The 71,530-nt window shown below is 33.6% G+C and overlaps 6 protein-coding genes across 16 annotated transcripts; 3 read left to right on the top strand and 3 right to left on the bottom strand.

Moving 5' to 3' along the window:
- Positions 1-10,360: 10,360 nt before the first annotated feature.
- On the bottom strand, positions 10,361-11,221 carry LOC107888188 (uncharacterized). The gene has a single exon (XM_016812305.2). It carries the CDS (start codon positions 10,859-10,861, stop codon positions 10,526-10,528), a length of 336 nt encoding a protein of 111 aa, XP_016667794.1. The 5' UTR covers positions 10,862-11,221; the 3' UTR covers positions 10,361-10,525.
- Positions 11,222-12,699: 1,478 nt separating this feature from the next.
- Positions 12,700-15,833, bottom strand: LOC107887380 (ACT domain-containing protein ACR4). 2 transcript variants are annotated; one of them, XM_016811591.2, is made up of 8 exons: positions 15,384-15,833; positions 14,916-14,988; positions 14,784-14,829; positions 14,589-14,703; positions 14,440-14,507; positions 13,762-14,352; positions 13,551-13,655; positions 12,700-13,335 (listed from the first exon to the last, which is right to left on the bottom strand). In XM_016811591.2, the coding sequence occupies exons 2-8, from the start codon at positions 14,984-14,986 to the stop codon at positions 12,994-12,996; spliced, it is 1,338 nt and encodes a 445-aa protein (XP_016667080.1). In that variant the 5' UTR covers positions 14,987-14,988; positions 15,384-15,833; the 3' UTR covers positions 12,700-12,993. The 2 variants fall into 2 exon arrangements, with proteins under 2 accessions (XP_016667080.1, XP_016667081.1); XM_016811592.2 differs by lacking the exon at positions 15,384-15,833 and adding an exon at positions 15,115-15,352.
- A 571-nt stretch (positions 15,834-16,404) lies between these two features.
- Positions 16,405-19,126, bottom strand: LOC107887381 (translin-associated protein X). 5 transcript variants are annotated; one of them, XM_016811594.2, is made up of 8 exons: positions 18,952-19,126; positions 18,757-18,845; positions 18,227-18,306; positions 17,867-18,008; positions 17,640-17,789; positions 17,215-17,416; positions 16,873-16,975; positions 16,405-16,777 (listed from the first exon to the last, which is right to left on the bottom strand). In XM_016811594.2, exons 1-7 carry the CDS (start codon positions 19,049-19,051, stop codon positions 16,875-16,877), a joined length of 864 nt encoding a protein of 287 aa, XP_016667083.1. In that variant the 5' UTR covers positions 19,052-19,126; the 3' UTR covers positions 16,405-16,777; positions 16,873-16,874. The 5 variants fall into 5 exon arrangements, with proteins under 5 accessions (XP_016667083.1, XP_016667082.1, XP_040951941.1 ...); XM_016811593.2 differs by having other exon boundaries at positions 18,757-18,866; positions 18,952-19,104; XM_041096007.1 differs by lacking the exon at positions 18,757-18,845 and having other exon boundaries at positions 18,952-19,102.
- A 10,386-nt stretch (positions 19,127-29,512) lies between these two features.
- LOC107887383 (D-aminoacyl-tRNA deacylase) lies at positions 29,513-33,239 on the top strand. Of its 3 annotated transcripts, XR_001681160.2 has the most exons (10): positions 29,513-29,785; positions 29,867-30,047; positions 30,124-30,266; positions 30,350-30,413; positions 31,097-31,149; positions 31,414-31,469; positions 31,708-31,782; positions 31,963-32,151; positions 32,341-32,416; positions 32,855-32,900. XR_001681160.2 is itself a non-coding variant. In XM_016811595.2 (9 exons), the coding sequence occupies exons 1-9, from the start codon at positions 29,672-29,674 to the stop codon at positions 32,940-32,942; spliced, it is 963 nt and encodes a 320-aa protein (XP_016667084.1). In that variant the 5' UTR covers positions 29,513-29,671; the 3' UTR covers positions 32,943-33,239. The 3 variants fall into 3 exon arrangements, 2 of the variants coding, with proteins under 2 accessions (XP_016667084.1, XP_040951951.1); XM_016811595.2 differs by lacking the exon at positions 32,341-32,416 and having other exon boundaries at positions 32,855-33,239; XM_041096017.1 differs by lacking the exon at positions 32,855-32,900 and having other exon boundaries at positions 32,234-32,416.
- Positions 33,240-35,115: 1,876 nt separating this feature from the next.
- Positions 35,116-39,442, top strand: LOC107887384 (uncharacterized). Of its 4 annotated transcripts, none has more exons than XM_016811596.2 (6): positions 35,116-35,464; positions 35,945-36,001; positions 36,949-37,028; positions 37,258-38,186; positions 38,563-39,065; positions 39,147-39,442. In XM_016811596.2, exons 3-6 carry the CDS (start codon positions 37,019-37,021, stop codon positions 39,253-39,255), a joined length of 1,551 nt encoding a protein of 516 aa, XP_016667085.2. In that variant the 5' UTR covers positions 35,116-35,464; positions 35,945-36,001; positions 36,949-37,018; the 3' UTR covers positions 39,256-39,442. The 4 variants fall into 4 exon arrangements, with proteins under 4 accessions (XP_016667085.2, XP_016667086.2, XP_016667088.2 ...); XM_016811597.2 differs by having other exon boundaries at positions 35,155-35,464; positions 36,954-37,028; XM_016811599.2 differs by lacking the exon at positions 36,949-37,028 and having other exon boundaries at positions 35,158-35,464.
- A 16,221-nt stretch (positions 39,443-55,663) lies between these two features.
- Positions 55,664-56,793, top strand: LOC107888189 (protein GOLVEN 6). Its single transcript, XM_016812306.2, has 4 exons — positions 55,664-55,977; positions 56,070-56,140; positions 56,253-56,322; positions 56,402-56,793. The coding sequence occupies exons 1-4, from the start codon at positions 55,869-55,871 to the stop codon at positions 56,563-56,565; spliced, it is 414 nt and encodes a 137-aa protein (XP_016667795.1). The 5' UTR covers positions 55,664-55,868; the 3' UTR covers positions 56,566-56,793.
- Positions 56,794-71,530: the final 14,737 nt, after the last annotated feature.

Raw genomic sequence — 71,530 nt, forward strand, 5'->3', positions numbered from 1 at the left:
AACCCTTACCAAAAAATCTAGAAAATTTAGTAACTAAAGTAGACATGGTTGAAATCCAATTCTAGTTCGGTTGGGTCGAAACTAACTGGTTCCTCAATGGAAGAGAAAATGGTTGTCAATGGATGGTTTCTATACGATTAAAAATCATGCATGAGGGGCTACAAATAGCTGAGAAGTGAATTCTTAGATAGATTCCTCTCAATTTTGTTTCATTCTCTCATCTTCTTCATCTCCTTCCATGGTTGCTTTGAAGAAGAGATGTCTATGGAAGCTCTGCATGGAGCAGTGGTGCTAAGGTTTAAGTCAAAAGTAGAGAATCTAGTAAGCTGGAAAATGAAAGCTCTAGCATTTGGAAAAAAAACTAAGCTTGGGAGGCAGAAGTCATCAGGTGTGTTTCTAAACTCTATTTCTGGGATGTTGTATGACTGGCATAAATCTAGGTTGAATCCAAAATGAGTTTCATGATTTCTGTTGATAAAAAGGTTAGGTATACACAAAAATGGTTGTGGTACCACATAGTTAAATTTGGCTTACTTCATGTTATTATGTTTTCGTCCTCATATGATTGTGCATGCATGATTATAAATCGTGAAGTACAAAGGAAAAAATCGGTAAGATAGACGAAAGCTAGGATTTGGGAATGAGAATTTCTGTTAGATATGGCCATATGATACTGCTGAATGCAAACCATGATGTGCAAATCTCCAAGCCTTGTGGAGGGGACACTGCAGTGTTCGAGCATCAAGGTTAGGAGTGGTGAAATGGACAGAGGAATAGAGAAAATAGAATTCCAATTAGATACCACCATACGGTGTTGCTAAGTGCAAACTGGGAAGTGCGAAGCTCTGGGCCTTACAATGGGACACTTCTGTGTTCGAGCATCAAGGTAGACATGAGATATGTCAATATAGACGGTTATAAGGTTCCATAGAAAAACAACACAATAACAGTCAGTAGGCTATATATAGCGACACTGTAATGACGATAAAGTCCTAACGTGCGACACATCAAAAGAGCTATAACACGTAAGACCATGGCTTGGCTATGACAACCAATAAAATTCACTGAGACAATAGACATGGGGTTGTATTATGTAAGACCACAGCTTGGTTATGGTAGCATATGGAGTCCGCTGGGACAGTAAACACGGAGTTGTATTGTGTAAAACCATATCTTAGCTATGGTAGCATATAAAGTCCACTGGGACAGTAAACACGAGGTAGTCTACCAGGACATTAAACATGGGGAGAAAGGGTGTAAGACCATGGCTCGACTATAGCAACTAACAAAGTCCGTAGGGACATTAAATATAGGGTAGTTCGCTCGAACACTAAATGCAGGGTTGACAGCCAATAGGGTAAAATTGGAAAAAGAGTTAGAAGAATAACGCAAGTGTTGGCAAGCGAATTTTGAGAAATCTACCAAATGAGGCAAAACAATAGAAAAGAGTACAAACGCACAATTAAATGTTCGTGCACAGACACACCTTCCTCCAAACGATGAGCATAAAGACGTTGTTTCATATGCAACTTGCTAGTTAGGGTTTTCGACATGGCTGTTGTAGCTTTGTCCATAATGCAATGGCAGTCTTCTCCTTCATCACATCCTATAGAATTTTATTCGACAAATGCAGATGTAATTGCGTTAAAGCCTTTTGATCTTTACGCTTCTTCTCTTCTTCTGTCAATGTCGAAGGCGTCTTATCTATCCCTAGCAGGGCATCCTCTGAATCCATTTATGCAAGAACTTCCTATATATTTATCTGTCACAACACGAATATGATATTGCGATCCAACAATGAAATATCATAATTCAATGTCACCATTACCGTGATCGAGACAAGCAACCTGAAAAGTTCTGATATCAAGTTGTAGAACTAACGTTGATAATGGCAATATAGAACGATCACAAACCAATAAGAAAAAGAAAAATAAAGCACACAGATTTTACGTGAAAAACCCTTTTGGGAAAAACCACGGGCAGAGGAGAAAAAAATTCACTAATGTCGAATTTGAATAATATAAGAGGAGTTTAGACTACATCTATATATAGATTGAAAAAACTTATTTTAATCGATGTCAAATAGATGAAGTGTAATAAGGTTGAAAAACTTTATTCTAATCAATATAAAATAAAAAAAAGTATAGTTCTATATGGATTTTACTTTTTTTATTTTACCACTGTATTTTATTTTAACAATGATTCGAGTCACTCAATTCTAACAATACCATTTTCAAATTTTGATGGAAATAGATGAATAGGAAAATTGAAATTGAATTAGAGAGATTTAGGGTGTATTTGATAAATTGAATATTTAAATATTGAAAAACTAAGTACTAAATTTTTAATGCTAAATTTTATTAGTTTTGAATTTTTATTAGAAATTTATTTGGAAAATTAATAAATATAAGTACCGTATATGATGATTTTGTTTGATAAAAGTAAATACTAGTTACTAAAAGATTATTTGTTTTTATTTTTAATCTTATTAATATAATATTTTATATTATTTTGGATAGTTTTAAATGAAAGATAAATGGTAATTTGAATATCTCCTTTTTTAAAAAAAATAATAATTTATTTCAATTTTTTAATAAAATAAAATCAACTAAATATTTTGTACATTAAGTGATAAGTAGCTATCTACCTACTTATCTAACTCAAGATTTTTTTTGCTAAAATTTTTATATCAAATAAAAAAATTAAAATAATTATTAAACAAAATTAAAATATTGAATGTCAGCAATTGTTATATTCAATAAAATATAAAAAAATCAATAATTTGTCAGACACACCCTTATTCTAATCAAGAAAACAACCCTGAATTTGTAATTTGGTTAAAAAATAGTTGGCAACTTTTGGCACTTAAAAGATTGAGCTTTTAGTGGCACTTTTGCTTGGGCCGGTGAAAAAAAAATACAATATATTTTCCAACATTGGGGTAATTTTTATGCTAAAATTGAAGAATACGCCAAAAAAAATTTATTTAGGCGTTTAGGCTATTTTTAATTTTATTTAGGGAAATAAATTGTTTTTGAAGAAATAGTGTGAAAGCGCGTATGACTGGGTGTGCTTTCTGCTCAGTTAGTAGGGAAGCACGTCCAGTTACGATTTTTGACTTTTTTAATACAATTAATTTTTTTTGGTTGGATGGTTAAATGGTGGTGATTTTGTCCTTAAGTCCAAGGTTTGATTTCTCTCCTACTCACATTTATATTTTTATTTCATATTGTTTTAAACTTCTTCTTCTTCTTAATGAATGTCTTTAACATATTAGCTTTCTTAGTTAAATAGTTAAATAACAATGATTTCATCTTTGAGACCTAGGTTCAATTTCCCTTTCTAAACACATTTGTAATTTTTATTTCATATTGTTTTAAGTTTTTTTATTTTAAATTAATAAATATATTGTTTTCATTTTTTTTATTTTAAATCATCTTTTTAATAAATAGATCCTTTATTCATAAAATCAAATAATTATAACAAATATAATTATTTTTAGTAAATATAATTTTTTATATGTGTAATATTTATTTTTCAATCCATATCATGAGTGTAGTAAATATTTTTGTATGTGTATTTAACATATTTCACATATAAACATAATGATATTTCAAATAATTAATTGAAACATTTCACATAAAAAAATTTGAAATATCATACTCACAATATAGATGAAAAATAATGATATTTAAAATATTTTACATATAAAAATAATAATTATATTTGAAATAATTATTTCATTTTATAATATTAAAAATCACCATACCTACAATATATGTAGAGAAAATAAATATTTAACATATAAATATTATATATAACGAAAAATATATCAAAAAAATTAGTTGATTTTTATATTATATATAAATGATTTATTAATTTCAAATTTCTTAACATAATGATATATATGTAAAATATTTATTTTTATTATATAATTACATATTTATTGTTTGATTTTATGAATAAAAGAGTTATTAATTAAAAATATGAATTAAAATAAAAAAATTGAAAACAATATATGTTTGAAATAAAAATTACAAATGCGTTTAGAAAAAGAGAATTGAACTTGAGTCTTAGAAATGAAATCATTTTGATTTAACCATTTAACTAAAGAAATTAATATGTTAAAAACATTCATTAAGAAGAAGAAGCTTAAAACAACATTAAATAAAAAAATATAGAGTGGAAGAGAAATCAAACTTGGGACTCAAAGTCAAAACCATCAGCATAACCATCTGACCAAAAAATTGATTATATTAAAAAAGTCAAAAATTACAACTTAAAGGGAAAGCACGTCTAACTGGGTGCGTTTTCCTATTAACTGTGTAGAAACGCGCCTAGCTAGACACGCTTTCACTCTCTCTCCCTAAAAATGATCTATTTCCTGAAATAAAATTAAAAATAGTCTAAAGGCCTAATTAAAAAAAATGGCATATAAGTCTTATTTAGTCTAATCTTTAGTGTCAGTAAATTTTACTTTTCTTGTACTGAGATAACTTTGGGGTGTGAAAAATTATTATTAAAAATTTATTTTGAAAAATAACATTTAAAGATACTGAAATTTTTTTAGTTAAAGTTATTTTTCTTTATCATTTAAAAATTAAATTTTTATATTTATTCATGAAGATAATGTGCTTCACTTATAAAGACTAAAGATCATCATATCAATACAAACATTTTATTATTGTAAAACTATGGGAAATTATAAAAAAAAATGTAAGACACTGTTAGAATAACAGTTATTTCTGTTATTCCATTATTTTGGTTAAGCAAAGTATTTAGCAGTTAGAGTTTAGTTAAATTATTAGCTAACTTTCCTATATAATATGTACAGCTCCTTTGCGTAAAAACAAGTTTTTCAAGAATAAAGATTTCTTAATTAGAGGTTCCTATCTTCCTAAGGTTCTCTACTTGATCCGCTGTGTGTCTCATAGATAGTTCCTCCAGCCCATCTGCTATGCAATCTACTACACCTGTGATGGCATCTAATCTCACTGATGGGGTCATTGACAGTCGTTTCTTTTCCACCAAGAAAATCAGTGTGCTTCTTGATGACAACAACTACTTGTTGTGGCGTCAACAAGTTCTTTTGGCAATCAAAACATACAAACTTCAACACTTTCTTGATTCTCAAATTGTTCCTCCACTGCAACAGCTTTTGGATGATACTGGTGTGTTACAAGAAAACCCTACATTCGCTAGGTTCGAACAACAAGACAGTGTGCTTGCCTCTTGGCTACTGTCATTGGTGAGTCCTGTGGTTCTTCCTCACCTCATTGGTCTGGATACTAGTACCCAAATTTGGAATGCACTTGTCAATTTGTATGGCAACAAAACCACCTCTCGATTGGTATTTTACAGAAGGGTGTTGCACTTTCAACGCAAAGCTGACCTTTCCATGAAAGATTTTTTATTGAAAATCAAGGGATTTTGTGATAGCCTTGCTAGTTGTGGAGAAGTTATCGGCTAACAAGAACATGTTACTGCCATTCTTAATGGTCTATCACCTGACTATGATTCTGTTATCATGATTATCACTATGAGCCAAGTACCCTACACTATCCAGGGGGTTACTACCATGCTTCTTGATGTCGAAGCACGTCAACAACTCACAATGTTGGAAACCCCTAGCTAGCCAACATGGTCTCTCATTAACCTCCAGCACCTGAAAACAACAGTACTCCTGCACCATCGTATCGACCCTCATGAAATAGCCAAAGTCGTGGGCATAATCGTTCCTTTGGCTCTTGCTTTCAATGTCAGTTGTGTGGAAAATCAGGTCATTTGGTTGATTGGTGTTACTACCATTTTGATGCGTCCTGTAAAAGTGCAAGCTACAGACCTCCTCCTTCTCCACAAGAAAACGTCTGCATGTTTGGAAATGGACCTCCACTTCCACCCTGGACATCAATGTCTATGCCTGTTGCCCCCACAAGCTCGCAACCAGGTTGTCCTTCCCTCATCCACCAGTTCCTAACTTGATCAATCCTTTTGTTGTTAACTCCTTACAGCGTGTCAATACACCTACCTCAATGGCTCCAACCTCTCAAGCTTACGTTGCAACTCCTGACATAGTCGGTGATAATGTCTGGTACCTTGACTTGGGTGCAACACACCATCTTACGAACTCAGTTGCTTCCCTAAGTGAACGCACCACCCCTACAATGGTCTAGGTAAAGTATATGTAGGTAATGGTACTGCTCCACCTATCATGTCTACTGGTCAGTCATCCCTTTTTACTCGTTCACGACCATTATTCATGAGGTCCCTGTTACTTGTACCTGGTATAACCAAAAATCTCTTGTCTGTGTCCAAATTTACAAAAGACAATCAGATGATGTTTGATTTTTTTTCCTAAACAGTGTCAGGTTCGTGATCTACAAACCAGGGAAGTCATTTTTCGAAGTTCGATGCATAATAATTGTACAGACTCTCCTTACATGGCTTGCCTATGTCTGCTTTGTCTCCTGATCCAGCTGAGTGTTTTGCTACTACTACTACAATTCCTTTAAGTATATGGCATTCTAGATTAAGCCATCCATATAAAGCCACACTTACAACTACTCTACATCACTGTAATATACCCTTTGATACAAATAAAGATCCTCTCAATTGTATTGCTTGTCACTTAGGGAAAGAACATAAGTTATCATTTTCAAAGTCCTTGTCTAAATATACAAAGCCACTTTAGTTGGTGGTTGCTGATGTTTGCGGACCAGCTCCAATCCCTTCCAACGGCTTTCGTTATTATGTTGTGTTCACTGATGCATATACCAGATATAATTGGCTTTATTTTTGAAGAAAAAATCTAAAGTTCTTAATGTCTTTCCACTGTTTCATAGACAAGCTGAATGAACAGTTGGTTACAAACTACTTCCCTTACAAACGGATAGGGGCGGGGAATTTCAAGTGTTGAAATGGTATTTGCTCCAACAAGGCATCATGCAGTGTGTCACATGTCCATACAGTTCTGAACAAAATGGATTGGTTGAACGAAAGCACAAGTAGATTATTGAAGTTGGTCTTTCCATGTTGGCCCATGCGTCTATGCCCTTAGCTTACTGGAATGATGCCTTCAACAGTGCAGTCTACTTGATAAAAAGGCTACCTTCTTCTCCTTTAGGTAATATATCCCTATACAAAAAACTCTTTCAAATTCAACAAAATGATAGCTTCCTTCAAGTTTTTGGCCATTTGTGCTTTCCAAATCTTAGACCATACAACACGTGCAAACTGCAGTTTAGGTCATCACTTTGTACTTTCTTAGGCTACTCCCCACAACACAAGCGATATAGATGTCAAGATAGTAGTGGTAGGATATACATCTCACGTCATGCCACATTTAATAAGTTTGTATTCCCCTTCAAAACCAACAACCCACAATATATTCCCTCCGCATCCCCTCCACGGTTCAGTTTCAAGTTACTTGTCCTACACCCAGATTATCTGTCTCCTACTACCATAAATATGAATTCTTCCAACCCTCAAGACAATTCCTTGAACTCGCCTAGTACAAGTCAACCCCTTCGTGGTCAGTTTACGTCTCCAACACTGAGTCTCAGCCCACTAGACCCACCACCTCCTCCACCCTCTATTTCATACAATTCTCATGCTATGGTTACACGCAGCAAAGCCGGAATCTTTAAGCCTAAGGCCTACCTGAGTAAAGCCATCTATTTTTCAAGTAACACTCCTGCTGACATACATGAAGCAATGCGCAGTGAATGTTGGAAAGCAACAGTACATAGTGAGCTTCAGGCTCTTCTCCATAATAAAACGTGGAGCCTATGCTCCCTCCCTGATGATCGTAAGGCCATTGGATGCAAATGGTTATTCAAGGTAAAAGGGAAGGCTGATGGGACAGTGGAGAGGTACAAGTCTCGGTTGGTGGCCAAAGGGTTCTCTCAACATGCTGGGTTAGATTTTCAAAATACCTATAGTCCAGTAGTTCGCGCAACAACCATTCGTACCGTACTTGTGACAGCCCTAATTTGACCCTAGTCGGAAAGTGGTTTCAGGACCACAAAACCGAGTCACAAAAATAATTAAATGTTATGTTCTGTGTTTATTATATGTGAAAGTGCATGTGTGAAAGTTTCATGCTTTGATCTTGTCAATTGTATGTGAAATTATTAAATAGGACTTATGTGAATATGACAACTTTTGAATGTCGATATAAGTTTGAATTTCTATCTTTGATTGTGTTTGGCTACGCATATAATTTCTAATGTTCTTATATCAATGTGTTTGTACAAATATGGTATTTGGGTTGGTAACAAACACTTCATAACCCATTTCGGCCACGGATACGGGTTATAGGGGTGTTATAGTACTTGCCATTGCAGTCATGAATGGGTGGTCACTAAGACAAGTGAATGTCAATAACGCCTTCCTCAATGGTGACTTAGCCGAAGAAATTTACATAGATCAACCACCTGGGTTTGAAGTTCCATGCAACAAAGGACAGGAGTTGGTTTGCAAACTGAACAAAACAATATATGGTCTACGCCAAGCCCCTCGTGCGTGGTTCCACACTCTCAAACAATATCTGATTGCTCAACTCTGTTTCTATGCATCCAAAGCTGATTCTTCTCGGTACATTCGAGAGTCTTCAGGCAATGTCTTGTTGCTCATGGCCTATGTTGATGACATAGTCATAACAGGAAGTTCCAGTAAAGCTATTAATGATGTGGTGACTCAACTACACAGTAAATTTTCCCTCAAAGACATGGGAAGATTGAGTTTTTGCTTAGGCATCGAAGTCTAACACACTCCACAAGGGTTACTTCTTAGCCAAAGAAAATATATCTTAGAGATACTCCACAAAACAAGAATGGTAGGAGCAGCAGGTACACCTACACCCATGGTGAGCACTCCCAGGTTTGCTGTCTCAGATGGAAGTCCACCGTTTGTTAATGTTCATATGTATCGAAGTATTGTTGGCATGCTACAGTATACATGCATCACACGTTCAGATTTGTCCTTTTTTGTCAACAAATTAAACTAGTATATGAATCTTCCAAGTGAAACACACTAGAAAGTAGTAAAACGAGTTCTGCGGTATCTTCTTAGAACTATTGATCATGGTTTGTACTTGTCAAAAGGACAGTTTGAGGTAGTTTGTTATTCTGATGCTGACTGGGCCTCGTCATTTGAAGATCGCCGCTCCACCACAGGGTATGTTGTGTATCTCGGACCGAATCCTATTGCATGGTGTTCCAATAAGCAGGCTGTCATGTCTAGATCCTCATCTAAAGTAGAATATCATAGCTTGGCCAACTGCGTTTCTAAACTTTTGTGGGTAAAACAACTGATAGGAGAAATTGGAATATCGATCTCTCAGCCACCAGTGGTCTGGTGTGACAATACCTCGACAGTATCGATAGCTGCAAACCCTACACACCATGCCAAAGTAAAACACATAGAGATTTATCACCACTTTGTACAAGAGAAAGTTCTCGATGGTATGCTGTAGGTCAACTATGTTCCATCGTCGAAACAAATTGTTGATGTCTTTACCAAACCTATCACACCCATGCAATTTGCATCGTTTCGACAAGCTCTTCAAGTGCTATCAATAGATGCTGCTCTAAGAAGTTCAAACATTGAAGAAACCAGGAGAATGTTAGACTAACAGTTATTTTTGCTATTCCATTATTTTGGTTAAGCAAAGTAGTTAATAGTTAGCAGTTAGAGTTTAGTTAAACTGTTTGCTAATTTTCCTATATAATATGTATAACACCTTTGCGTAAAAACAAGTTTTTCAAGAATAAAGATTTCTTAATTAGATTATAGTAGTTTTCACTTCATGTATAACTTCAACAGACACAAGAAGAGAGGATAATTGTTTTTCTACTTAATTTTGGTAAATTTGTACATATGCTTCAACCATTTATAATATTTAAAGAATCTTCCCATAAATATTTTAGGTTATAGAAATTCTAAGTTTCAATATTTGTGAGCACAAATGCTGAAAAAAGGTTTTAGGAATTTTTGCTTGATAGTTAAATGGTAAAAATTGGGCTAGAAAAAAGTGAAAGTTTAGGCCCATTTTTTCATAGAGGCCCAATTTCTTGTTTGAAGTTTGTGGACTGTTTTTATCATCTGCATGGTGCTTATAGATGGTTATTGGCCTATTTATTGCCATTTCTCCTCCTTACATTCGCTAATAACTATGGGTTCATGAACTCAACAGAGTGTAAACAACAAGAATGTATGATTCATTTCCACCTGTTTTTGCTATGATCAAACATCTCATTTTTTGTTAAAAAGATATTGAAGCTTTTCCATATTGTGTTCTTCCAATCTAATGATTCATAACATATACGAATTATTGGTAGAGTGATATAAACCATTAAAATCAATGAAATGGAATGCTTCTTCAAATGCTGTTAAATACATGAGTTTTAGTAAACAGAAAGAGTATCAGAAAATATATAGTAATGACAATCCAATGTGAAACACAGGGAAGACAAGATAAATCACGTATTTATAACAAGGAATCCTTAACACCTTTCACAGAGATTTATGGTGCTGTATTCCCTTCTTGATGGAGATAAGATGATTGAAGCAAAGTAGGCAAAACAAGAGGTGATAGTAGAGGAATGGGATCTTTGCTTTGATAGAAGGAACTAAATGAAGTCGAAGATGTTGCTGCTACTGCTACTGATGATGATGATGATGATGACTTTAAATTGAAGTCCATTGCTTGTGATGGTGAAGCCTTGCCATCAGCATTAGGCTTAATCTGCAAAGGACGAGGGGCTCGTCTTTGAAGCCTGCTCAGTGGCCTTCTAAATACCAGTTCCTCTTTGTGAACACAAATTTGGAACCCTGGGAACTCACTATCAGATTCTGCCATTGTCTCTCCTATCGGTTCATCTCTATCATATCCTTCCCTTCCTTACTGGATCTTAAGCATTTAAGACACGCATTTTTTTTTATATATCCATATTTTATAGATCTAAGATACTGTAACCCTTTAATTAGCATATGCTTTGCTTGCTTGCTTCAGAATACAGTATGCATATCCATGCTGTGTGATTCGCAAGCATGAAATGGCACATCATAGGAGTGCTGCAACGTGCAACATCTCTTGAATTAACTCTATAATTTAACTCCGCAATGAATAAATTATTTGGTATATGCTTGAGCTTAGATCCCAGTCGGTCAGTCATACATGTGGAGAGATGGGTTTCTGATATATTGCTTAATAAGTACTTCCATTTGCCTACATGTGAGGGAGGAATCAATGCACACATTTAGTGACAAGATCCTCAGAAGCACATGATACATCAACAGTTTAATTAAATTATTAATTTCCAAATGTTCTTTTTTTTTTAATTTATTTTCCTCCTCTGGTCCAAGACCTTCTAACCAAGGTTTTCTGTGATGGATGTCAACACGGTCAATTGTGATAAATAAAACAATCCGAAATCATAAAAGTTATTTGAGACCAGCACTCCATGTTACTGTTAACTGGTCTGGGGTATCAGTTCTAAGCACATCTATTTAATCTTTTCCCCTTGTTCTGTTTCTTTCAAGATGCATGAATGCTGCTAATTCTTTGTATGTATGTACGTACGTACCTATGTATATATATACTTAGCTTGCAGTTGCAGACTGTTTCCTGTCAGAGAAGACCACTGATTCATGTGCCTGTTCTTTACCAAATAAAAGTAAAATAGCAAAGCAAGTTCAAAAAAGAGAAGAAAAAAAACATAGAACATGTTGGTTTTTTATTATTTTAAGCTGGAAGGGGAAAGCATGCTTTCATGTTTCTACTCTTTCAACTTTTACATCAGAAAAAAAAACTGTTTATTTCTTTTTTTAAAATTTTGAAATGAACGTACATCCAATGAAAATCAGTGTGATATACTCCTGCAGACATCATCCTTACATTTGCATATGTAACAATGTTATGCAAGCCATGATGAAATTGGACTGCTGAAAGCGTTAAATGACAAAAGAGGTTTCAAAAAGGCAATCATGCAAACCTTACCAATTTAGCTTTTGTTGATGCCAATTACGTGGCAACTTCTTGGGGATTTATATTCATGTAATAATTCATTCTATATATTGACGTCAAGTCACAAGTGTTACTGTTTTCACATCAGATTTCATACTGATTTTGATTACTTTGTTTCATATGGTATCTAAAGTTATGATGTTGAGAAAGAATCCGAGGCACCACATGGCGGCACCCTGGTGCAATCGTGGAGTCACAAAAGTTTTGCTATGCTACTTTCATTTTCCTCAACAGTCCGTCAAACTGAATATGATCAAATTCACTTTCGCAAGGATTTGGGTGGAACATTTTAAAAATAAAATAAAATCATTATTATAAATATTGACATATCTTCCTTAATCAACTAATTAATCAATGATTTTTCACTTAACAAATATTGGTACAAGTTGGAAATTCAAGAAAAAATTATAAAAAGAGACCAAAACAAAACACAAAGCCGCCTTCCTCATTTGCATGTTTGATGGCAGGTTGTCACCCACAACCTTTTTTCTTGAAAGCAAAAACTCCCACTGCGAATTTCAATGGGGCTTTGTTTTTCTTCAAACAGTTGTACGTTTCATAGTCTTTACAGCTGAGACTGAGAAGCTATAGGTCAAATCAAAGATCCAATATTATAGTGAAAAATGTAAACTCGACTTGTCATCAATACAGTAAAAAAAAGATCAAAAGGGTTAAAACAATGAAAAGAAATTTATGTATAAAGGTCACAACTCATTTTGTCATTTCCTGCATTGGTGGATCCAACTTTAGGTTGGGTAATACACTTTAAATAAAGGCTAAAAGAGGGGGTGAGTTGGGAATTTTACAGGCCCTTCGGTTTCTATCTATGGCTTTCATTTGCCAGAACTGATAAAAATGGTTCCTAGACTGCAACAGCTAAATGAACAAAGATCTACCGTAGAATCTAAGCTAAATGGGCTTTGATTTACATGTGGAATGATGAAGATAAAATATTATTATACTCATTAGGAATAAGACCTGACCAAGCTGAAATTCACAAAAGATCTTGACTTGAAGAGACCACCAAATAGGAACCTAGTTGGAGATTCCTGAGAAACTGATTTTACGTCTTCAGGGCTGCCTTTAACTTTTAGTATGGTCTGCCCAATCACTTGCCGGATGAATTCTATGGTCTTGGCATCGACAGGATACCCCGATGCATCCCGAACATAGAATGTGTTAACAGCTTTGCCATCTTTGGTTGTCACTTCTGCTCGGCTGACAGTGAGGCTATTCTCCCTGAATATGCGAGTGACATCAGATAGCAATCCAACTCTGTCTGTTGTGCAAAGTTCTAGCTTCAACCCCTGGAAGAAGAATTAATAACATTATTAATGAAAGGAGCCCTTCAAAGCAGCAATAGAAGAGCAACAAAATATTATCAGCAATCCAGGCAAGTAATAGCATAATATGATGTTATGAAATGCATAGTTTAGGTAAAATAATGTGATTGTCTGAAACAAAGCCAAGAACATACTCCCAGCTTGTGTGTGTACATATATAATATGAAGAATGCACCCACCTCAGATACCCTTCTCTTAATTGCCGCTTCAAGACACTGAGTTACTCTTTGTCTCTCTGCATCTGATTTAACAGGAGATCCATCTATATGACGAATGTAATATTCCTACAAACACAAGATGTAACGCACAAGTAATTAGAACCGCATGAAATCATACAAAATCGCAGACTCATGAGAAGTGACCATGTAAAGAAAGAAGAAAGCGCACTACCTGATAAGACTCTGGCCCCTCGGTATCAATTTTTGCATGAAACACTACATACCCCATGTCGGTCAAGGTGCAAACGGTATCAAAGAGAAGTTTTGGTCTATCTTTACACCTAATGGTAACCACTGAATAGTCCTTGTCATACCAATTCACAACATCCACATTCGGCCTTTGCCTGTCCTCCAAAACATCATCACCGGTCTGTTCATAATCCCTGTCCGCAAACATCATTTGGTGAAGCCTTCTATCAGTATGTGTGACCGAATGAGAAACTATGGTTTTGGCTAAACTAGATTTGTTGCTTCCCTTAAGTACATTGCAAAGGAGTGCCTTTATCATAGATAGCCTTTCTAGGTCGGTAATTGATGTTCCTGTTTCCTCATCGGTCACTTGCATCACAGCTGCAGCACGGGTGTTATGTGTCCATACTTCGGCATTCACTACATTGCATTTAAGATGCTTAAGGACCGCGCTTAATTCAGATAGCAACCCTGGTCTGTCGCTCCCTGTTAACTCAATTTCAGTGTGGTCCATTGTTTGCTTCACCCCAACAGATCTCATTGCAGATGTGAAGCAAGATTCTGGCCCCAGAGACTGAAGACAAAACGCACAAACAATCAGGTAGGCATGTAAAAAAAAAAAAAAGAGCAGGAAAATCAATTACAAATTTGAAGTGCTTACCTTTGTAATATAATCTAGAATACCTTCATCTGTGATTTTGTTTCCATCTTGATTAGTAACATTAAAAACTGGTATTGCAAAAACCAAAAGCAAAAAATGAGAATCAATTTACTAGACAAGTCCAAAAGTAAGAAGACGAGATATGTTACCATCCATGAACCAATTGCCATCAGCAGATATGTAGGCTTTATTAATGATAAGGTTAAGATCAGTCAGGATTTGTACAACTTCAAGAAGGATCCCATGTTCGTTTGCACAGTCAACCTGCATTATGATATGGGATAAGTATCAAAAGGTACCATTTAAAAAAGAAAGAAGAGAAACACAAAATCAGACGGCCATACCCTTATCACAGTTGCATTCTTGCAAGCTTCATTATCAATCACAACCCTGACAAGAAAAATAAGTCAATATCACTTGATGTTTCTCAAAACTCTTGATCGAAGTACAGATAACGAAGATAATTTTTAGCTTACCTGGGCGGATTCATTCTTCTAATGAATTTTTCATATTCATCACCCATGTCATGTGAAAAGCTCATGTTCATCTCTAGAAACGAGAAAACAAAAATCAGCCAATGAAAGAAACCAAGGGTAGTACTTGGAAATAAGAGCACCAATGAGAAATCAGAAAGAAAAAGGGGTAAAAAAAATGCAAAACCTTAAAAAGACTTACTTTGGGCAAGTCAAAAATAAAGGAATTGTTGAAAATGAAGAAAAAGAGGAGGGGTGAGAGAGAAAGAAGGTACAAGTATTCCCATTCTCCACCACAACAAAAAACATTGAGAAACTTGAAAAAGAAGTAGAAGAAAATCAAGCACAAAGACCATAGCATAAGATTCTAGCTCTAAAAACACTGAAAATTCTCAATGTCAACAAAACCCACAGTGTGGAAGAGAGAATAAAAAGGAATAAGACAGAGGAGATAGATCAAAAGGGGCTTACCCAATATAGTTTCTTTTGAGAAATTTGAGATCTTGGATTAACCAATGTTCCTCTCTTGCTTTTTTAATTCTCTCTTCAACAAGAAAAAAGGGTATTGTTTACTCTGTCTTTGCAATTATATGAATGATCTGAGAATCACAAATGTAGAATGCACAACTTTATTTACATACTTTAAAAAAAATAAAAGGAATCTTTAGAGCCCCCTCCTCTGAATACCCCACTCTCATTAAGGTAACAAAACATTAAAAAAAATTACAAAAATAATAATAATTCATGAATCATGAGAATCAGATACACCACGACACGATACTCGAAAACCTGCGAGCTCTAAAAGCAAGACTCGCCCTTTTTTTTTTCTTTTTTTTTCTTTTCTAAAAAGTTGCTGCCTTTGATAGAGAAGGGCGTAATATAGCAAGGCTGCATATTATAAAAGAACCAGGGATGGGATAGGATAGGATAGGAGGGAGTGCTAAGATGCGCTTGTTTTATTTATTTATTTAGAGAGTAATTAAATAATTAAGTCACGTGTTTAAATTAGGAGGTTAAGATTTAAGAGGCGGTTGATCTCCCAAGGTGTGTGGATAAAACTGCGGTTGTTTTGAATTAGCTGTCAGTATCTTTCCTTGGTTTTTTAAGGTTTTAGCTCTAAAGTAGATTTGTATTCTTTTATATGCTTTCTAGTATCTTCATCTTATTTCTTTTATATGCCACTCAAATACTTACACATAGAACATAAATACTTAGAGCTCACCGTCCATCCGTTAATGGATTTTCACCTTTGATCATGTTACTCACCGTTTTAGAGTTGAATTGATAAAATAAAATAAAAATCTAAATGACAAACTAATTCTACAAATTAGTATTTGCAAGATTTATGTAATTGGAAGAGCCCCAATTTGAAGTCTCTGAGGCCTGTCGCTTTGTTTCCAGGCCTTTTTTCCAAATAGACTGCTAATATGGTTTAAAGTCATGCTCTACCCGATGTTAAGTAGAGCTGAGCTGAGTGTACAAAAAGCCCAACTAAAGAAGCCTAGTTTTGCATTTATAAAGCAAACATGTTCTCACACAGAAAACAATGGATGTATCAGATTCCTAAATTGGTTATTCTGTCAACACATCTTTCAAAAGTTTTCTATTTCTCAGCTCCATTGTCAACTTCCCATCAACTAAAATAAGCAGATAGCCAATGGCCATATGAAAGATCTCAAAGAGACGATAGATGATTTTTAATCCCATGAAGAATTTGAAGAGTCTAGCATGCAAGTTAGTTACATCAACTTTAACAAAGTGCGGTCCAAAAATGCCTCAAAGATCTTCAATATCGGCGCAAACATTTCCTCACCTACTCCCAAACCTTTGAATCTTGAGCAGGAAACATCTCCTCCAGTCAACAACTGCAGGAATGAAAGTAAATGAAGCTAATGGTATACTGTATATATGGTGATTAAAACAATACAAGGCAGAAGAGGCTACGAGAAGCACAAGTTACTTTCATAATTCCACATCAGATACTCCCACTAAGAAAGAACTTGGATCGCTGGACCCTAGAAGTGGAATGTACTCTGATCCTCTCACACGAACACTAAAGCATGCTGCAAGCAACAAAGAACCCATATAAGAGATCCAGCAAAAGAACTTTCGTGTGGGTACAAGTTTTGCGTGAATTACTGTCAAGTCTCTTAAAACTCTTAGGTATTCATAGCACATACAAAAACAAGAAACTCGTGGAACTCTTGGCATCGCATATTCATTAGCTTAATGAAGAAATCTTTCATAATATGCTATGAGAAGATTTTGTATTTAAGGGCAAGAAAACCAGCTTCAATATTACCATTCTCTATTTTCACAACACTTTGGAGCATTGTATCCATCTTTGTCTTCATGTCAGAACCGTCATCCATAAGTGGGACAAGAAGAGTCAATTCTCTGTAAATATCACGTACAAACTGGCATATTCTCTCAGAATATTCTACTTCACCATCAGATATTCGACCAATTGCTAACCGCATCAGTTCTCCAGTCAAATCTGCTAGCTGTAAAAGAAGAGTAAACATTCTTCCATCACAATGCACATTGTGTGAGCGTATGTGTTGGTTCAGTGTGTCAGAGATCTGTATGTATGTATGCATGTATGCTGGGAATAATAAGTAGGCAATATTTGAACAAAGGATATAAGGATATACAAAAAAATTAGCATCAAATGTTTTCATCAGCCTCTGCCTTCAAAAGTAAATAGCATAATATTCAGGCATCTACCCCTAAGAGATAGTCAAGGAGGTTAATTTGCAAAGGCTCGAGAGATGGATCACTCAGTGGCAGTAAACTAGCATTTATCTCATCAAGATTCAAAAGAGTTCCGGTTTGGCAGAATTTGAAGAATGTTGCAGCTTCAACGTACTCTTGTACCTGCCAAGAAACAAGCATGGTAAGTCAACTCGGTAGTTTCTCTTTGGCACAAAACTATAAGAAGAAAAAGATGAAACCCCCGGAGAGTATGCTCGCCGTAGCTTCCAAAAATCAGTCCCCTGCAACTCTTTCACCAGTCGGGAAATATGCTGATCTCTCACTGCAGCTAAATCCTTTTCGGCCTTTTCCAAAACTTCCTCTCTGTTGGCTTTACTGATTCTGTCATCAAGATTAAACCAAAAGCAAAGTAACATATCATATGAACTGAATTAAAATAATTCATTTAACCGTACAGGTAAAGAAAACAGAATAGTAACTGACTGCAAGTTGAAAAACGTATTTGAATGAACTATTTGCAATCAAGAACAACACAAATAGGCAGCAGCAATAGTAAGTAAAATTATCATCATTGAAATCTTGAAAATCGGCAACATTACCTGTGCACCTGAAATATGACTTTTTTACTATTCATAGTTACATCACGACTGGCTTTTACAATCCTTTCGCGTTTTTCATTCTACAAAAAACGATTTGTGTTGATTAGTCGGTGCATATAAAAGCATCTTCGGTAGTCAAGTAAATACATGCAAAAGAGAAACTCCATTATGCAAGGGAACTTTACAGCTTATACATGTAAGAAACTTTGAACGTTTTGGAGAACATATATCCACACATTGCAAGCATCCAACTACAAAACAAGCTTCACTGCTAGAACAAACGATCTTGTATCGATTTTGGGTCCACACTTTTTGTTTTTTTTTTTTTTCTCCAAGCCAGTTCGTGAGTTTATGGTCTATTGGGTATAATTAAATTTCATATTGTAGATCAAGATATTCACCATTTTAAAGACCTAAAATCCCATAAAATCTGAATTGTCATCTAAAATTGTGAGAGAAGTACTGCGAGCCAAGGTAAAAATAAGCAAAAATAAAAGTGAAAAATGGAGAAAAAGGAGGAGGAAAATTACGAGGGCATTGAGGTGATCAGCGTAGGAAGAAAAGGCGTCCTTGAGGGAGGAATGGGTGCTCATAGTTCTAGGTCTTTTAGTGGAGCTCTCTAACGCCAAAGCAGCATCATTTGGTTATTGAGGGTTTGGATGATGGATGTCAGAGCAAATAAAAGAGAAAAAAATAAATGAAGAAATAAGTTGGTTTAGTAGTACCAGAACGAGAGAGGCGGTGGGATTTGAAGTTAGAATTGTTAGCGATAATCAGCCACGATACTGATATCCTTTTGATTGCTGCCGATGAAGAACACAACATCTGTTTTGCCACCTAAACTTCTTGACTGCTCCGCGATCCCTTTTTTTTTCTTTGCACCAATTATTTTAGGGTAAATTTTACAAACAGTATTCAACCTTGATGCAGGGAGTAAAACAGTCACTTAATTTTTAAAAAATAATAAATCAGTCACTAATGTTATCAAAAAGTGACAAATCAGTTACCCATTAATATTTTCCGTCACAAGCTTAATAGGATAGCTGACGTAGCCAGTTAACTTGTTACGTTGGATGAGGTAAAGTTGAGTAACTGTTTTGTTTTTCGTCCTTCCTTTTTTGTTTAATAAATGGCCCAATATTTTTACTTTTAGCGTAAATGGCCCAATATGATTACACTTCTTCTTTTCCACCCCAATAATCTCTGTTTTCAAATATAGTGATCTGCTTCACCCTACCATCAATCTCTTTTATCTCCTTCTCTACCTTCTAATCTCTCCCCATCCAGATTCGAAGAGTAGGAAAAGAATTCAGAACATGAGACAAATGGGGTAAGATCTGAATGCTTTGGATCAACTAGAGTTGGGACTAGAGCTGATGATGGGCTGGGCGGCTCGGCCCGGCTTGGCTCGAAAGCCCGCCTGAAAAATGAGAGGGTTTGGGTAAAAATATAGGCCCAAAAAATGGGCTTGGCAAAAAAATGAGGCCCGTTTAGAAAACAAGTTGGGCCTCGAGTAAGAGTTTTTTGGCCCGGCCCAAATTATATATTAATATATTTTTTATTTTATTTTTAATCATTTTAAATTTTTAATATAACCTTTTTTATTATATTGTCAATTTGTGTATTGTTTTAAGAATTGTTTTAGTATTATTTTTATTTGTCTTAATATTTATTTTTATGTTTTTAAATATATTTGATTTATTACATTTTAAAATTTTTTATTTAATGAAATAAGCCAAAAAAATTAATATGGGTCAGGCTCGGGCTTAATAATTTTATTTCGGGTCGGGCTTGGAGCCCGGGTCTAGTAGATGGACCTAAAATTTTATCTAGGCCCGGCCCAAACCCGGCCCGGCTCATGATCACCTCTAGTTGGGACAAATGAGGACATTACTATATGGAGCTATTATTGGTGCTTGTGCCAAACTACTTACCCATTTGAGGTTGTGAGAAGATAATTGCAATTGCAAGTCCAGGCAAGCAAAATAGGCGTACTGGAAACTGGTCTAAAGATTATTAAGCAATGAAGAATTAATTCCCTGCTTGCTACAAGTAAATGGATAAGCTTTTAATAAAATCTCTTGAATTGTTTTTGAAAAGCTTTATGCTAATTATTGCTCTATAAATGCAAACATAGGGTTAAACATCTTTGGGGACTTCCAAATTATTTGGAACTTTTGATAAGAATGATTCAAATATTTGTCACCATCTTTGGGAAAAAGACAAAAAAAAAACCTTTCATGTCAGTTCACTGAAATGTGCTTGTATTGCATCCAAATGAACATTCTCATCTTAAAAAGAACTCTTTAGTAGTCAATATTGGCATTTGTAAGGGTTTCTTTTGGTTATATGAGGAAATGTTACAAATCAATAAAGTAGAGGGTTATCAAGAGGATAATAGAGAGGAAGATCGAAGTATATTTTGGAAAATAAGATTGAAGCTTGCATCACTGTCGTCGCTGCAATCCACAACCTCATGTTGCTGCTGAACCACTCTAGAATTTTTTCTCTTCTTCTTCTCCTCCTCTTCTTCTTCTTATTTTCTTTTCATTCTTCTTCTTTTTCTTCTTCTTCTCTACTTCTTCTTTTTATTTTACTGCCCAACCCAGCTAGAGTTTTAAATTGGGGTCGTTTACATAGTAGGATGATAGGTCATCTTTCCGTTATGTTTGTAATAGAAAATGGTTAAAAAGATTGATTTGTTATTTTTCGAAAGTTGAGTGACTGAATTGAAATCAGTGTGACTGTTTTATCAGTTGCATCAAAATTGAGTGACTGATGGTATAATTTACCTATTATTTTATTTATTTATATAAAAAATCATATTAAATACTAGATGTTTAAAAATAATATTTTTTTGAACTAATTAATAACAACACATGAAATATATACAATATTAAAATAAAACATATTAGAAGCTTATCATATATATATATATACGCACATGAAAATTACTTATTTAGAATACAGAGTTGTGTTTAAAATTAACATACAATAAATAATGGAAAGTATAGTTTGGAACTAATTAATAGTAACACGTGAAATATATACGATGTTAAAATGAAAAAAGAAACATAAGTGCCTTATATGAATAATGACCTTGGTTCAAATGATAAATGAAAATTATTTTTATGCATGGTGTTCCTAATTCAAATATTAGTATAGATAGTTTTTTGAACTTGCTAAACCATTAAGAGTATGTTTTGTTCATTGTAATGGAATAAAGTTGTAATAAAATGTTATTTTGTGGGAATGGAATAGAGTTGTAATAAAATGGAATGAGTATTATAATAATATTCTTATATTTAGTTGGATGGAATTAGTATTGTAATAACATGAGAAAAAAAGATTAAAATTACCTATATACCTTTAAATAATTTTTTTTTGTAAAAATATAAAATAGTCAAGATCAAATAATTAATATACCCTTTAATATTTTTTGAAAAATATTAACCATTCAAAAATTTTGTTAATTGAGTCTTAGCTCAATTGGCATGGGCATTAATGCTAATATAGGAGGACATGTGTTTGAGTGCATTAAAGCGCAGTATCTTCTAATAGTTTTTCGTAAAATATTGAAATATTAAAATGACAAATATACCCTCTAATATTTTTTTATAAAATACCCAAAATGTAACAACAATAAAAACATTCTTTAATAGAATAATATATTTTTTTATCAAATTTAATGTTCTTGATTGTATTTTAGACAACATACTAAATCCACCAACCTTGTGGGTGAATGAAGTAGGAAACTAAAATCCCAAACTTCATGACGCAGAAATTTTGGATCATATACATACAACACTTCATTAAAGCCTATATAAATATGGAACCATATAGATTTTAAATTATATGCTACATGCAAATAGTATATTAGGAAGTTGATAAACCTAAACACACTATAGAGAAAAAAATCCTATGTTGAAATGTGTAATCATTTTATACGTAAATACATGTGTAAAATCATCTCTACCATTGCCTCAAGATCATAAAAGAGAGAGGACATTTTATACAAGTTTATATAACCAACTATCTATGTTTATAGTTGCAAGTACAAAAAGTTACAATTTGATATGGCATGCTTCGATGCCATAATATTTGGCTTATAATTTTCACATACAAAAAATGACAACCTTCTATGGCATACTTTCATGGTTTTATTACAGGATTACATATACAAAAATTTATATTAACCCATCACCACAACCATAATCTTTAATGGGTAGAAATAAATCTTCTCATCCATGTTAATTGCATAAAAGGTGTAGACTTAACAAGCATGAGCATTGGATGATTAGGAATTTTGTTCAGCGTAACATCATGTTCATCCTCTGTTAATCCTTCTATTTTACCTAAAGCCACATAGAATGTTTGTGCCTTTTCTTGAACGAGTATTTCAGAGCCAATGCTCTTATTTAATTCAAGGCCAACTTGTCTAATATTATCCCCTAATAATGTGGCAGCATCAATAAGTGAGTTCATCGACTGTGTAGTTGAGACATCCATCTCATCTAGGGAAACATTTGTTTCACATCCTTTATTATTTCTTCCTTCTTCATTCATCTTTTCATTAGCAACTTCCTCATCTTGTAATTCTTCAACAATATCAACCACTATTTCTGCATTTTTCTCAATGGCTCGATCTTTTACATATATGGTAGTAAGTTATTCATAAAAAAGGAAACTTCTTATTCTAAATTGTTTGGCTTCTTTATGACTCTATTAAAGAAAAGAGAGAGAGAGATAAAGTTCGTTAGCAATATATATTACATGGATATAAGTAAGGCAACATAAGAAAATAAATGCTACATAAATCTTACACTTGTGTATGATTTTCACACTGTATCTTTGGCAACAATCATTTGTTTATGTTCAGCCCAACCAATGCCACTATTTTTTTTCCCTCTTAACATATCATAAATGATTGTCCAATTTTTTTTCAATTTCTAATCCTTAATTCAAGTTTAGGCTTAGTTTTCAACTTAGCATGAGGTAAAAGTTTGTTCATCATTCTTATTCTTTCCAATTCTTTGTTCATCATTTTTATTCTTTCCAATTCACTCAAGTATTTGCATTCAAATTCCCAATATTATGCAACTTAACCATATATGAAACCAAGGCAACATCTTTTTCCAAAATCCATTTCTTTTTTATTCCTCTAGAATTTTGGAAAGAAGTTATAGATTGTGAGTAACATGACATTCTTTTTAAAATAATTGTAAGTTTCACTTAATAGAAAATATTCATAACAATTATTAAAAAAAGCAAGATAACGTATATTGAAACACTTTCATAATCACAACAATGATAATTTACATTGTTTGATAATACATAAACCAATACAATCAAAGTTAACATAAAAGAGATAATAAAATTAAACTCATAAATCATAAACACAACATCAAAGACAACTATAATACATATAAATTCATATAAATAAAACTTTAAGCCAACTCATTTCTTGATGTTTGGCATTCATTAAACATTTTATTTACTAGTTTCATCCTTCAATTTGTCCATAGATTGGTTGAATGAATATTGATTATATTCGGATCATCTTCCTCAAAAAAACATTACTATTTAAACCTTCTCCCAAATCTGCTTTAATAGGATTTGAACTCATTTTTGCTCAAATTATGAAGCAAGCAACAAGTAATAATGATTTAGTTATGTACTTTTATAGGATAAAATGATGGACTTCTAAGTATACCTCGTCTAAGTTTTAATAATCCAAAACACCTTTCAATGACATTTTGTGTTGTTGCATGTTTCATATTAAAACATTCTTCTAGAGTACTTGGTTGGTGAACTTTGCGCCATTCATTCAAATGATACATTTGGCCCTTAAAAGGTGTAACGACCCAATAGTTAAGGGTGTCAGAAAGTGTATTTCCAGGACTCCATACCTGTAAAATGGACCCGTAAATATTTTTATTAAATATTTACGAGGCTAGCTTAGTAGCTAATTAATTTTTGGATTTGTAAATTTCTTGAAATTAGGAATTATTAAGGTACAAGGAGTAAATCGCATAAGGGTTAAAAGTTGAATTATAAATTAAAATAAACTAAAGGGACTAAAGTAGCAATTGTGCCACTTAATGGGCTAGATAACACACATGTGTATATTATATATATGTTATATATATTAAGTAATAATAAAAAATAAAATGAAAACAAATTAAATGAAATAGAAAGAAAGTGGAAAGAAAGAGATGAATGCATGCAAATTAGAAAAGAAAGAAAAAGAAAACAAAGAAAGAAAAGAGAGAAAGGGGTTCACGACTAAGGAACCTAGGGGTTCAAATCCAAATTGGTTAGTGCAATTTAATCATTTTCTCATAATTTTTACGTTTTTGGAATCCTGATACCTAGGGCTGCCCAACCCATGTTGTAATTTTTAGTATTTTTCAAGTTTTTAGATGTTGACATTGTTGAATAGTTTAAGTATTAGGAATTAAATAGATAGATTTTAAGTTAAAAGAGAAAAAATGATTAAATTGTAGAATTAATTGTTGATTTTGAGCAATAGAGACTAAATTGAGAAAAATTCAAAATTATAGGGTCGAATTTGAAAAGAAGAAGCTAAATTTAGTTAGAGTGAAATTAGTATAAAAATATAAAGTTAAAGGTGAAGGGTAAAAACTAATATCGATTTAGGGACTAAATTGAAGAATAAGCAAAATATAGTGTGAAAATTGAAAATTAATGTGAAATTGAATTGTGTAATATTAATGTAGTTTAATTGTTTTATTCCGTAGCTAACATTGTACCGAAATTCTCGAGTAAAAAGGGGAAAGATAAAATTGACGTCGAATAGCTCAGAATTCATAGTTTGTGTTTCTATAATCCGAACTAAGTTATAAATTATTGCATTTTGAATTGTTGCATATGGAAAGCATTTGAGGTGAGTACTTTTGTACTTTCAAATTGAATTGAATTAATAGTTGATTTAAATGGATTGATTTGGCATGTTATGAATTTATTGAAAATATGAAGATTGAATTGAATATATGTTTATATGTGATAATGTGTATATATGTGAAATTGAGACATTGGTTGTATTGAAAAGTAAAATGAAACCCTATTAACTATATCAGGCTGAGTCAGATATAAATGGCATGCCATAAGATAGGAAGAGTTCAGAGATTACTTCGACCTCAAGTCGATGAGGCACTAGGTGCCAATTTGCTTCCGTTTAACCAATGAGACACTGGGTGTCAATTTATATAACACTGAGCACAGTTATTACTTTGGATTTATCTGATGAGACACTGAGTGCGAAACTGGTGTGTTGGTTGGATCTGAGTATCCATCCGAGTCCGAGTCCGAGTCTGAGTCCAAGTCGTGTTAATAGGGGAAATTTTAATAATAATTTATGTGATTGATATTGAAATGGCCAAGATGAGAAATGAATATAAGATGAGAAATATTGAATTGGCAAAGATGAGAAATGAATATAAGATGAGAAATGTGATATGAAATGATGAAATGAGATGTGAAACCTGAAATGAATTCAAGTGTTGATCAAAGAGATGAATCATGCCATTGCATAAGTTGAAACATTCAAATGTTATATGAAATGTCTTGTTATATATGTACTTGAACATGTGGAACTTAGAGGATGTAAGAAGAATGGAAAAATTTGTATCATGGATTTGAAACATAAGTGTATAATATTTCTTGTTGCGTTTTCACATTTTGATTACTTTTATTAAGTTAAATTTTTTGGATTATAGAAATACCACTGAGTTATACTCAGCATGCAATTTTGTTTTCCGTGCGTAGGTTAGGTACTCTTCGATTTATCCCCAACTCAGCATCAAACAACAAATCTTGAACTCAAGTGTCGTGATATCTTATTTTGTAATGGCATGTACCTAGGGAGTCCTTTGTTGATGTTGTTTATAAGGTGTTGTTATTTTGGTTTTAGTGAAAGGATGAATAGAAGCACATAAGTGCTAACGGAAGCCCATAGGGTTGAACAGAAGCTTATAGGAGCTGAACGGAAACCCACAGGGTTGAACATAAACTCATATGAGTTGAACAGAAACTCATAAGGGTTAAACTAAAGCTCAAAAAAGCTAAACGAGAACCCATAAGGGTTAAACTGAAGCTTAAAAGAGCTAAACGGAAAGCAAACATGAGTGTTCGCAACAAAGGCTGAACCTCAGTTTACTTGGGTAATTTTGCCGTCAATTCCCCTTTTTACACTGAACAATTGTATTCAATCCTGCGTTTCGTTTACTTCGAACATTCCATTCAATTTCATAACTTTTAAAATAATTTTATTTTAAACAAAAAAAATATGAATAAATACATAATACCATTCATTAATTTAATATTTAATATTAAATTTTAACCATACGAACTTACCTGGGCTGAATTGTGGAATTTGTAGTAGTTTGAGGACTATTCAGCTAATTTTCCTTTTTCTCATTTATCTTCAGACTCTTGATCTAAAATATATAGAATTAGCACATATAATTCAATTCTAATTCGCTTCACAATTTTATACCCTTCAATTTTTGAAATTACACAATTACCCCAAATTTTATAGTTTTTACAATTTAATCCCCCATTAATTAGCCTATCAAATAAGCTAATTTTTCTAAATTGGGAATTTATCTAATTATTCTAGGATATTTTACAGCCTTTGATATATAAAACTTTAGATAAAAGCCCTAATTCTTAAATTCTTCACAATTTAGTCCTAAAATCAATATCTATCAAATTCACTTAAAAAATCATCATATAATAAAATTAAAGCTTCAAATACATGTTAATTCATCATAAATATTTAGAACTCATCAATGGTAACTTTAAAAAGTACTCATAAAATTAAAAACTAATGAAATAGATAGTTGGACCTAATTGTAAAAGTCTTAAAAACATAAAAAATACAATGAAAAGGCAAAATTGAACTCACTTGTAGAAAAAAATATGAAAAACCAAAAAATATGAAAAACCAGCTTATAGGAACTCTTCTATGGTGTATTTCTAAAGTTTTAGAAGAAAAATATCTAGAATTCTCATGAAAATTCAATTTCTAAGCTTAATTTTACAAAATTTCCAATTTTACCCCATTGTTCACACTAATTTTTGTTATTTCTTGGACACACATGCCGTCCAGCCTTATAATAAGTGTATAATTGCCTATTTGGTCCTCTCTTAATTACCTCTTAAGCTATTTAATCATTTTAACTTTTGCACCCCTTTTTCAATTTAGTCCTTTTTAATTAATTGACTATCGAAACGTTAAAATTTCCTAACGAAACTTTAATACCAACTCAATGACACTCCGTAAATATTTATAAAAATATTTATGACTAGGTTTATGAAATCAAGGTCTCGATACCTCATTTTCGAGACTAATTGACATAATAATTCTTTTAACTCACAAAATTCACTAATTCAAGAATATTTTTAAAATCACAATTGACTCATAATTATTAAATAATAATAAAATTTTCAAACTCACTTGCCGGATTTAGTGATCTTGAATCACTGTTTTCGACACCACTGAAAATTGGGTTGTTACATCTATGGTGGCTAACACCTCTAGATGAATCTCTAGACGAGTATACAAGTTTGAGATGTTATACAAACATCTACCGGTGTTTGGATTTTCAAGAGTTGGCTTTGACCGTCCACAACCTGACTGATCTTCCCAGGAGACGTTAAGATCAAAATCAATTCTAGAACGCTGACTTGCTGGAATTACAACTTGAATGAGATCCAATTCAGCTATCTTCACGAACAACTCAATTGAGCTGAGATTTTCTATCTCAAGGGACAATAAATGGCTATCATTGTCACTAGATCATCATCATCATCATCTTCAAGCTCAATTCTGAGAACTTGAGCGGATCTGTTGAAACTGGAAATTTGTAAAACAGTCTCAACATTTTCTTTCCGTAGCGGGTTGTTATCTTTGTACTGATTTTTTATTTTAAATTTGCCAGCGAAACACGCTTGTTGAATCTCATTCATATTTTTTTTTACTTTGAAATACACGGCCTTCTTCAGTTGTATTTATCATTTCTCCATCGAAATGAACATAAACAAACAAAATTTGGGAACTCACCTTAAAAAAATTTTGCTTCCTTTCCAACAAAGAAAATATTAATATTTTTAATCTCGATTTTCAACTAATAAAGCAAATAAAAAAGCAAACAAAAACTCAAATGGAAGACAAAACACTTCTATATATATCTGATAAATTTGGTGCCGGCCAACTGATTCCTAAAATTAAGAAAACTAATTTTTTAATACTTGGTGCTGGCTATCAATGTTCCAAAATAAGAAAAAATCATTTTTTTAATGTGATAAATTGGTGCAGACTATCAGTGTCTCAAAACAAAAAAAAATATTTTCGGGACCTGAAAAAGGTAGTGCTGGCCATTAGTGTCCCAAAGTAAAAAAAATTACATTGGGACCAAAAAAATGTACTTGGTGCCAACTATTTACTGGCCAGCATTCAAAATTTTTTTTCTTACTTTGGGATAATGGTGTCGGCTATTAGTGTCCCAAGGTAAAAAAAAATTATATTGGGACCCAAAAAATGTACTTGGTGTCAACCATTTACTGGCTAGCAATCAAAATTTTTTTTCTTACTTTGGGACACTAGTATCGACTATGAGTGTCCCAAAGTAAAAAAAAATTACATTAAGACCCAAAAAATGTACTTGGTATGCCGACCATCAGTGTCCCAAAGTAAAAAAGAAAAGACCTTGGGACCCGAAAAATGTACCTGGTGTCAGCCATCTACTGGTCAGCACCCAAAATTTTTTTAAATTGACACTGGTGCCAGCCATCAGTGTCTCAAAGTAAAAAAAAAAAATTGCCTTAAGACTCAAAGAATGTACTTGGTGCCGGTCATCTACTGGCTAACACCAATTTTTTTTTAAATATCTTTGGTGCAGGTCATTACATGGGCAGAATCAAAATTTTTTTCAAATAGTGGTATACTTGTATACCAGTATGATACGATTTAAAAGAAATGTCCTAGTGCCAGCTATTTGGTTTCTAAACTCAAAAAAATTATTTTTTTAAAGTCTGACACAATTATTAGGTGACGATAGGGCCAAAACACATGGTAGTGCTGACTATTAAATTCCTCGAATTCAAATCAACTGTTTATTTTATGTTATTTTGGTGAATATTTTTAAATTAAAATTATTTTTATAAACATTTAAATTTTTTTTAGGTTAAACGGGTAAAAAAGAAAAAAAAACCGGCAACTGGATGCTTGAAAGCTTGAATCATCGTATGATGGGTTCAGTCCCGCTAACAAATACATTCACGCGTGCCTGTCTCGTCAAAACCCGTAGGCTTGGCGAAACCTGTGGGCTAGCCAGAAAATAGAACACGGAATTTCAGTACTTTAAATACCATAAATTTTTTTTTAATCAGACATAATTTCGACGCAAAAGGAAAGCTGAAATGGTGACGATAGTAGTAGCTACAACGAGCGATCCGGCCTCAATCAATCCAGCCTACGCCCTCTTGGCCATGCCCGGTTGGCTCCCCGTGCCTGCTCCCTCTTTATTGCAACAGGTCCTTAATTAATTTACTGCCATCGACATTACACATCTTAATTCTACAATTTTTTTAATTTTTATTCATTTCTTTCTTTAGGGAATCAAAAGTTTTGCTAATAAAAATGTGCGATTTCTTCAACACGACAAAGGCATTGTCGAAGAGGACGATTTGGATCGCCGTTGGGAGGAAGCTACCGGCGAGGCTGTCGATGAGGTTATTTTCTTCAGCAAACACACCGCTGTTTCCAACCGCCCTGCTCTCACCGTTCACCCAATTGGTATCCTTTATTTTTCTAAAACAAATTCTTCAGATTAAATCAAATATTTGTTACTTTCTGATTATTTGAAATGTAGGGGTGCCTCATTTGCGCGAAGGAGATGTTCCGCCACAGGGTGGAAGGCCTGGCTGGGCTGCGCCACCTGACCCTAGGATAGGGCCCTGGCTTAGGCTTTTGAAGAAACTTGCCCAGTCTCATAATTTGGTTCCTGAATTTGAGGTCATTTTAATTAATGATTATTACTAGTACAATTTCTTTTTCCCTTTCTCTCTTACTAATACTATTTTTAAATTTGGTTGTAGATAACTTTGGAGGGTACACATCATGGACCTATAACAACCAAACCAACTCTGTTCCTTGAGATTGGTAATCCACTGCTGTTAAATAATTTCTTGTAGGAAATTTAATTTGGAAACAAAAATCAATAGTGAATAAATAAATGGAAAAGCTACTATCTTGGTTGACATGGGATGGGATGGATTTTGCATTTCGTTTTACAAAGTTGGGATAAAAACCTTTATGTGATTAGCAATTTGAGGTTTCCTTAAGGCGGTTAATATGGTGAATCTTTGACAATTCAGTTTGGATTGTTGTTTAGAGATAAATTATGTGGCTAGTATACCTATACATTTACACAAATTGAGCTGTTAAATTGATATATGGATATGGATTTTATTCATTTTTCCTTTATGTACTACTTCATTGAGGTGAACATTCCCCTCAACTGATATTATCAATCATGCATTTCATTTTTATTCATAGTCAGTGATCGAGTTTTAGGTCATCATTTGCGTTATGCTTATCATGTGACTATTTTGCTTTTAAATAAATTGCTACCAGAATGAAGAACACAGTAGTTTCCATGGTTACTTGATTGCATCTGGAAGAGTTTTTATGCCGTTTAATTCTGTGACACAATTTTTTGTCTGCTTGGTGCTGATAGCAATTAGTACTTAGCTTTGTGTCATATGGATTTCTGCTGGTGTTCCTAGAATTTAATTATTTTCCTTTTTCTCTGTGCTTAATATGCTTTCTTTTTGTTGTTTTAGGCAGCACAGATGAGTACTGGAAGAGGCAAGATGCTGCCAAAGTCATTGCTCTAGTTGAGTATACGTTTATCATATTTTTTCTTTCAAGAAATTTTCATTAGCACAGCCCATTTGTTATCTTTCCTCTATTGTTGTTGTTATTCGTGTTCAGTTTTATTTTTAACATCCCAACTTAGATGATACAAAAAACTTGATGGTTGAACATGGATAAACTTTTGCTACTTTAAACGTGAACCTAATTTGTGGCACTAGGGAGATTAGATAGATTATTGGAAGTGAAGGCTTCATTCCCTAACTTTTTCTGTTTGTGCTTAAAGTTAGTTTGGGAAGGACTTGGGCTCGGAGGTGGTGCTGCAGTCGGAAACTGGGGCAGGTACTGACCTAATAACTGACATAAAAGTCATTAAGCTTTTCTTGCTGTTCCTTTACTGTATATGTTTTTATTAAACTCAATTATCTTTGGAGATTTCTATCCTGGTATTCTAATTGGTAATCAAGCACTTAATTTTGATTTATTTTCTGTTATTCCTTCTTTTGTTTGGTTTTTGGAAACAAAGAGTTTCTCATTCATGAAATATAACCTGGTGTTTTATAAATTCATGACACTCAAGGGAGAATGAAAGAAACAAAGTGCTTTTCGGAATTGGTGGTGGACACTACGCACCTCGGCATATGGATATAGTCATGTAAGTAATTGTTACCGTTAGCTTTTTCTACATTGGCCATGCACCTCTAGATCTTGAATTTTCTTCCTGTTATCTCCTGTTATTCCAAACTTATTGACATGCCTTTTTAAGTTTTTTGTGTTCTCCTGTTTCTAGGAAAAGAATAATAAACTTTCTTTTTTTGTAAACTACTAACTGCAGGAAAGAAGGTGTTTGGGTGGGCCACCTGCTTTCAGGATATTCTTTGCCAATGGAAGATCCAAGTCAGTCAAAAGAGAACGGAAATACTGATGGTATTGGTGGGACATGGAGACAATCGATTAAAGTTGCATTTGAGGCTACAAAATCAGCTTTCCCTGGTGGGGAAGTTTTGGCACATCTTGACCACAAGTAAGTTAACCGATAATTTTTTTACATGAACTCATGGTTCTATCATCTACGATTTTAGTTATATGTTGCAGTATTTGTCTAGAAATATGTCCCGAGTATTTGGCTACAGCTGGAACCAGTTGACCGAGTGTCCAGGAGTTGCTTGTTTTCAGTCATAAGTGGTTTTAGCTGGGTAAATTTGTGCAACAGATACTGACTTGTGTCCCGGAGCCATTGAAGTTTGGATTGGGAAACTAAAAAGCCAGAATAAAGTAAATAAAATTAGGTATGTAAAGTGATAAAAATGAATTTGAGTGCCCTTCCCTATCTAGCTTTCAAGTTTTACAGCATGTCTCTTATAGGCAAACTTGCATATACCGTGTTGGTTCTTAATTGTTTCGAGGACTCAGTGCTCCGTTTCACAATGGATTGTGAAAGTAAAAAAATGCAAATAGTGACTCCTAGATTTTTCATTTTTCTTTGGTCACTTGGAACAATTATCAGTGGCTGTTTGAGATAGTGGAGTCTAAGTGAGATTGTTGAAAGAAATTAGAAAGGGGATAAAATAAAACAAGAGGTAAACAATCTGGAGTCTAGACTTTAAATTTGTTCCAATTGATATCATCAATCGGTTTGGCCGCGACTTATTATCCGCTATAATTTCTCCTGCTGACATCTTAGATACTGTTTCAGTATTTGTCTTGATGCTTATTCCCGATTTCAGGAGTTTCAAGGGCTGGCAGAAAAATGCAATAACTGCATATTTAGGTGAGCTGAGCATTAAAATCGGAAAACCGAATGATTTCATTTGATTGATGTCGGTTTTTGGATCGACCACTTTTCCGTAGCAAAAGCGTCAATGCAGAAGATTGATTTAAAATCTATACCATAGTTAATCAGCTGCTTCTAGACAAATTTCGGTTGTGAAATTGAAGAGCAGTATAGGCAGAGATGGTTTGACAAAAAAGGCGGCGTCTATACATAATTGCTTCATGCTTTGTATGGGTTTATCCAGGCTTGTTTTACTTCGATCCATTTGTAGTAAGCTAGATGATAGATGAATGAAATTATACGAGTAATTAAAGAAGTTCAATATTTATACTTTGCTACTTCGATTTTATCTCTTTAATTCTAGTCTCCATGTGGGGCTACTTGGCCAGAAATGATTTGGCCATTAAGAAACTTGCACAATTTGCCGACATTCCTCTGGCTGTCAGGAGCCAACCCCAAGTGCTGAAAACCCTCCATTATCGGCATCATTGGATCATATGATTTGGAAGCATATATGGACTTTTCTTCCCATTTTAATACACTTATGGATTATTTTTGGACTTGAACTTACATGAAAATAAAATATTTCCGAACGAAATATTTCCGAACGAACTGTTGGTGCTGAATATATGACTTGGAATAGAATTGTTGATCTCAATATATTTATTCACGATCCAGATTACTTTCTTCCTTGAACAAATAAAAAACCTGGAGCCATGTAGGAAGTATAATAGCTGCCAAAAACCTACAGCATTGGCCGACCAAGTCCCCATCAGAAAATAAGGCAGAAATCAGCAAAAATTGTCCCCCACTTGTCCATTTCACGAAAGGGAATTCAGTCATCTTGCTTGGGGATTAGTTTTTTGAGAGGAAGAATTACTTGCTGTCAAAAGAAATGAAAATGAAACCTAAATTAGTATTAGTTGCTTACATATTAAATCACATAGGTAGATTCAAATGATCCAATGCATTTTCTAGACTATTTTACTAATCAAATCCCAATCACTTAGAATTACGTGCAAATGCATATGATAAACAGAAAACTATTGATATCACCACCGTTACCTATAGAATATAGAAATGGTAGTGGTACATGTGAAACTGTTAATTCAGTACCATATTTTATGGTATTTTTTAACCCTCCATGTTTTGAGATCCCCAATCCCCATGCATTTGCAATGTAAACAACCCTTCTTTTTTTGTCTTTTTTCTACTCAAAATAAATACTACTACTACTAATAATTCTTGGTTTTTTTCTCTTTAATAATTTTTAGCCGAAAAAGATATTTGGTTTTCTTGGCTGCCTAAGGATATGGTGAACCAGTGAGGTAATGACACGTAATAGTAACAAAAATAAGTTGGGGGATCCAAAATGTACCTAATTGTACCTCCACATCCTGAAATCCGTTGCCACCTATTTTTAGCCTTTTCCACCATCTTACAAACGTCACCATTCATCGGCTTCGTCACCCAAATAAATATCACTTCAAAATAAAGGTTGGACGTTCATCACAAGATGGATACACGTGTCTCTTATAAAATCCTCACACAAGAAAGGAAAAGTCTTAACGGTGGGCTATAAATCCAGAACACATTAAATTTTTTTATCAAACGGAGCTTGATTGTAATTTAAAATTAGAACTAAAATCACACATTTTCAACATAGTTTGTCCAGAGTTAGTAGCTTGCCGCCTAACAACCATTTTTCATTAAAACTTTTCTTTCTAAATAATTAATTACGGTATAATAAATTTAATTTTCAAAATTTTTACATTTTAAAAATTTTATTTTAATTTAATCTGTAATATTTATGTAAATGTGTAAATATTAAGATTAAATTTTTTTATTTCTTTTTAGAAGAAAGATCTAATTAATAAAATATATAAACATTGATATTAACTTTATTATTATACCAATCAAAATTATATACAATTAACATAAGGCATTAATATAAACTAATTGTTCTTAATTATTTACTTTTAAAAAATTATAAATTAAATTATTTTAATTTTATTAAAAAAATTAATTTACTCAATTTTAAAATTTACATAGATTAAACAAATTTTTTTATGAAAGCTTTTTACTTTTAAGATGGTTAGAAATATTTTGAATTTAAATTTAATTATTCAAATATAATATTAATATATTTTATTCTATTCACAAGTCAAGATGTTATTTTTAAAGAAACTTAACACGTGTGAACGAAATCATCGTCATCTTCATCATATCTTCACTGGTTTCGCATACACGTTAAAACTTCCCCTTCTTTTTGTTTTACTTTCTCTGCCGGCTTTTTATTTTACAACTGATTACGGAAGATTTCATTTCTCCGGCGAAAAACAAGACAAACAAAATTGTTGACTTAAAAGAACAGAGCTGAGATTTCCGACACCTTTGTCGGCTTCGAAAAATTTTAAAAAAATTCAAAAGGAAAGGGAAAAAGGAGAGAAAAATTGTTTTGGGGGGCTTTCTTTTTCTTGTTTACTTCTTCTTGATGTTGTTGCTGTTTGGTTGGAAGGAAAATGTTAATTTCCTTTTTTTAAATTTCTGAGAAACTGATCAGGTAAAGTGGCGTTCTCTGTGTGGTTAAACATAGTTCTAAAATAGGTTGGGGATAATTAATGCTAAAACTGAGTCAATAAATAAAAGGCTTGTCGTGGGTGGTTCTCTCTCAAAAACCCAAAAATAAATAATCAGGGAAAACAAATAGAGCCGTTTGTTTGGTTTGCTATGGCCATTAATAGCACATAGAAGTAGAGATTTTTTACTTTTGACCCTTTTAATTACGATGTTTTTTTTGGATAATTACAAGAACTCTCTCATTTCCTTAATAATCTCTGTTTTCTTTCTTTCATCTGTTGTGAAAATCCCTCTTAAAACACCCAAAGCTGGGGTTTAGAGCTTTGTTTTTTAAGCTTCTTTATTCCTATTATTTACTTTGTTTCCTTTCGAGCTATCCCAAACTCCAAAGACTCTTCCTCACCCTTAAGGCCCCCTTTGTTTCATGTACAACCTTGTTTATGTTTTCACTTGGCTTTTACAGTGAAGATTGTTGGAAGTTCCAGCACTGAATCAACAGAGAAGAACCAAAAAAAAAGAGGTACTGTAAAACTATAATTTAGCTTAGTAATTTTAATAACTCTGTTATCTTTTTGTATGAATGTGTTTCTCTTTTCATGGTTTCTTGTATTTGTTGGGATCTGCTTCACATCTTTGATATTCTCTCCTTTTGGTTTTTACGTCTTTGTTTTCTTGAGCTTGAGAGTTATATAAAATATGGGATTTTTGTTATAAAAAATATTATAATATGTTAGATCTGGTTAGAGCTAGAAAACAGAACATATTGCGGCATTGTTGTAAAAAAAGGTTTCATTTTTTAGGGTTTTAAAATCAGTTAAAAGCTTTTGAGTTATAATTTAGTGGTTGTAAGTTCATATAAGCTTTTCAAAAAGTTTTTTTTTTCTAACCCTCTCTTGTCTTTTTGTATATTGAGGACTGACTAAGAAAAGATTCCTCATGGTGAACAGAAATATATTTTTTGGTCATGAATCAGTTTCTTCAGATTGTTGCGCTTTACTCTGTTATTGCTGTATATATTTGAATAAATTATTAGCTAGAAGTAACCGACTGTGGATTGGAATTTTTTAGGGCTTCAAATTTTGGTGGAAATTGTTGGTTTTCTAAGATGATAAATAAGCTTTGCTTACAAAGTTCTTCTCATCTGTTTTTGTTACTTTCATCACTGGTCATTTTAGCTTTGGGTTTCTTTGCTTTTGAATTTTATTCTTTGGAGATCAGTTAGTTTTTTGTGTTAAAGCTGCTCGGTTTGTATATTTCTATGCTTGGAAAAATGTTTGTGGAAGCCATCGTTTATGACATGGCAGTTTCAATTGATCATATGAGCTGCTTCATCTTTACATCCTTTTTTTATCAACTCTGTATTTTTATATGTCAGCCAATGCCAATAGCTGTTTTCTATTCAATCATTTTTCGATGATTTTGAGTTGGTTGATGATGATCTAACTTTGTCCTGCATTTCATGGCCAGAATAGTTCACAAATGCCATGTGGTTTAAGATATCAACTCGTAGCAACCACGAGGCCTATTGATGTAAAACATGAAACTTGGTAATAATATATTTTCTAATTTTCCTTCTCATCATCTCGATCGCTCTGTTTGTATATGTTATCTTTGCTTTCTGTTTTCTTTGTCTGCTGGAAGTCAGTTCTGCTTTAGTTTATCACTGCACTTCTTTTTCAAAATTTGACTGCATATGATGTTTAACCTGGTTTCGAATGTGTTAGTCTACATTTTCATCTTTCAGGTGTTACTAACTCGTGAATGTTTTGGTTGCAGATAGTGAACAAGTGCTTTGCCATTCAACTGTAGGCCTCAAGAGTGACTCAAAGCCGTATTCCTTTATAGACTCTAAACCTTTCAAAAACAAAGAGAAGCCTCTGGATTCTGTTGGACTGAATGCAGAAGGATTTGTGAAGGATGATATGAACAGGGTAATGCATGATATAAAAGGAAATGATGGAGATACGGACCCCATGCTATATCTAGAGAAGACAGGAGATGGATGGCCAGCATCAAAACTTAATTGTTCTATGAGTGTAAATGACTTTTCCAATGGTAATGAAAAGGAGGCCCGAGATTTCGTGCCACCAAATTCTCATTCTTTGAAGAATATGGGTTCATTTCAGGACTCGGTTTTTTATTTGGACAAAAGTGTAATGGAATGTGCATTGCCCGAATTGGTAGTTTGCTATAAAGAGAGTGCATATCATGTCGTCAAAGACATCTGTATTGATGAGGGAGTTCCAACTCAGGACAAGTTCTTGTTTGACAGTGGTGTGGACAAGAAGAGTGATTGCAACTTTCTGCCTTCTGAAGAGGATCAAGACAGTAAGCTGCTGAAAGAAAAACCGGAGAGTGATATATCTATGCAAGCTGGTTCCATGTATCCAGAAGAAAATCAAATGGACAAGGATAATGAACGTGATTCTAATAAAAAAACCATTTCTGATAAATATACCCAAGATATTTCCTTATCTCTAGAAGAAAATGAGCCTAAAAACAGAATTCCAAGTCAATGTGATACGGAGGATTTGATACTGTCTAGGAAAATGATGGACGACACAATGAAAATGGCCAGAGATGATGTCTCCAAAGAGTTGTTTACCCTTGGAGAGTTGCTTTCCATGCCAGAATTCAGCACAGTGAAACCCGAAGCTATGTCATCCAATTGCAAAAGTGATGGAATCAAACAACAGTGTTTTCAGGTAAACTCATCTTGGTCAAAGTTACTAAATTCCGATGTACTATGCTGAAATTCCTTGGAATAACAATATGGATTCACCAATGTATGCAGGGAAACATGCATGGTTATATTTTATCATCCCCTAATTTTTGCATTCATGTTTGTGTTTAGCATCGAAGGCACCTCGTTTTCTAGTAATTATATGTGTTTCCCATAATGAACGGACCCTCTGTATGAAAAGTTGAAACAAGAAGAAAAACCATTGTAATTTTGTTTTCCACCTAAGTTAGGAATCTATGAATATCTGAAAGTGATAAGTATCCAGATTGTTGAAGTTACTTTTCTGTTAGGGGTTCACATCTTAGGAAGTAACATGATGTATTTTGACTTCTACGCAGAACTCAAAGGAGAAGGAAGTCATGGTGATGCCTCCTTTGGTTTCTGCAGATAAAGAATCAAACAATAGCTGCAAGGAGACAATTCTATCTGCTTCTGCCCCGGTCTCTGTAGCTGAAGAAATGGACAGTGTGAAAGGGGAAGCTACCATGTTCAGCCCTGCTACCAGCAGCAGCCTTGTCAATGAGGTATCAGATGATAGCAAACTGGCAGCTCGAAGTATCGCATTTGGCTTTGATTCTTCTGCATTGACGAGCAGCAAAGATGAGGGTTGCCACAATCTTGATCGTGAAGCTCTTGAGACTGGCCATACACCCAAGCTTGAAGACATAGCTGATCAGCCTTCTTCAAACAATCTTCAATGTGGAAACGGAGAGTCTAGTTTCTCTGCTGCTGGCCTTGTAACAGGTCTAATAAGTTACTCTGGGCCGATAGCATATTCAGGCAGTCTCTCTCATAGATCAGATAGCAGCACAACGAGCACGCGATCCTTTGCCTTTCCAATGTAATTTACCTACATCTATTTTGTTTCTTGCTTCTAACTTGTTTGTTAATAACCAACTAATCCTTGTTTCCTTTGATTCAGATTGCAGTCTGAATGGAATAGCAGTCCAGTAAGAATGGCAAAAGCAGATCGGAGACATTACCGGAAGCATAGGGGTTGGAGGCAGGGACTCCTTTGCTGTAGATTCTGAAAATCCATAGGTTATACAAATTTTTATTAATTTTGTTTATCAAGTTATATACATCATCTACTTATCTCTGGCTTGGCTTGTAATGTGCAGTAGGTTTTAGAGTTTGGATCTCATGCATGCAAATTGAGCTGCAAACAATATCCTAATCCTATAATATTCATATATCATTGTAGTATTTATTTATTTACTTTTGGTTTTTGGCTTTCGTGTTCATAATCTCAACATATATCAGATAAAGAGAGTTCATCATTAGTCATAATTGTTTTGCCTCCACATTTCTGGTTCATAATATCAGACCCACAAATCGATTGGCGGCTCAAATGGAATGATAACTAAAAATTTAGTTTCAACTTTTATAATTAAAATATCCAGTGTTCAACTCCTGTTTATTTTTTTTTCTAAAACCGGAATATAACTATGCTTAATGCCTGCTGGGTTAAACGGGAAATTTTCTCTTTAGCCCTCAAAATATAAGCATTTTAATGAAACAATTTTAACCTCCTGATCCTTAAATACAGCGGCCCATTTAGGTTTCATGGATGCCTGCCTGCCTTGCTCAATTATTATTTGAACTTGGTCCTGTAAATGCTAAATAGTATCAGTGGACCAGAATCTTTCCTTGGAAGATTTTAGCCCACTTCTTATCTCTGGACGCAGTAGGTTATTATAATAGAAGGCGAAGCAACGTCAATTTTCCTTGAATTTTGGATGCCAGTTCTAATTGATGTTCCCAAGCTGTCCCCCTGTTATTGCAATAGCAGCTCCGTATGTCCTATCAATAATATTTAGTACCACTGAGAACACAAGTGATACTGTTATTTGATAACTATTGTAAGTCACCTCTGAATTCCAGGCAGGTTGGACGCTGATTCAGTGCATTATTACACCACTCCATATTCAACTTTAAATGCCTTCTCAATTGTTGAGCAATAATCCGACTGGATTTGTTAATCTGTCTTATGACTACATACGAGCTAAGAGAAGGAAGTCCCATTTTTGTGATTTTAAAGGTGTCATATTACTAAAACACAATTATTACAAAAGGATTTTTTTTATTCAAATAACACCTATTGGAACATCTTACACCCAATCTGAATGAAGATTGGAGCAACCTAAACATACATATCATACGTTTGTCAATTTTAGATTCAAATATAATGTTTTCATAGATTATGTCGGACTTTTATAGATTATCTTGGATGAAATATAAACTTAAACGAGCTTTGGAACAATATTCGGGGACCCAAAATACACAAACAGAGAATTAGGTGTGGATACATGAGTCTATGGTATCAATATAAGTACCAAAAATTTAAATAGTTTAGCTCTAGAGATCAATGTACCGATACATTCGAGGGGTTGTACAAATACATTAGGAGATGTACTGATACTATAAGGCCATGTATTGATACGTGCATCTCTTGTTTCAAAAATTTGATCACTAACTTCAATGTATTGCAACATTTGAGTCAAGTATTGATACTCTTCAAAAGGTACTTATACATGAGTCTGAGGTTTCAATATCTCATCCTAGAAACCCCCCAAAATTGACCAATTTGGTCACTCAAACATGCTTCAACATGCACTTAAGTAAATCGACATGCAATAAAAGTTATACTAATAAATTTAACATGCCAAAACAAGATTGTAACACAATAATTCATGCCTACAAACATACTAAATCAAAATTGGATCCCCTAAGTAGAATTTGTATACAAATAACCAAGCTTGCATAATACTAAATTAATTCCTAAGATCAAAGTATGGTATAACCAAAATACCAACATGTCAAATAAGTGTCAAATAACCATAAGCAATATTGACCAAACATATAACATCCAATTACTAAGTTTAATAGTCTAGGTCATAGTTTCATGGGTAGGGGATCAAAGCCTGTGAGGATTGTGCAAAAAGTGTCCCATAAAGTTCAATTGATGAAATGTGGCTCATTTAACCCGATTGAACTAGCCCGACTAGTGGAACCCTTGGAGAAGCCCATCTACTTGAAGCCTTGGTGGCCCATTAAAGCACTCCAGTAAAACTAGAGTTACTAGGGTAAATAGTGTAAATCCTAAAAGGATAAGATTGTACAGAGTTTAAATCCCTTAGGACTCTCAATTGTAGATAGGCTTTAATCTCGACCGTCAATGTAACTCAATTTGTACCATTGGTTTTAGGGGAGCTCAACTATAAATAGAGGCCATCCCCCTCATTTGTATTCACTTAGATGTATTCCATTCATAGATGTGAATATATTTGATAGCATAACACTTGGTGTGTGCTATTTTCCTTTGGCTTTTTTGTTATTCGCTATTCTTTTGTTTTGAGTTTGCTTTCGTTATATTTTTCTACCTTAGAGAATTTCTACGAGAACTCTCACTTTTGTAAGAGTTAGGTTGACCTAGACACATTCAGAGGGAAAAAATCGCCTAAGGCTGCACGGTTTGTGAGACTAAATTTCTAGCCTCGTAACAATTGGTATCAGAGTTAAGGTTTAAAAGTACCATTGAAATGTCAAAAAGAGCAGATGAGCAGAATGTCTCGATGAAAACCCGTGCTGAAAGGGGTAGGAAATATAGCAGATTGTAACGCTCGATTTGTGCTAGCGTACATAGTCGTTATCAAGTAATAAGTAAAAGAGTTATCGTCTCCACAAGGGCTGTGTATGTTAATCAATATATTACAAAATTAAAGTTAACAATTTGATGATAAAAACACAATATCTTAAGTGATGGGTGATTAACTAAATTAAATTATCTAGATGCAAGATTGATCCCTAATGCAATTTAAACTAAATGCGAAGTATGAAATGAAATGTATGAATGAATTTAGCAAAAACACAAACTTCAACAATCAATAACATTAATAGGCTAGGATATTTACATTATTCAACTTAGCTTATTTTTATCATACTTAACAGTGTTCGGAAATTATTCCATGGCAACTCGGTCTTTCATGAGTTTGAAAACCAAATTAAGTCATTTCGGAATCTTTTACTTAGTAAAATATGCATTTTACTGATCATATTAAATTAAGGGTTTCTTAGGATTCATGTGAAGTAACATGGACGGGTTAGGTTTGAAACAGTTTAATCACATAAACCTAAAAACTATGCAAGATAATAGAGCTCATTAACGTTATTATGAACCTTTAATTTAGTCGGGTTAGGATCTAAATTAAGCATGCACATTTCAATTAGTGTGTCCACTAGCTATCATCTGGTTAGGATCACTCAGTTAATTCTAATGCATCCGGTCACATATGAATAAAATACATACTTGAGTTTAATTGAAAACATGATCGACTGAGGCACAAACACTATAGATATGATTTAAACAAACTTCATTAAATAAATGCAATCATCCTAGTTAAATATAATTAAGCTACCATTGTAGATGACAAGATAATAAAACCCATTGCAAACATGATTAAAATCAAAATAACAAAGTATAATAAGAATAAACTCTGTTGAATCAGCAGTCTCATGAACTCTGATTGAAGATGTTTTCCTTCGGTCCTTGTGTTGTTCCTTTGTTAATGGCTCCTCAAGGTGGCTAGTCAAGAGATAATCTTATCAAGGTTTTTGGCTAAGAAAGAAAATATGGGATGTTATGCGTGGAAATGAAGAGAGGAAATGAGAGAATGGATGATGATTGAGAGATGTGAAGAATGAGGGATGTAGGGATAAGGGATGATTGAAATGGGGAATGAGTGAGAGTATTTATACTTGAAGTAGATGGTAAAGTTTACTAAAAATAGGGATTGGAATCCCTCCATTTTCTCCATTGCTTGGTCGACCATATTTTGTGGAAGAAGATGGGATGATGGTTCCTTTATTTGAGTATAAAATCATGATAAATTTAGGCATGGGTTGGATGGTTTCAAGGGTAATATTCGTGTGTTGATTTCCAATGATTCTCCAAATGTAGGGACCTCAAGTAATTAACCTAAAATAGATTTTTGGGTAGCCAACATGCTTGTGTCGAATTTGGGCTTGACTCCCTATTGTTGGATGGTTCTGTGACCCATTAAATAATCAAACTTGTTCACCATGTAGCATCATTTTAACTGGGTCAAAATAACACCTTGTTGACCCATTGAGCATGCTTTTGTCATCTAATATAGGAAATAAATAGCTCATGTTCATGTAACTTTATAATAAGATCTTTATTAAATTAACTTCATGGTCCCATTGCACAAGTAAATATAACACATTAATGATAACATGAAATAATTTAATTTATGCACAAAATTCATGTAATAAAGCACATATTTGCATATTTTATAAATTCATGTCCATTATTGAGGTTTAAGCAAAATTTACTAAATTAATTAACAAATACTCAAGATTAGTATCATTTTGAAGTAAAAAAGGTGGTAAAAGCAAAGCTACTAGAAAAAAAACCTATATAAATTAGAGTTTACACACCCTCAAACACAATGCATTGCTCATCCCAAGTAATGTTTCACGTAAAGCACAACTTTTGCTAAGGCAAATTTTGCAATAAGTTTAAGCAGCATCAATCTTTACACATAACCATGCATCAACAAAATCATGCTCACAAACTCTTTTATTGTTAAGTCATTCATTTTCAAACATTATTTCAAAATTTTATTCTAAGTGCAGAAAAATGCTAGCATTAGTCATAGAGTGCATGCTTTTCAAGGTCATACATAACATTCACCATTCGATCAAAGTTTTCTTATCAACCAAACAAAGCAATCACAAGGTCTAATTAATAGTCCTTATATGTTGAACTTAGTAATTCCTTTTCACTAATGTAGTCAGCATAATCATCCAAATCAATAAGTCTTTTATAAGGCTGTAATGGGGCTACGCTTAAGGTAGGGATAAATAAAAGTGATATTTAGGTTCAGTAATCTTAATCCTAACTTTTCCTTGGATCTTTTTGAAGTACATTCTTCCTACTAATGGGTTCTTCACCCCCCAAACTTAATTTTGAAGCATATGCCCAATATTTATCAATACTTTGAGTATTTATTTTGCTCTTTTTTGCTTGACATTTGAATAGAGCTTTTTTTTTTACATACGAAGAACATGTACATCTTTTCGAATTCTTCCTCTATTTTTGCTCACCAAGACAAGTATAGTTAAGATAGGTGCAAGAATAAGATAAAATTTTAAAAAATGGTAACATAGATTATGATGAAGGTAAATAACAATAAAATAAGCTTTAAGGCTCAAATTAAGGTTTCAAGGGTCAAATACATATGGTAGGCTCGAAAGGCTCAAACGATCCAAAGAAAATATGCCTAAATCAAGTTTAGATTCTTATGCCTTCTAGGATTTCGCCTCAAGAAAATTACTAAGTCAATTCTAAGGACTTAAATCTTCATGCATATCTATTTCAAAAGACCAATTTTTATGGAAAAAGGCTACATAAGACCTAAGAACATACAAGCATTCCATTACTCAGATAACATAAAAAAACTCAAATAAAATCAGAAATCATACTTGTATTTGAGCTAACTTATGAACAATATTTTCTTTGAACATTATTTTATTTCAGCATTTTCATGTGAAAGAATTGAAACATACTTAAGAAAAAAATTTAAAATTCATGCTAAGATTGCCTTACCTCCTTTAAAAAGAAGTAATGTCCTCATTGTGAAAACAAAGTAATGAATGAAAACTGAACATTAGGTAGGGTTGTAAGAAAGAGAGGCAAGTCATGAAGACTGCTTAAATCTCAACAATCCATCCTAGACATATTCATTCCCATTACCACATCACTTCACTTTTTTCTTTATTGAAGAGGCATTGAGCTTATTTTATTCATGCTTGTATTATCTTTTTTATTATGTGAAAGAAAAATATTAACTATGAAAGAAATATAAATGCCTAAAAATAAATAAATGCTAAGAAAAAGAAATTCCCCGCTTTTTATTCGTGTCATCCTCCATGTATTTTTTCCTTTCCCTTTTTTTGTTGCACTTGATCCCACAATCTCCTCTTACTATGTCTTGAAGATATGATCTGGGAACTTAGGAACAAAAGTGTTATAGATATTCTTAAAAGTATTTTGTATGGTATCATCTCTAACTTTTGCATATATCCAGTAAGCTTGTTGTTGGTTATGGATGAATTTCCACATATCCATCATAGTTGAGAATTCTGATTTATTCATCGCATTTGACGAGGTGGGTATTGGAATAGTCAACTCAGGATTAACACTTGGCTCAATTGGTTCAGTAACATTTGATTCCACCCTTGGTTCAGGGTTGTTTGATTCTTTTTCAGTTTCTGCTTCTTATGAGTTGATGACTCATCAAATTTTGGTTATTTTGGTTCATTTGGATCCACTTGGTTCATTAGTTGATGACACCCCTGAAGAGCCCAGCTCTATTGGACCGAAGTCATTCCGTAACTGACCATTGGCCCCCAGATCTAGTATTGGGCCTAGCGACCCTTCCCAATATCCTTAACATAGCCTGGGACTACATAAGACCCAGTCTCAGTAGCAGGCAACACTGGCGTCTCACTTGTATCTAGATTTGGCATACTTCCCAGTGAAAAGGACTTAGCTCCAGCCCCTCTACGACCTCTTCCTCGGCCTCTAGTACCTCATCCATAGATACCTCGTGCGTTCATGTCTAATCGGGTTTATCTGTATTTGCAAATTTTATGAATTAGTTACGGTTTCAATATTTATTAGCAGATGTTTTATGTAAACAGTTTCAGTAATTCAGAGTGTTTTTTGTAATTTGCAGTCTCTATCAATTTTTCTACAGTCTTAATATGCACTATCTAGAGTGTTTTCATAGTATACTACCTACATTAGTTTCAGAATATCATAGCATTTTCAATTTGAACAAAAATCAGTTTCAGAGTACTTACAGGATCGGCGCCGGCAACTCGATGTTCCACATATTCAGTCAAATCATAAATAATTTTGAGATTAATTTTTTAAAAACCAATTTTTTTGAAACCCAAAATCCAAAGTCGAGTTTTACAACCTGGCTCTGATACCACTAAATGTAACACCCAAACCTAGCCTAGACGTTATGACCGAATTTGGGATGTCACATGATAGAGTGTTTGAATACTAAGTTTCTACGATAAAACCATTTCTGTTTAATTACTTTTCTTATCTCTTATTAATTCCAAGATCCTTACTCGTTTAATCGATTGTTTTAAACATAATTCATTGCAGAAACTTTTAAAACTGTTTTGAGTAAATCGTGTGTTTAGAAAAAACTTTGCCTTTTTGAAAACTAAGTTTTCCTACGTCTAGCAGTTATAAATCCATAAAAAATAAATAAAAACCAAATTTAAGTAAAAGTCCCCAAATTACATCCAAATAAACCACTTCAAATAAAGCCGTAAATTATAAATCGTAAAAGTCCAAAACTGTAGTCACCCTTGAGTCCTCTACCGCATCGATCCATCTGGGTTTGGGGATTACCTGTGCACATTAAACAAAAGGGTGAATTTGCATAAACTCAGTGTGTAATCCCTCATAAAACAAACAATAGTAAAGCACAGTGCACAGCCAAACAGTCTTGGGCCTAAGCCCTTTCCAGTATCAGTAACAGTTTAGGCCTTAGCCCATCTCAGTACAGAATTAATTATACAGTAGAGCCTTAGCCCATCATAGTATCAGTATCAGTTATAATATATTCAGTAGCAAAGTCCTACCCAACCAGCCTCTACACACCATCTCTGTCTAACCCTACACTCTATGTGGGGATTAAATCATCCACCCATCCCTACACTCCAAATAGTACCGAATGCGGCAATAAACAGTATTTTATAGCTGAGCTGCCAGATATTAGGCTTAAGAGCCTTTCAGTACACTTCTTCCAAATAATATCAACCCACCCCAATGTAATGCAACATATAATGAAATGTCATGCTATCACAGATCTATCAGATACACATACAGTTCATTGCACATGCTTATATATAACATGCTCAATACATAATTCACATAATCAACTTCACATAGATAAGGGTCTAAGTAGTGCTTACCGACCCTACGGAAGGTTCACAGTTGACTTCGACGAGCCGTGTAACCTTAACAAACATTTCAGTAAAAATGGGCTCAGACGCCCATATGGCCTGCCCGTGTAGGCCTACACGGCCCAAATTTACCTTGGCCGTATGGATCACACGGCTTGGTCTAAAATACCACACATTCGTGTGGACCCACACACTCGTCAGCCCCACATGGCCTAAATTAGTCTAGCCTATGTGTCGCACACGGCCTGTCTGGCCATCACACAGTCATGTCATGTGTACATAACTTGACCTCGTCGAACACACACTTGTATTAGGGCACACGGCCTACCACATGAGTGACCACACGCCCGTGTAGCATCGATAGTGAGGTTTTTGGCTTTTATTGAAACCTCATTTTCTGTGCAATCGAGTACACATCTGATATTATTTTTTATGTAAAAGCACTCCTAAGGTCACCAGCACCTATAATCGACAACCAAACTCCACCATCAGTTATAAATCGCAACTAATCCGAAACCAAAACATTGGCAATGGTTCAATTAAACCATTCGTCACTTACCTTAGAACGAGCAACGAGGTTTACAAAAGATTAGAACGCCAATTGAACTCCTCCAGTCCATTGATTTTCCTCTAACATAAAAATTAAACTCCATTAATCAAGAGTTCTTTAACCAAACTCAAACCGTGCTCACTACACTTATCGAACACACACCAAAGACCGAAACTATGAGGTATGAGAAAGTGGCAAAAGGTCGAAAGCAGGGAGCAAAATCGATGACAAGAAAAGAGGGAAAAGAAAACAAAACGAAGAAACTTCTAAAAAATTTTGAGAGAAAAAGAGAGAAAACTGAAATTTGGGAAAAACCAACAAAAAGATGTGATACACATCCACTAACCCACTTCTCAGAGTTTTGACCCCACCAAAACACTTCCTAAGAACCGAGCAAAAATAAACTCCCTTTCTCACACATGGTTCGAACTCAAGACCTTCAGCAAACTAACACTCCACCTAACCATCAGACCAACAAGCCTATTTTGATTTTAATTTACAAAGAATTAATATAAGCCTATTGAACAGAGATAGGGCTAAATTCCAAAATAATCAAAATTTGCCAAAAGCTAGGCTTGAATTTGGGACCTCTCACACACACCTAAAACACTTAACCGCTGAAGCAGATACACAATTGCGTCCCATTTTAACATAACCAAAAATATAAATTTTGGGGCGTTACAGCCTTTGCATGGTCGATGTAGAGAACTCGCTAATCAACAAATTCTATTAGTGAGTTTTGTGTTGGCAAACCATTCTATTAGTATCCGTTAAGTGATTTATTTTATTTTACATATAGAGTTCACTAGTGGTGGATTGTTAGACTCGATAGTTTTCTTTGTAAGCGCAAAAAGTAAGGCTGCAGCTATGGAACAGTGTACCATACTCGCTTGTGAGACATGAGTATATTGTTAAGTTTTAGTGGGTTCTTTGTTAAGATGTACTTGGAATTGAACTACAGTACTGTAGATGACAGCTTAATATGTTTAGATAGTTGAATGACTTATTTAAATGGTTTCTTATGAGTACAAGCAAAGTGTACCACTCTGATTAGTGGTAACAGTGCTGTTTAGTAGAAAGGATTACCTATAGATTGATATGTCACCCACCAAGGGTTGTCGAATAAGCTCTGAATTTCTGGCCATGTTTATGGGTTATTTTGAGTGTCGTTCGGACTATAAATAATAGTGTGGTTGGTGAAGTAGGGGTTTTTTTTCCACCTTATTTTTATTCTTATACCCCAATAAAAAGGGAATAACCTCGTCGGGGAAAACCAACGAGTTTCTGAATAACAAGTAAAGGCTGTGGATTGTAGTGAAAGAATTATGGTGTAAATTATGGTGTAACCAACTTATTTGAGGCATTTAAAAAGTATCCAACTTGTATGAGTCTTCTGTAAGTCTCTTTCGTGTCTCTGTATATTGATAGTTTATGGGTTATCATAGTTAAAGTTTATGAGTACAGATAAAACCATTTTCTCCGAAACATGGTAAGTCATTGCATGTAATCATCTGCATGTGCATATGAGTGATAAGAATTAGACATGACTTCCTTAGTGTGAAAACTCAATATTCGAATATGTCGAGGCATTGGTAGGGCATGTTAGTTTTTAACCATGTCAAAAAGCCTTGATCTTATGGGAAAACGTACATATTTTCAAAATAACGTGGACTAAGACATCTGTTATGATGTGTAAATATGGGATTCGAGGTTAGCAAAAGGAAGGGCGTGGAAAAATAGTAAGAAAATGTGAATCTGGATTTGTTGTATGTAATACATGTTGTGTATATTCAAAATGAGTTAGAGAACGCCAAAAAAAAATGTTGATTATGCAGTTGCATTACATGGTATTATCGCATGATAAGTGTCAAGTCTTAATTTTATTAAATATGTTTCGGAAGACACGTATCCATCAATTGTAGTGTTTGGTATATTATATCGCCAAAGGAAAGTTAAACTTAGTAGGCGTATAGAGACCAGTCAACCAGTATGTCTGGGATGATAGAGTAAGTGATGATAGCTTTTGTGTCCATTCAGGTAATGTATTTGTTCTGTCGATGTTAATGAAATTGTTCTCTAAGAAAGTAGTTGTGTATTTTATTCGATAGATGATAAAGTTCGCCAGGGGATACTATCCGCTAGGGATAGGTATTCCCCATTGTTGTATGTAAGGGGGTACAAGCCCTATTTCCTCTGCATGAAGTTTGTTAACTTATTGTTATTTATATATGTATATATATACATTTAGGTAATCTTGTTCATGGGACTTGATTAGAAAGGGTTGAGCATTTTTATTTCTAGAGCTCACTAAGTTCTTTTGAACTTGTAATAGCCTAAATTTTCAGTGGTGTCGGAACAGTGATTCGAGATCACTAAATCCGATAAGTGAGTAGAAAAATATTAATAATTTAGTGAATATAAGTTAAATGTGAAGTTAGGAAAATTTTTGAAATAGCGAATAGTGTACAAGAAATAAATATTAAAAAAAATTTAGAATCGAAAATGAGGTATCGAGTGTTTGAAAATTTTAAAACGAGCCATAAATATTTTTATAAATATTTATGGAGTGTTAATAAGTTAGTATTAAAGTTTCGTCAAGAAATTTTAAAGTTTCGATGGTTAATTAAATAAAAAGGATTAAATTATAACAAATGTAAAATTATGAGGAATGATTAAATAGCTTAAATGATAAAAGAAAGAGGGTTTAAAAGGCAAATAGACCCAAGGTCTATTTGGGCTGGACGGCAAGGGGTTTGAAATCAGCAAGAAAATTGATGAATTAAGGGCAAAATTGGAATATTGCAAAATTAACTAAATAAAGCTAGGACTAAATAGGAAATATCTAGATTTCTCTTCATTTCTCTTCAATTCCAGCAGCTAAAAACGCCATAGGAGGGTTCTCTAAGCTGGTATTTCTTAATTTTTGCACCAAGTGAGTTAATCCTTGCCTTTTTCTTGTAATTTGTGTTTCTAAGACTTTTACAACAAGGTCCTACTATTAAATTCATTAGTTTTTGATTTCATGGATGAAATTGAAAGTCACCATGGTTGAGTTCTGTAAGTTTATGATGAAATAGAATGAAATTAAAGCATTAATTTGTTTATGAGATGATTCTATTAGGTAATTTCAATAGAAATTGATTTTTAGGACCTAATTGTGAAAATGTTTGGAATTAAAGTCTATTTCTGAAATTTTGATTCCTAAAGGTTGTAAACTAGTTAAAGGTGATAGAATAAAGTGTTAATTGAGAAAAATCAGCTCAATTGAGAGGCTAATTGAGTAGGGACGAAATTGTTATTTATTAAAAGCTTAGGGGAAAAATGATAATAAACAGCTTGCACTAAAACAGTTTGGACAGCAGCAGTAGACTAACTTTGAAAAATCACCATAAATTGTAGGAATCAAATTAGAAGATGAACAAAATATGAAATTAAATCTTATTGAGTCTAGTTTCTCATAGAAGAAACGGTGTAAGCAAATAATTTGTAAATCATGAGATATAATGAATTTTGTGAGACAAGGTCAGAATGAATTCGAGTTCCCCTGTTCTGACTTTGAAAAATCATAAAAAATTGAATAAAAATAATTAGGGGCTTAAATTTATATTTCCAGAATCCTGAATGAGTCTATTTTCAAAGAAGCAAACGAGAATATCATCCGAATTCTGTATGAAGAGATAATTAATTTTTAGTGAAGAAGGGTTAGAACTGTCAGACAGCAGAACAGGGGTGACTTTAAAGAATAAACTGTAATTATTGGCTGAACCAAAAATTCTGAAAATTTTATGATAAGAAGATATGTGAGTCTAGTTTCAGTGAAAATTAGCGGATCCTAATTTGGAGTTCTGTAGCTCAAGATAAAAATAATTTAGTGACTATGACATGGATGGATAGCATTGAATATACATAGGTAAATAGTAAAATTGCAGATAATGTTACTTGTAAGCGGGTTATAAACATTAAGGATGTGAAATAGAATGAATGTGAAGTCAATACTGATAAGTGAAAATTTTATATTATAGATCAAGAAATTGAGGATAAATGAGGAAAAGTGAAAATTTCGGAATAGTTCAAGAAATCTCTACAACTACTGCAAATTGTTCCGGGTAAGTTCGTATGGTTAAATTATTAAATTTCAATGTTATTTTATGAATGGTGATTAATATTTATGTATGTTAATTGTTGAAAATAATTAAATCATGTACAAAAGTTACGAAATTGAACTGAGTATCTCAGAGGAACGGAACGCAGGAAATGAGTACGATCGTTCGGTGAAAAAGATGAATTGACGGTAAATTACCCAAGTAAACCGAGATTCAGCATTTGTTGCGAACTCTCGTGTTTGCTTTCTGTTTAGCTCTTACGAGCTTCCGTTAACTCATATGAGTTTCAGTTAACCCTTTTGGGGTTTCAGTTCAGCTCTGATGAGCTTCAGTTAGCCTTCGGGCTTCCGTTTAGCACTTATGTGCTTCAGTTAGCCTTCGGGCTTCTGTTTAGCACTTATGTGCTTCAGTTAGATTTCGGGTTTCAGATCACGATGTACTAAAATCTGTAAGTCGTTCCTTAAATTGACAAGTCAGTAAGCCGTAATTGTAATGTGTGGAAAAAGAAATGTAAATAATGTTATCATTATTTTTGAGCTCAATTAAGTAAATTATTTTTAAAATGAGATTATGATTTACAAGATGAAAGTAACTTACTTGAAATGTCCATATGATTTGAATTTTTTGAAACTAATATTGGTAAGGTTTATGGTTTAAGCCGACGAACTTACTAAGCTATAGTTAGCTTACCTGTAATGTTTATTGCTCTTTGTAGATTAACGGGAGGGTCAGAGGATCAGATCATCACGCTCAAGTCACACTATCTCGATTTTCCGGTAGATTTTGTTATAAATACTTTAAATGGTTTATATGGCATGTATAGGAGCTGATGTGACTATGTTTAGTATCAACTCATGAATATATTAGTTAAGTTAATATAAGTTGATATATGATATGAATGGAAATTAATTAAGATGTTTAAATACTACATGAAAGTATGAATGGATATAATGTTAGATAAAATAAGGATTAGTGATATTGTTAAAAGATGAATGTGATTTGGATGAAGATTGTATTTGTTGAGTTGTTGTTGTGTTGAGTTAGTTGCAAATTTGAAATTGCAGGGAAGGTTAGATGTTTCTAAAGGGGTTATATTGAATTTTTTTAAAAAAATTATTATTATTATATTACGAAAAATTTTCGGAGTACTTGAATAAGTCCCTATTCATTTATAATACGTGATTTAGGCTTCGAGGGTTCATAAAAAAAGACTTAATGATTTAATTTTAATATATTTGTTGTTTATTCATGAAATTGTTTGTAAATTAACCACTATGTTCGGTAACGCCTAGTAACCCTATTCTGGCGACGGTTTGGGATTAGGGGGTGTTACAGAACTTACTCCATTTCTTTCACTTTTCTAGGTGATACCATGGCGTAAGGGCTAGTGGAAGGGACTCAACCAGAAAAGGCGACCTCTGTTGTGAGCTTCGCCTATGTTTGTTTTGTAACATGCATATGTATATTTTGGGGCGACGTGAAATATCAATCTTGTATTTTGAAATGATGTATATGTCTCTTACTATGAATATATTTTACAAACTATTTGGCACACCCTAAAAAGCCTTGTTTGGTGAATAGTTTTGTAGTACCTTGTTTGTCAATTATGGTTCAATAATTTCAATTGTTTTATTATGTCGGATTGCAAAATGTTTTCCCATGATTTTCTAAAATATAAATTATAAAAAAATAATAATCAAATTTAAGTTTATTTTTGGTCGTAAAGCCTCAGTCCACCAATTGGGGCCGGGGTTAAGGTGTTACACTCAATCTCCATACTCAGTTAAAAGGGCTTGCAATTAATGTGATGAGAACAACTTAATATCATGTAGAAAAGTAAGGATACAATAACGCAAAAATCCCATGACACTCAAAGCTTGTTAGTTGTAAACAGAACTTGTAAAATTGTTGATTTTGTGTATTAGATATTTTTTCAGTTGCAACTAGATGAAGTTACTACTAGTTTTAATAGTAGAGATAGATACCAAAAATTGTTTTTGAAATTTGAGATCTCCTACGTTTGTAAGACCTTTCTTAGAGAGTAATTAAATATAAAATCAACAAGTACAAGTTGTGGTTTAAGTTTAACTCACTTACTAAGTTGCAACCTTACTCCCATACTTCGAACTAGACCACTCTCCCCTCAAGTTTTTCCTCCTAAAAGCTTAGATGTAAATTGATGAAACAATTTAGTTTGCTTACAATTTTGTACTCCAATAAAATTCCTATTGAACAAATAAAGTGCTCTTTCACTCTTGTACAGTAAGATAAAATAAGTCGTAAACATAAAGTGACTTGTTTGAATTACAATTAGTGTGAATATCTAATTCCACAAAAATAGGCTTTAGATAAGTCTTCGATAAAGTGCATAACTCAAAGATCTTCCTTTCATCAAATTGGATCACATTGAGAGTATCGAATACCTCTTTGCTTGACTTATTTTTGCATGAATATCTTCAGTAATGAATTGCTAAAAATCTTCAAAAATCATAAAGTAAAAATCCAAAAAATATTATTCAAAATATGCGAACCTAAGATAAATTATAAAAGCGTACGAGATGTTTCTTAAATTTGCAACTAACATTGCATCTAACAGTTATAATTAGCATTAACGCAACTATTATGCCGTCTGGTCCTCGTAGTAGAAGTAGGAGGAGGTTGGTTGGTTGTTCACTTCATCATGTGAAGGAGAGGTGTCCCAATAAGTTGAATAGGAGCTTTCCCTACAATTGCAATCTCGATCCATGGCAACAGGGTTTGGTGAGGGAGGTTTATTGATACTTTTACTTGAGTCAGTAACAGAGAATGGTTTTGGCATATTGTCTCGTGGAGTTCTATAATTTGCTCCCTATGTCCACTGGACTTCATCCTCATGGTGGGATAACTGTTGCTGTCTGAGAGACACCCATATTTATTAACTTTATTAAAAACAAACTATATACCATTTTGAAATAAAAAGAAATTTTTATTTGATAGTTATGTAATTAAAAAAAATTAACGTTATAATAAATCTAAATATAAATAAAATAATTTTAACAATGTTAACATTAATATCTAAATTTTAATTTTGAAATATGAAAAGTAAAGTGATTAAATTTTTTAAAGTAAAAATAAAAGAATTAAATTTCAAAATTTCAAAGAGTTAACTTATTATATATTTTAATCATATAAAAAAATATGGCAAACTTGAACGAGGCATTCACCCACTACCGAGTATAACATAGCATAGGATACCATTCTGTTAAAGGGTGCTTAAGAGAAGAAAAACACTAGAGAAAAAAGGATCAAGTTAAAAAGTACTTCCAAACTCCAAATTTTTTAATTCAACATTGTCATTTATTAATTGCTACACCTGAGCAATTGATATATATATTGGAGTTGATTTTGTTTATGGAGGTTGAAGTCACAGCCACAGCTGTTGATCATATATAATAAATAATAATAATTACTGTTATAGTTAAGGATTGTTATGTAGGTCAAACATTCTGGCTAGTAGAACACCTTTGTCTTCATCATTCATTTCTTCAATAATCTTTCATGGATTTACTACACCATGCACGTGTTTTGTCTTTGAAATACCAAAGCCTCACATCCAAACAACAATATTAACATTATTTTCCTGTCTGTCTTTTACCTGTTTCCAACTACAATTTTATTTATATTATGACTAAAAAAAATTTATTTGACCGCCTTATGTTTTTCCAATGAGTCACTGAATTTTTTAATTAGTTTTAAGTTTTTAAATTAGTAATTAAACCACCTATATCAGTTGTGAAGCCTTTTAAAAAAAGGAAGTAAAATTTTCAAGTTTTTTTTTCGTTTGTAATTACGTGTTTTGGGACTCTACATTTTTGTGCTTTGTGTCTGCTCTTTTTTTCTCTTTTTGTAAATTGGGGTTTTCCTTCCATATATCCCATTCTCGGAAACATTAGAAAGCTTAATATAAACCAAAAGGACAGTTGAGAGAAAAAGTGACATGGAGCTGATAGGAGGAATCTTCATTGCTGTGTTTTGTTTTAGCTTTTTTGCACTGCAAACAACTTGTACTTCCCTGCAAATCCAGCTGCAATCATCAAGTGAACAAGGTAAAGTACAAAGATTTATGTTTCTCATGTGTCTTGTCTCTCATTTTTCATTATCTAATAATGAGTTTTAAGTGTGCTTTAATCATGAGCAGGAAAAGGAGTTGAGCTCACCCCACCCACAGTTCAACTGCCTAGGAAACTCAGATTCGCTGAGGAAGTAGCAGTAAGAAGAATCTATCTGGAAAAGAAATTCAATCTTAGAAATCATTAAAAAAGTTATTATCATCTTCCTTCTTAGACTTATCTACAATTTCTGCTTCACTTTGTTTGTTCAGAAACAGTTACAAGGAAATGTAGCTCAAGCTCATTCGATTTCAAGCACCAAGAAGCTGGAAGATGTTTCAGGTCACATATCTAACTACTATAATACACCACTAGGTAAGTTATTTTTGTGTTGATAAGAAAGTGAGAATGGGGCATGCAGGCAAAGCAAAGCAGAAAGAGGAAGCAACAGTGCGTGGAAATCGTGGAAGAAGGCAACAATGGAAGGAAGGAGGGCCCGACCTTTCACATTATTTGACAATGGATTATTCCAGTGTAAGAAGAAGACGTCCCATACATAACAAGTCCTTCCCAGTTGCTCCTTGAAACCTGGTCTGTTGATCCCCGGCCTACGGTATATATACGAGAACCAGGATCACAATTTTGTTAACCACCCCAAGAAAGAAAAGTTGTAGTACAAGTAATGTTTTTTTTTTTGTAATTAGGACGAAAATGAGGAATATGTTTCCTTTGTTTCTGTTTATGGCCGACATTTCTTTTTATCCAAACAAAAGTAATAAAAGATGAGGAGAAAACCCCGAACTTGAAATTTATTAGTTATATTAGAGGCTAGTGAGTTTTGAGTTTAATTTGCATAGTTTTTAGTTGGTCGTCAAACTCTAATATTTTATTTCAATTGCATTACAATTTAAATGGGTTGATATAGTTGTAGAAAATATATTTGGTATATTGTTAGTGGAGTTTTTAAATTTCGTAATAAAGAGGATTGACAAGTGTTTTATAGAAATATAGTAAAACATTAAAAAAATAGATATTACAAAAAGAGACCATGTTAATATTTATTCCACAAATAATTTTAAAAATTATTATGTGTTTCTTCTTTTTAATATTTTATTTTGTCCTTATAAGATACTTGTCAATCTTCTAATCTTACTTGTAGAGTATAAAAGCTCTACTGACAATATATCAAATATTTTCCCATGATTTTTTTAGTTAAAATCAAATTTGAATAATTGAAAATTGTAGTAATACTTTATTGGATACATGAAGGACTACTAGTATTGTTGATGCACTGGATCAACAGTTGTGAAAAGGGATGGGGTTGAATGGTTTCATTCTATATGAGTAGAGAACCTGAATGGTTTCATTCTATATGAGTAGAGAACCAGAAACATAAAAGAAGAAGAAGCCCTAAAGTCATATGCCTTAGAATTTTATTTTATAGGTCGGGTAATCAGGTTGGATTCCGGTTTGGATCCCGGATCGGGTTGTAATTATTGTTAAATAACAATTTGTCCCCCACCTAGTCGAAGTAAAGTGCCTCTTCTCAGACGATCTGGCATTTATGAAGTGCATGTAATTTGGGGCTTACCATATAGGTTTTAACTTGAAGCGATTGTTGAACAAATTTTGTTGTTTGATAGTGTGATATAGGAGTCAAAATTTGTGTTGCAGAATACTGCGAACTGTATTTCCTTAGTAACATTAGCTACGAGCGTAGGTTAACGAGTTGTTAAAACTTGCAATCTTAAACCAGCGAACTTCTATAATATCAGCTAGGAACGTAAGTCCGCGAGCTGTTTTGGAAGCTGCAATCTTAAGTCGGCAAGCCTTTATAATATCAGTTGGGAACGTAAGCACGTGCTAAGTGTTTTGGAGACTGCGGTATTGAACCTGCAAGCCTTAAGATACCAACTGGGAGTGTAGGCTCGCACTAACTGTTTTGGAGGTTGTGATATTGAACCTGCAAGCCTTAAAATACCAGTTGGGAGCATAGGCTTGCACTAACTATTTTGAAGGCTGCGATATTGAACCTACGAGCCTTAAGATACCAGCTGGGAGCATAAGCTCGCGCTAACTATTTTGTAGGTTGCGGTATTGAACTTGTGTGCCTTAGGATATCAATTGGGAACGTAGCCTCGTGCTAACTATTTTAGAGGCTGTGGTATTGAACTTGCGAGCCTTAGGATACCAGCTGAGAGCGTAAGCTCGCACTAACTGTTTTGGAGGCTGCGGTATTGAACCTATGAGCCTTAAGATATCAGCTGGGAGCGTAAACTCATGTTAACAATTTTGGAGGCTACGGTATTAAACATGCTAGCCTTAGGATATCAGCTAGGAGCATAGGTTGGCGTTAACTATTTTAGAGGCTGGCGTATTAAACCTGCAAGGCTTAGGATATCAACTAGGAGAGTAGGTTCACGCTAACTGTTTTGGAGGCTATGTGTAACACCCCTAACCTATCTCCGTCACCGGATTAAGGTTATGAAGCATTTTATGTACAATCGGAAACATTTAAAAATTATATCATTCAATAATTTAATCACATCATCAACCATTCATACATATGCATAGTGTTCCTAAATCGAACCCTCGAGGCCCTAAAAATAGTTTAAAAGTAATTCGGGACCAATTTGAAACAATTTGGAAAGTTTAGAAAAAAAATAGAAAAGTTTGCAAAATAGGAGCCACACGGCCATGTGGCCAAGCTGTGTGACATAGCTCTAGGCCGTATAATTTTCGAACTAGGGACATACGGCCATGTCCCAACCTGAGTGTAACTCACTAAGTAGGGTTACAGGTCGTATCACACACTCGTGTGCCAGGCCGTGTAACTCTCTAAGTTTCGCGAGATGTCTGTGTGCTAGGCCGTGTGTTAGCCCATGGAACTCACTGACTTGCACCCTAAGAAAATCATCAGATGACACACGGCCGTGTCACCAGGCCGTATTCCTCACACGGTTGAGTCAAATGCCTATGTCCCAGGCCGTATGAACTTAAAATTTACCTAAAATCAAACTATTTCAAAACGATTTCATGCATAAACATTTAGTCCAATTATGCACACTTTAAAGAGGCCTAAACACCATTAAGACTTACATAACCATACCATTTCAAGCATCCTAAATTACATAACCAATATGTCATTCAAAGGAACCACAAATATTCCAAAACAAAACATGGCAAATCAAATCAATCTTACCTTATTTCAAGCATTATAACCTAGTTCAAATGCTTACCAAACATACCACAAATTGACCATTGCCAAACCATTCTAAACATACCATAAAAATAAACTTATTTACAAGCTTAAGCATGTGTCCAAAATGACAAAGTTTGTTAAGCATTTAAGTGTGCTAACCAAACATAATCTTCAAGACATAAACATAACAAAGTACCACTATAAAACATTCTATACATTTCAAAACCATACATTTGTCTATATATACATGCCACTACCCTAAGAGACACAAAAGCTACCAACTTTGATAGATAGTGTGAGTTGGTTTAATGATCCCTCCAACTGTTAGCAACGTTTAACTACAAAACAATCTATAGGAACCGATAAGCGTACAAATCTTAGTAAGTACATAATATAACCTTTAATTTAACTAAAAATAAAAACATTTCATACACTATTTGATTTAAAGTTACTGGAATATAAACAGGGGCACTAAAGTGCATTCAAGGTACCTAAGTAAAAACAGGTGCATATAGGTACAATTAGGGGTATCGAAGTACAAACAACGGCACGTATGTGTAATCAGGGGTACCGAAGTACAAATAAGGGTACGTATATGCAATCAAGGGTACTAAAGTACAAACAGTGACACGTATGTGCAATCAAGGCTATCAAAGTACAGTAATTTTCTATAGATACATTAATTAAACACAATTAGAAATTCATTTACGTATTGAAATACTATGAACTTACCTACTATTCGATTCTGATAAACATGCAGGGACTAATTTGCTATTTTTCCTTTTTCTCGGTTATTGTCTTTTTTTCCATTTTATTTTATTTATATAATAATTAAATACAATATATTAATGTCATACATATTTCACATTCCATTCAATGTATATAACCCTTAACTTTTCATTAATTACACATTTTCCCTAAACTTTTACAACTTTTGCATTTTAGTCCTCTAACCCGAAAATTATCAAATTGACTATTTTCTGAGGATCAAGTTACAACCGAATATTATAGGCCCTTTAACAATCCCTATTAAACATTAAATTCACTATCAAACCTTAAAATTTTTACATTTTAACAATTAAATCCTTAAATCAAAATCTAATAAAAATCACTTCACAAAACAACCAAACACCACAATCAAAGCTTCAAACACATAGTTATCATAAAAAAACATTCAAGGTTCATCAATGGCAACTTCTAAAATTTTTGATAGATTCAAAAACAGAGGTACGGACTAGATGGACCTGTTGCAACGATCTCAAAAACATAAAATTTACTAAAAATGGTTAAAAAATACATATCATGCACTCACCATCAAGCTTGACTTAAACAAAGAGTTTAACAATAGTGTTTCTTCTAATTTTCAGTGGAGACAAGATAGTTTTAGAAGATGATGAATATTTTTACTTAATTTACTTAAGCTTAATTATCAATTTACCTTTCTATCCTTTAATAAAACATTCATTTAAGCTGATTCAATATCCATTACCGTCCATTAACTTACTACATGGCATAATTTCCATATAAAGTCCCTCTCAATTTACAATTAAGCCATCTAATCACTATAACTCAATTTTGGTTAATTTTATATCTTTTACAATTTGATCCTTTTTCTTAAGGTAACTAGGTAAACATTAAAATTTTAACACCAAAAATTAATACAGCCCTAATAACCTCATAAATATTTTATAAATAACATTGACGAACCAACACGACGAAAATTTGTGGTCCTGAAACCACTGTTTCGTCACCACTGAAAAATGAGTTGTTGCACTATAGTATTGAACTTGCGAGCCTTAGGATATCAGTTAGGAGCGTAGGCTCACGCTAACTATTTTTTTAGATGCAGTATTGAACTTGCGAGCTTCAAGATAGCGGTTGGGAGCATAGGCTCGCACTAATTATTTTAGAGGTTGTGGTATTGAACCTACGAGCCTTAGGATATTAGCTGGGAGCGTAGGTTCACACTAACTATTTTAGAGGTTACAGTATTGAACCTTCAAGCCTTAAGATACCAACTGAGAGCATAAGTTCGTGAGCTATTTGAGCATCGAAAGTTACAATATGAGTGTCGAGCAAACTATTAAAAACATCAACAAAAAAAAAGAAGGCCAGAAGCAAGCTGGACAAAGCAAAGGTTAGACTTGCAATATGAAGGATTTATCTTATAAAGTCATATTTTATAGTGATTCAAAAATTCATAACAATCAATTATTGTTATATAACTAAAGAAACATAGTAGAATAAAATACCTTACTCGATGTTTGGCTGCTCTATTTAACTTTGTTTTACAAGTTGCATGGGATAACGATTGCAAATTGGGTCCACTGAATTTCTTTATGTTTGGAGTTAAAGATTATACTTTGATTATTTCTACTTGTGATCTCCTTCTTAGCTTAGATTGTGATAACAAGGGTTCTTTAGTGATATGATTGTCTGATTTATCACCTTTTTTTGATGCAACTTGGTGCTTGGATGGAGTTGAAAATGGCAAGTTTTTTTACATATGAAACCTTGTTTGGCACTACATTGAGCTTGAGATGTTAGCTTGTTTTATATTCTCAAGACCAATGAGTACATACCATACTCATTTGACTGATGGTAGAAGGAAAAAAAGTGGCTGAAGAATTAGATACCAAAAAAGAAATGGCTATGCTTATTAAATGGATTAATGACTCTCAAAAACCTGATCCACTGGCCATAGACAATCCCTAAAGATGCATCCATTTAATTCTAATGAAAGATGTCAGTCATCACCATATTCTATGAAGCAACATTATTATCCTATCATGAATTTTTACATGATAATAGAATTTATTAGCATGCTAATCACATAAATATGCTATCCAAGTAAGAAAGTATATACTGAAAAACCATCTCCTAATAAGAAGTTTCCAATTTATTATGAATACCAAGATCCAAAGCATGTGCTAGACAAAGACACCAAATTAGATGAGCAACCTACGATTTGGCTAAGAAGAGAGTTAAAATCCACATCAAGAGTATACCCAATCAACCAAATACAGATCATTTGCAATGAAAATGAAAATAAACTACATGTATATAATATAACACCCCATACCCGTAACCCACGCCGGAGAGGAATACGAGGCATTACCTAACTCGACCTCATGCATCCAAACGTTCACAAGTCACCTAGACTCAGTCCAATTTAAAAATTTTTCAATTTCTACTTTAAGCCTCTTGTTATGAGCCTACGAGTCCCAAACTGACCATTGAAAACTGTTCGAGATCAACCCGGGTTCTTAAACTATCTATAGAAAATTTGACTTTAAAACAAGGCACACGCTTGCGTGGAAGGGTAACACTCCCGTGTGGCCATTTCAACATGGCCGTGTGATGGCCCGTGTGGCTCACACAGCCTAAGTAATATAGGGACACACCCGTGTCCTCCACTTGCGTGGAATTTATTCTAAAAGCACACCTACAGGGGTTTTCACACGGCCAGACACACACCCGTGTGCTTGGCCCATATCCTTCACATGGCCATGACATGCCCGTGTCTTAACCCGTGTGTAAAAACATGGACATTCTGTTTCTGATGTCAGCATCCCCAAAATGACACACGGCCAAGGCACACGCCTGTGTGCTAGGTCGTGTCCCTCACACGGCTGAGACACACAGCCGTGTCTCTGCCCGTGTGTTTACTACCATGCATACTGACTTAAAATTTTCACGTACATGGGCAGACCATATGTCATACACGGCCTAGACAGACGCCCATGTGTCTACCCGTGTGGACAATATAAGGCTATTTACCAAGCCTCTTTGCCACCCTTACTTACACAACCAACACATTGACAACCAAAGCCAATATAATGCTATCTCATGCAACCAAATCTGCCACAATAAAAAACATTTCATGTGTGCATTTTACTCATCTATGAAGATAACATCTTTGTATATAAATCAAAATGAATATTAACCATCATTCGAGCCTTAATACAAAAGGAGAGATTTATCCCAAGCCAACACATTTGGCCAAATTGATAATGACACAAAACACAAGTCTAGTTCCCTATACATGCCATATTCAAAAATATAAATCAAACTATACCGAATACTTCGATTGATAGTGTGATCGATATCTCTGACTTCCGATGATCCTTGAGCTAGGTAGGCGGCACTATAAGAAAATGGAAAGAAAAGAGAGTAAGCATATAGCTTAGTAAGTTGCACATAAATAAGTATACAACAACAACTTTACAATTATCAACAAGCTCATGATACAAAAAAGGGCATAAGCATAACTTACTCATCACTATCCATACAAATCACATAGCATATACCTTGAGCTCACATCTTATACATACCAATTTGGTACTTGTACCACTCACAACACAGTTATGCTTTCCTCATTAACTTAAGTTCATAACTTTCACCGTCGAACCATTCGGAACACTACCAGATATTCATTAAGCCTCAAACGTGGGTAAAGTACTGATGCCATGTCCCAGACATGGTCTTACACTGACACATCTCGTAGCCGATGCATGTCTCAAACATGTCTTACACTGGCTTACATCTCGAGGCCAATACATGTCCCAGACATGTCTTACACTAGCACTCGTCTCACTGCCGATGCCATGTACCAGACATGGTCTTACACTATCTCTCATAATGTGGCTGATGCATGTCCCAGACACGTCTTACACTAGCTCACAATAACCCATATGTCATGGCATGAATATCCGATTTATGTTCTAGGTTCAAACGAGAACTCAACTATCTCTATTACCATCATGCTTTCTCAATTCCACAATCAAGAAATTCATTTTATATTAAATTCAAGTACAATTCAATACATACATTAGCAATGTAGTTGTATTATTTACATAAACTTACCTCGGAGTACAAAATGTGGCGATTAATTGATTTAGTTGATTTGCTTGGCTTTCCCCTAGTCTAGGTTCGGATTTGGTAATTCTTGATCTATAATAGCAAAATGTACTTATTTAGTCACTAAATAAAATTAGGCAATCGAAAATTCACATTTTTGGTAAAATAACCATTTTGCCTCTAAGCTTTGACAAAATGACCATTTTACCCTAGGCTCGAAAATTGATTTTTGTCAAATTTCTTCATATCTTAAGCCTAACCGAACCCTTTTTACTCTTATAGCAACCCCAAACTCCCACTATTTCACATATTTAACATCTATTTTACAACTTATACAATATAGTCATTTTTAGGTGTTTTCAAGCTAACACCTTTCACAAAAGTTGTTCATAACACACCCAAGACTTATTTTCTTCCATAAAAACTCAGCAAACATTACAAAATCTTTCATGGAAAAACCCTACACTCTTGATCATTTTGCAAAATAGTACTCTCATTTGAAAGCTCATGCTTCAATGGTCTCAAAAGTACAAAAATATTCAAGAAAAGCCATTAAAACCACTTACTTATGAAGACTTAAAGTTGCTGAAATTTCAAGCTCTTAAAACCCCATTTCTTTGCTAAAAATTTCTTGGTAGAGAAGAAGATGAGAGGTGATATCATCTATCTCTTATTTTATTTCTATTTTAATCAATTTAGCCACCAAACCCACCAAATTTGGACTTTTTGACCAAGTTTGTCTCCTATGGCCAGCCATGCCTCCTTAGGGGGTATATTTGCCCTTTAAAGGCCCTCAATTTAGGTTCTCTAGCTATTTGGCACTTTTATCTATCAAAATAGGACTTTTGCATTTTATGCGATTTAGTCCTTTTTTCATAATTGGGCTTACAAACGTCACAATTAATTCACCAATTTTTTCATTCACTCTTAAAAACATGCTATAACATCTAAATAATTATAAAATAATTTACTCAACTCTGGATTTATAGTCTCGAGACCACTATTCTGACTAGGCCCTAAATCGGGTTGTTACATATAATCATTATAAAATAAAAACCATAAATGCAACATGTTCAAATGTACAATGCTTTAATGAAATTGAGGTTCTCAAATATTAATGATTGACTTAACCAAAATGGTCCAAATGTTTAAATAACTTTTGCTTGCAACTTCTGTACCTCACATTCATAGAAGCAAAAGAAGAAACTCTAAATTAAAACAATCTTGTACTAAAACACAAATGGATAGTGTTTAACTTGAAGGCCGTTATAGGTAGTGGAAGGATGATTCTCTAAAGGGAAGTAAAAAAGAGAATTGTTCTCACTTTCTTTTCAATTTCAATCCCTACGAGCAAGACAAAATCTAACATCTGTTGTTTTCTAGTAAAATGTCTAGAATATTTGACAAGTCCTATTTGCATGCTACGTCTATACATATGACATTTGTATCGTGCCCAACAGGCAATGGTAAATTATCCCACTCGTTCCCAGATGTTTCAACCTTACCAAAACTACAGTGTATAGTCACTAGTAGCACTTGTGAACCAAAAGCTAACCGAAGAAAGAAGGAAAGACACTGGAAATATACTTTCTACATCTAGCATGTTATTGTGTAGTCTAATATTATAACACCTCCTAACCCGTAGCCGTTGCCGAAATAGGTTAAGAGGCATTCCGGACTTGTAACTCAATTCAGAACAATCATTTATCAATTATCATCTCATTTCAGTAACAATATTCAATCACATTCAATATGTACTTAAATCAAGTATACAAAGCTTTAATCATACATTCGGGACTAAATTGAAAACATATAAAAATTTTAAAAACTTAGAAAAATTTCAACATTTCAAATATCACACGCCCGTGTGAACAGGCCGTATGCCTCACACAGCTAGTAGACATGCATGTGTCTTAGACCATGTGAAAACAGGGCAGACATACTGACTTGTGTCACATGGCCGAGGACACGCTCGTGTGCCATGGCTGTGGGAAAACTAAAGAGGTTACTGACTTGGGTCACACGAATGGCCACACGCCTATGTGCCAGCCCGTGTCCCACACACGGCCAGTAGACACGCCCGTGTGTCTAGGCTGTGTCAAACCTGTAGGGTATACTGACTTTAATTCGAAAAGGTACCCTAGGAGACACACGACCATGCAGCAATGACCGTGTGTCGCACACGGCTGAGACACACGCCCGTGTGGACAAAAATAGGCCATTTGTAAAGCCATTTTTCCACCCTAAAAACCTAAACATTCACAAGCATAAATGACCACATTTTTTACAACCCAAAAGGCAGCCAAAATAAACATTTCAATACATATTATTAGCCATATCCAAAACTAACATTCACATACCCAATTACTTAATCAACATCATGCATAATCCATTCATATACCAAATATATATATCAAGATATCATTTGCACATTTTCATTTCATCTATTCTTTGCCAAACATACCATAATAGAATGCTTATACACAACCAAAAATGAAACCAAAATAAGCCAAATCACATGGCTTAACTTATCCACAAAAACATACCAAAGTCATGACATCAAATAATATAACTAACATCTTTTAAACTAGCCTATACATGCCATATTTACAAATATCCATAGGATCAAAAGTACCAATTGGAAATTGGATAGTGTTATGTGCAACTCCTACTTGTCCAAAACGAGCGAACTAATAAGCCTCTATAAAACATAGAAAAAGAAACATAGTAAGATTTAAAGCTTAGTAAGCCCGTATAATTCAAAATTAAACTTACCATTTATACATAATCAAAACAATACAAAAATGCAACCAATTCAATTAACCAACACCTAATCACAAGTATTCATCACATGTTAGTCATTTTACAAATACATGAAACAATCCATTTATACAATACTTTGTATCATTCCAAAGTTACATATCATATATAACATTTATAACTCGTAACTTATCCGTATAAGCAGTATTTCTGCCCGTTGAACTTATTAGAACTTCAAAGGATAATCGAGTGAACGTTATCAGTAATTCGTCAATTCATTATCATATATGCTCTTTCGAGCCATGATCGGTAAGCTCCTCTTGAGCTGATAACAGTAAGCTCTAATGAGCTGATATGGTAAGCTCTATCGAGCTGAACCGGTAAGCTCCAATGAGCTGAAAACAGTAAGCTCTTTTGAGCTGATATATCGGTAAGCTCATACGATCTATAGTGAATTCGTAACAAATACAGGAGCTCGACCAAAACGGTAATTCTAATAACATGTCACTCATATCCAATGAATTCATACGGTTCAAACATATACATTATATCAATATAGCATTCATACTTCAAATATTTCAATTAGACATATTTATTTCAATAATTACAAGTATAGAAAAGTTCGATTCTAATTATACGAACTTACCTTGAGTTGCTCGGATGAAAACTATCGTCTATTCGCCAACTTTTCTTTTTCCCTGATCTAGTTCTGGTAGTTGTTTATCTTGATCTATATAATATCAAATTAACTCATTTAAACTTTCATTCAATTCAATTTAGCCTAAAACATTCATTTTGGCTAAATTACAAATTTACCCCTAAACATTTGACTACTTTGCAATTAAGTCCTTAACACATAAAAATGCAAAATTACACAATTAGGCCATAACCCATGATAACTGAATTTCCTATATACTACTAGCAGTCCAAATCTTCATTATTTCACACTTTTAACTACCACATTTTACATTTTCACAATTTAATCCCTATTTGATATTTTATAAAACTTGTAAAACTATCATCAAGCTTCCATAATCTATCATTAGACATCAAGAACTTAAGTATTCAACCATGGCATCATTTAAAATCTATAACAGTTTTGAAAACGAAGGTACGGGCTAGCTAGATTAAGCTGCAACAAGCTCAAAAACGTAGAAATCATTAAAAATCGAGTCAAAACCGTACTTTAATCTAGCCAAAAATATGCCGAAACCATGGAAGCTTCAAAACCCTTATTTTTTTTCTCAAATTTTGCAATGAAGATGAAGGAAATAATATGATTTTGGTTTTGTTTTATTACTATTATTAACTTAATACATAAACTACCATTATAACCTTGTTAATATAACTTAAGCATCATTTAAACAATGTCCAAAAATGTCCACTTACATTATAAATGGACTAATTACTTAATAAGGACTTCCATATTAATAAACCATAGCTATTTAATACTTTTACACAATAGAACTCAACTTTTATGCGTTACGCGATTTAGTCCTTTTTACCGAATTAAGCATTTAAACGGTAAAATTTCTTTATGAAACTTTCAAAAAATTAATCTATCATGCTGTAGACCTTATTAAAATGATAAAATAAATATTTTGACTTCAAATTTATAGTCCCAAAATCACTGTTCCAATTTGACCTAAAAACGAGCTGTTACAAATATATCCACTAGAAGCCATAATCAAATATATATAACACCTATGAAACTTTTGACTTTTGACCTATGACAGTAATGGTCTAGGCAACTTTTAAACAATGAAGAGCATGTTTTATCAAGGATCAATTCACAAATTCAGAAATAATCAAATCATTGTATCGTTCCAAGAAAGAAATAAAGAGTTATGCAAACAAACATTATTTGTTAGCAATAAGCCAATAATCCAGACTAGACTTAAGGTTGCATTACCACTCTAGAGTAAGATTAAAGTTAAGGTTTGAATTCCCTATCCATGCTCCACTTCTTCAAAGAAAACAAAACAATTAAATAAATAATATATTCCAAAAAAGAAGTAATCTTGAATCTTAGATTTTCTTGCTTTTATTCAAGCAAAAAGCTATTCCTAAACTGAAGTAATTATAAACAATTAGCACAGAAATTAAAAGAAAAATTGACGATATAGAAAAAACTCAGAAGAAAATGTTTTAGATCAGCCTGATAATGATAAACAATTTATCTCTAACAAGAATGTATCAACAAACAGATTAATTGCTAACGTGCTAGCTATCATTCTGGGTTAGTTTCCTCAAGTTTTCAACCTCAATGAATAAAAGCCAAATCATGTATAGATGGACTGAATTAGTTAATAAACATGATTGTAAATAAAAAAATAATAATAATAATAATAAATAGTTAGATACTCAGTACCATTGAAACATTGGGTTTCTAAGCTTCGCAGAACTCTTCAAACTAGTAAAATTCTTGAGAAACTTTTTGCATGTAATGGAAGAATAGCCCAATTTCTATATACACTTCTTGACTCACAAAAGCATAAAATTTTCTTTGATTCTTGAGAGAGGACAGTGCCAAAACATTTTGGTTTTCCACAATGCAGTTTGATTTTATTTCTAAAATATCATAATGGCCTCGCTCACCAATCACAACAACCCCCAATCATAAAGGGTGGTGAGTTCCTCCAGAGGGTTTGTTCCACATTCACCGCACCATTGTTGATGCACTGGATCGATAATTGTGAAAAGGGATGGGGTTGAGCAGTTTCACTCTCTAGAAGTAGAGAACCAGACACAAAGAGGAAGAAGAAGCCCCCTACTTTCCTTTTATTATATCGGGTAATCAGGTTGGATTCCGGATCGAATCCTGAGGCGGGTTGTAATTATTATATAACAAGTATGAGACTCATTTATATACTTGTATTATATATGTTATCATGAAATGAATCATCTTTTTTTTTATGTAATTAATGCATGTATTATGGTACATTGAATTGTGAATGTATCCTCCCCTATTTATTAAAACAAAGAGCCCTAAATAAGAACTTGTTTCGATGAAGAAACATGATAAAAAAATTAATAGCAGTGGTAAAAAAAATAGCATAACTAATTTCTTAAAAACTAGAATTACTAAAATGTATCTTAGATTGATCTTTCTATACTTTTCTCTTTTATTTACAACACGATCAAGTCTCTAATAATGTAAAAAAAATCCTTTTATTAATATCCAATATCTTAAGCTTTAATTCAATCTAATATTAATGAACGTAGCCCACCAAGGGCAAACAACCCATATGTGCAATGGACAAGTCACTAAGGCAGGCCATCAATGCCCTTGAGGGACTTTTCCTGGCAAAGAGCACCTATGCTCTCTTTCATACAAGAGCACTATCGCATTTCTAAGAACTCCTCTCCATCATATTTGGGAAGCTTATATAGTCTTTCCATTTAGCTCAGTCAAAGGAGCACAAATTGTATGGAGAATCTAACACCATTGAAAATGCGGGAGATCCAAGTAATAAAGTGTTAGATCTAAACATCTGCCTAATCAATCTAGGGCAAAAAAGAAAAGTCTATAAATTGGAGAAAGATTCATAAAGCCATATACGTGTTGGGATATAGTGTCTCTAGTGTAGTTACTTTGTCACATGTACTTGTAATTTTTCGAACATATTAGTTTAATAAAATATATCATTCAGATTAATATTGTTTGTATTTTTCCTCATTAGTTTTTGCACGCAAAGTAAAATGTTTAAGTAAATATTAACTCGTTTATTACCTAACGTTTAACTAATACTAAGTTGCATTATGTGGTAAGATTGTAATGCGAGAACATAATTTATATTAGTAGGTAATCTAAATGGTCTATAGTCTAAATAATCGAAATTGAACAAATCGATTCAAGAACAATTATGTTGTCTATCAAGTTCAAATGAGTAAATAGCTTGTTTGGGGTATTAGAGTAGATAACACCCAGAAGATAGAGACATAGGTGTAATTATCTGAACTAACAATACATCGGACAAGACCCAATTTGAATTTATCATAGATCCATTTATGAATTTATTCACTTGTGGTGTTCATAGTGTGATCTACCTCAATCTTGAGCAAGTTACTAAATATGCATGCTTGACTTGTATGCTTTGATGTATTGAAAGCCTAAGTTCAAATGGTAATAGGCCCAAAAGCTAGTACATTGGGTATATGACTCCTGCATAGCATGACTACATTTACAATAGTGGAAATTCATAATCAAATAAAGAGTAAATGACATTCTATTCTTTCATTGGCATTACATGATTGATGAAAAAGTAACGTGATCATAGGTCATTTGTCTAGGACGGTTGATTTAATTATTATGTGTTGGTAATTGACTTTTTCATAAAGAAATATATAATAGTTAACATGAGATAAAATAGGATTATATTGGTTAAACGAATTTAATCCAAAGAGATTAAGGATTTTTATGAGGGTAACACACATATGACAATGTCATTAGGTAAGCATAAATTAAGTTGCTTTCGTAATGGTATATAACATGGAAAGTTAAATCATGGTACTTTTAGTGGACTGACTCCAAAATTAAATAATTTTTTTAATTAATAGACGAGTCAATACTTAATTACAAATTATTTAAGGAATTATATATGTCTAATTGGTCCCTTTACTAGCTCAACACAACCCTTGACAATTTGCATTTGAACCGATAAGATGAATAAATGAAAACGGCGAAATAGATAAATAGATTGCATGTATCAATATCCGAAGTGAATG

Source organism: Gossypium hirsutum, chromosome A03 (assembly GCF_007990345.1).
Source record: "Gossypium hirsutum isolate 1008001.06 chromosome A03, Gossypium_hirsutum_v2.1, whole genome shotgun sequence".
Lineage (NCBI taxonomy): Eukaryota > Viridiplantae > Streptophyta > Magnoliopsida > Malvales > Malvaceae > Gossypium > Gossypium hirsutum.

Bases quoted from the DNA above. Each gene is read 5' to 3' on its own strand.
- LOC107888188 (XM_016812305.2), bottom strand. From the start codon at position 10,861: ATGGCAGAATCTGATAGTGAGTTCCCAGGGTTCCAAATTTGTGTTCAC.
- LOC107887380 (XM_016811591.2), bottom strand. From the start codon at position 14,986: ATGAACATGAGCTTTTCACATGACATGGGTGATGAATATGAAAAATTC. The intron at 14,508-14,588 runs GTAACATATCTC...TTGCAATACCAG, and splicing joins TGGCAATTGGTTCATGGATG to TTTTTAATGTTACTAATCAA. The intron at 13,656-13,761 runs GTAGTGCGCTTT...TTGTGTTTGTAG, and splicing joins AGGGGCCAGAGTCTTATCAG to GAATATTACATTCGTCATAT.
- LOC107887381 (XM_016811593.2), bottom strand. From the start codon at position 19,051: ATGTTGTGTTCTTCATCGGCAGCAATCAAAAGGATATCAGTATCGTGG. The intron at 18,867-18,951 runs GTACTACTAAAC...CTCAATAACCAA, and splicing joins CCACCGCCTCTCTCGTTCTG to ATGATGCTGCTTTGGCGTTA. The intron at 18,307-18,756 runs GTAATTTTCCTC...CGTTTTTTGTAG, and splicing joins CTGATCACCTCAATGCCCTC to AATGAAAAACGCGAAAGGAT.
- LOC107887383 (XM_016811595.2), top strand. From the start codon at position 29,672: ATGGTGACGATAGTAGTAGCTACAACGAGCGATCCGGCCTCAATCAAT. The intron at 30,267-30,349 runs GTCATTTTAATT...ATTTGGTTGTAG, and splicing joins ATTTGGTTCCTGAATTTGAG to ATAACTTTGGAGGGTACACA. The intron at 30,414-31,096 runs GTAATCCACTGC...TTGTTGTTTTAG, and splicing joins AACTCTGTTCCTTGAGATTG to GCAGCACAGATGAGTACTGG.
- LOC107887384 (XM_016811596.2), top strand. The intron at 38,187-38,562 runs GTAAACTCATCT...ACTTCTACGCAG, and splicing joins TCAAACAACAGTGTTTTCAG to AACTCAAAGGAGAAGGAAGT. The intron at 39,066-39,146 runs GTAATTTACCTA...CCTTTGATTCAG, and splicing joins CGATCCTTTGCCTTTCCAAT to ATTGCAGTCTGAATGGAATA.
- LOC107888189 (XM_016812306.2), top strand. From the start codon at position 55,869: ATGGAGCTGATAGGAGGAATCTTCATTGCTGTGTTTTGTTTTAGCTTT. The intron at 56,141-56,252 runs GTAAGAAGAATC...TTGTTTGTTCAG, and splicing joins GATTCGCTGAGGAAGTAGCA to AAACAGTTACAAGGAAATGT. The intron at 56,323-56,401 runs GTCACATATCTA...TGGGGCATGCAG, and splicing joins GAAGCTGGAAGATGTTTCAG to GCAAAGCAAAGCAGAAAGAG.